Raw genomic sequence first — 62,538 nt, 5'->3', positions numbered from 1 at the left:
GAAACCCTTGTAATGGAGTAAAGGAAGAAGAAATGTATCGTGGAAAGTTGAAATCAGTAAGATACTGTGAAAGTGGAAGGTCATTAAGGTCCTAGTCACAACTTAATTTCATTTTTACATGTTTTGGGCATCTAGAGACTCAATACTTAATACACTGGACTGAGCTAGCCTCATTAAGTCATGCCATTACTTGACACCCAGGTAGGTGCTCAGCCACCATTTCCATAGTCCCTAGATGATCATTTCTCATACCTCCTGACCAAAGATATGACAGTAGCCAGCACAATCCTATCTGTATTTCCAATAACAGTATCTCTATTTCATCTCCGTCCATCAACTGGTGAAAGTTTCAAGTTATACCAGCCCAGGTTGCCAGGAGCCATGCCTACCCTTATTCTACTACCACTAGGAATGAAGCTTTTATTTCAGCCAGCCCGTGAGTAAGCCACTTCCAAAATTCCATTTTAGAGACTCTTTCCTTAAAATATCCCTGGTCTAGGCGGCACCTGGGTGGCTCAGTGGGTTAAAGCCTCTGCCTTTGGCTAATGATCCCAGGGTCCTAGGATCGAGCCCCGCATCGAGCCCTCTGTTCAACAGGAGCCTGCTTCCCTTCCTCTCTCTCTGCCTGCCAATCTGCCTACTTGCGATCTGTCAAAAAAAAAAAAAAAAAAAAAAAAAAATAAATAAATAAAACATCCCTGGTTCAAACGGTCTTGGACTATGTTCCTCAGAAACGAATTCTGAGATCAGGAACTGCATGCAGAAAGTTCACTAGGGAATCTTGAGAGACATACCTACGAGGGAGTAAGAGACAGGACTAGGCGGAGGGACAGGTGGACCAATGACACCTTTGCAATTGAAGATTCAGTCTATTTCATGGGGAGCTCCGGGGATGGGATGGCTCTTCAAAACTGTAGGGGGCCAGGTTTTTGTATCCCCACATTGGCCAGTCAAAGGCTGCACGGCAGGCCGCCCCTCGCAGGCGATGGGAGGATATCTTTTGTGAGGTGGTTCCCGAGAGTGAGCCCCAATGAGAAATGCACCTTTGAGCCGTTAGCATCTGGTGGTCCCTGCAGCTGGGGGATGATGGTGTTGACCCTGAGGAGGGGAACTGGCTGAAGGACCTCAGTACCTATTATACTGTTCAGAATGACTTCTCTTTGGCCAACGGGAGCTCTTCATGGAGGCTCACATCTTTTGACATGACCCACTTGTTTTGCATAGCTTTCTTGCTTTCTGGTAAAATACATTCCAGGCTCATCTAATGTATTACCTGAACTAGAACTGGAATGAGCCATTTCTCCAAGGAATTTTTTAAAGTGAAATGGTATTTAGAGACCACAAAATGAGTGTTTCGATTGCCTATTGATTCTAGATCTTTCAGTGGACAGAACCGAAATACAGATTTTTGGGAAAAAAACTCAAGTTCATATTGATACTACCATTTCAGATTTAACATTATAGGGTTTTTACCCAATTTCCTTGATTTTACACTTTTATCCTTATTTCCTTACATTGAAAATCTTAGTTCATAACAACATTAAAGTCAATATTTTTATTGCTCTGTTCTAGTCCATTCTCTCTCTATATATGTAAAATTTCAAAAGAGTAATACTGATAGGATGGTCTCTCTAGAATAGATTGGAATGTGTTCTAGAGTCATGTGGATTTTGTCAAAGCCCTTTGCTTGATCTTTTTCTTAAAGATTTTATTTATTTATTCCAGGGAGAGAGAGAGAAAGCACGAACGGGGAGAGGGGCCGAGGTTGAAGGAGTAGCGGTCTCCGTACTGAGCAGGGAGCTCAATGCAGAGCTCAATTCCAGGACCCCGGGATCATGACCTGAATCGAAAACAGGCACTTAACTGACTGAGCCACCAGGTGCCTCTGCTTGATCTTTGTTCTATTCAACTTGTTTATTACTGGAGCAGGATACATTCTTGCCAAATTTACAGGTAAGAGGTAGTCAAAACAGAATGAGAATGTATTGAATGACAGAATTGGGTCACAAATAAATCTTGATTTCTTATAGTGATGGTCTAAATTTAAAACAATGGAATAGGATAGGTAAAACTGCAGTATGCAATTGCTTTATACCCCCATTTAATCCACAAAGCATTAGAAAAGACTTACAATAAGATGATAAATATAAACTTTTTATTATAAGAAAGGTTAGCATTTTTTGAGGACTTACGATATGCCAGGCACTCTGCTAAATACGTCATACAATTTCATAATTCAATCTGGACAAGAGCCTCATAAGACAGCAGCAGCAGTAGTAGTAATATCTATCATTTACAGAGAATTTACAGAGTACTTGGTACTATTCTAGGCATTTTGTATTTAATTCCCATAACCCTCCAAAGCATTCCAGCTCTGGAAGTCTGATTCCAAGGCTATAGGTACACTTTTTACCCCCCCCCCCTTTTACAGAAGAGATTTTGAAGATGAGAGAGACTGAGAAACTTCCTTAAATTCTGGTAAACGGAGGACTGGGATTCAATCCCATGACACTTGATTCTAAGCTGATTTTTTTTTTTTTTATCAGTTCTGCTGTATTCCCTTTTCTCTGGACAAGATGTGTTCATGCGTTATTGATTGTAATCTTGTTAACAACCCGGCAGGAGGGGGAGGGTGCGGCAGGAGAGGTGGTCACTTTCTTGTGCTTCCCATTTCGCAGATCAGAAATGGAAAGTTTAGGAGGTGAGCAGGTTGCTCCAGGCTACATAGAAAGTGAGTCGTAGAGTTGCAATTCACACCTGGGTCTAACTCCAAAGCCCATATATGTATTTATGTATGTGTATATATACATATACACATTTATATTATATATATATATATATATATATAATTTTTTTTTAAGATTTTAAGATTTATTTGACAGAGATGAGAGAGGGAACACCAGCAGGGTAAGTAGGAGAGGGAGAAGCAGGCTTCCCACTAAACCAGAAGACCGACTGGGGCTCCATCCCAGGACCTGGGACCATGCCCCCAAGCAAAAGGCAGACCCTTAACAACTGAGCCACCCAGGTGCCCCCTAAAGTCCATATTCTTAAACCTTAAGATGCGCAAGAAGAGAAAGAGATAGAAAACTAAAAGCATGAGTAAAAAAGATGACTTGCAAGTTGAGTGCGGGGCAGTGGTTGGATGCACTGCCAGCAAGGTGGGTGCCACCCGAGGCTGTGTTCTAGAAATACAGTGTTTGCCGCAAGGGAGGAGACAGCCCCACTCTGACCTGCCACGGCAGAGCACACCTGGGGCACTGGGTGTTGTTCTGGGCTGCGCACTGTAAGCAACCGACATACCTGAAACTCCTACGCAGGCCAGCGCCGAGCACGGTGAAGCGGGAGGAACGCATCTACGGGAAGAACTGTTAAAAGCGGAGTTTCGGCCTCCAAAGAGAAGACTCAGGAGAGGCTGACGCGCTGGTATTTGAAGCATCTTCGTGCCCGGGGCCTCAGATGCAGCCGAGTCTACACTCCCAGAGGGAAGAACCAAGGCTTCCATTAGGAGGGATTGATGCCTCAGGGCAAGGAAACCCTGCTTGGGACTGGAAGATTTTCAGAAATGAAATGGGCTTCCTTTTAAAAGGATGAATTCTTTCTCACTGATGAAGAGCCTGACCACGGCTTATGGAGGGTTTAAAGACTTATATGCCAGGTGCAGTGGTTCTTAAATTTTAGTGGGTATAAGAATCACCTGGAAGAGCTCGTGAACTACCAGTTCGCAGGCTTGGCCGTTAGAAGCCTCGATTCAGTTGATCTGGGATAAGGTCCACGAATCTTCATTTTTAACAAGCAGCCCAGTGGATCCTAATGAGGTGGTCAGTGACCCACACTTTGAGAACCAATGAGAATAGATAAACTCCAAGTTCCCTTCTACTTATTTTGCAAATAAACATTCTAGCAAAAAATATGTGTAGTCAACACAACAATTGTTCAAAGAAAGTTGCCATAAGTTTTATACATGATTCAAGACAAAATTCTTTAATATGTTGACAGTTAACGTTAGAGACAAAACTCCTGGAATATAGGCGATTAGGATATGGTAGGAGGAGAAGGCTTGATTGATTCTCAATCTACGTCATAAGAGACAAGACTTTAATGGCAAAATAGAAGAGACAAATCGAAGTGGAAATTTTTTTTTTTTTAAGATTTTCAGATTTTAAAGGACTCACTCTACTTATACCAGGGAGCTATCCGATGGGGACCTAGACGAAGCTATTTAAGTACCCTAACAGGCTACACCTGTGTAAGGTTAAACACCTGACAGGCTCCGGGGACCTTGACTTATATAAACTTCAGCCTAAATATAACAGGACACGTGTAGGGGAGAGTGTCTTCCAACACTGGCTCATTTTCAGTTGGGGCTAAAGCACTTTTTCTGGCAAGTATAATGTATGTTTGATTAAGTTAAACTTTTACTTAAAGCATGTGACCTGAGAGTCACATTTTAGAACTACTGTATCCTGAAATGTTTTACTCTCTGTAAACATGTTTCTAAAAAGCAGTACTTGAGTATATCTTACTGTCCCTTACCAGGGCTTTTTATTTTTTTTTAATTTAAGTTGCGTAATATTTCATTTTTTGCTTAAGTGGATTAAAGTTCTCAAAAGCCCATCTTTTTTTCTTGAAAACACTAAAAACTGACTAGCTGAGGAACAAAATATGTTAATTGTTAGTATTGATGTGCTTATTTTGCTCATGAAGGATTAGCAAACGATTTCGATTTTAAACGTAAGGTCTATAAACTTCCATGCTGATGACCAGTGTGACCCGGTCTCTGTTTCGTTATCCTCGCTTCCTTTTGATGGTTGCAGACCTCCTCCTTTCTCTTGAACCATGAGGGATGAAATTGCAACAGCCGTTTTCTTTGTCACAAGATTGGTGAAAAAACACGACAAGCTGAGTAAACAGCAAATAAGAGACTTCGCAGAAAAGCTGATGACGATCTTGTTTGAAACCTACAAAAGTCACTGGCACTCTGACTTCCCTTCCAAAGGGCAAGCCTTCAGGTGAGAGCCGCTGTGGACCATGGCAAAGGGAAGTCCGTCACAAGCGAGCCATCCCCGTTGGCGAGGATTCTGGTGGCAGAGTCTGAGCAACAGAAATGTTATGGGCTCAGACCGACTTGAACGTGGGCTTGAAGGAAAGAGATGCAGCGGCTGGCAGTTCGTCGTCAAGCACAATGTAGTTTAAATACAGTTGAAGACTTACAGGGCAAACCCCCTTATGTGAGGTGGACCACACAGTCTCTAACTTGTGTTCACCAGGAAAGAGCTGCAGAGAACGTTCATCCCATTAATTGAGTGACTGAGTGATGTAACTCACAGTCTGAGTGGTTGTGTCAAAAATCGATGGTTCTAATCACCCAGCAGGGGAGGGTGGGGATGGGGTGGGGGTGGGGGTGGGGTCACAGGTTGGTGGGGGGCTGTGAGTATTGAAGCCGTTTGCCCATCACATGATTCTTCTACTAAGGCGCCTGTCGCCACATCTTTGCTTTGCTTTCTCTGCTTTTAAAAGGTGTATCAGGATAAATAATACACAGAATAAAGATCCCATTCTAGAAAGAGCTTGTGCTGAAAGTAAAGTGGACTTTTCTCACCTGGGACTTCCAAAGGAGATGACCCTATGGGTGGATCCCTTTGAAGTGTGCTGTAGGTGAGTAATCTCCTGGGAGGGGGCGTGCCTGTCACCCCGGAAACCGTGGGTTGCATAGTCAGCTCTGTATACCTTTGTGAGAGATGGTACCTCACAGTCCTGCGGCAGTGGCCAAGGTCACGGGCTGGTTAAGGTTTCCGATGCAAACTTGATTCACATGAACTTCTGCTAGGAGTGGGTGGCCTAGAAGCACAAAGACTTGACCCAGTATTTGAAATCAGAGTGGAACCCCTGCACTTCATTGCCAACCGTAGATTATAACGACAAAGTATTCTAGGCAGTATCAAGGGGGCGAGAAGTTGCAGTGCCGTCCTTTAGCTGAAATGAAAGAAACTAGTTCTTGTCTTTTTCTGAAAGATTCACCAAGAGAGCCCTTGCAGAATAATAACCCCCATTAATTATAACCCTGTGTGGGGCACCTGGGTGGTCCAGTTGGCTAAGTGACTGCCTTCGGCTCAGGTCATGATCCCAGGTCCTGGGATTGAGCCCCGCATCGGGCTCCCTGCTCAGTGGGGAGCCTGCTTCTCCCCCTCCCTCTGCTGCTCTTCCTACTTATGTCTCTCGCTCTTTCAAATAAATAAATAAAATCTTAAAAAAATTTTATAACCCTGTGGTAGCTGAAGATCACAAGGTCTCTTAATTTGCTTTGCTGTCAAACTATTTCCATTTTTTTTTAAAAAATAACTTTTTGCAGATTAGTGAGTGGTCTATACAAGAGAGTAGAGATTAAAAACAAAAAAAACCAAAAAAACAAAACCTTGTGAAATTGTGAATCCCTAATGAATACTTCATTTTCTTTTCCTGCTTAGGTATGGTGAGAAAAATCATCCATTTACAATTGCTTCTTTTAAAGGCAGGTGGGAGGAATGGGAGCTTTCCCAGCAGATCAGCTGCGCTGTTAATAGGGCCGCTTTGGACTACAACTCTGGCCTTTCCTCGGATGAAGAGAGTTGTAACAAAAAACCGCAGATCATTCCTAAAGTGAGCAATCCAAAAAGCATTTACCAGGTAAAGTGAGTTTCAGTTCTTCTCTGTGCTTTGTCTTTTTTTCTGTTCTAATTCTGAAAAGAATTTGTTCTCTGTAAAAGTGGAAAACAGAAAAAACCGTAAAGATTAAAATCACAGCAGTAACATTCTGGAAAAATTTTTTCTTCTATATGTAGTTCCACTACTTGGCTGAGTGATCAGTAGCTACACGATCTCATGGAATACTGTTTTTCTATGTAGTATATGGACACAAGTTTCCTTTAATCCAAATTCCTTCACGATTAAATCTGAAAATTAGTGGGCTTTCTCGGCAACAGAAAATTACATACCATTTGTAGAAAACTTGAAATATTAAGAAATGGTCAAAGGTCTGTAATCCCACCACAAGAACAGTTTTTCTAAAAAAATATAAAATATGTGTTAACCACAACTCCTAGAAAGATCTGCATATTTGTGTGTGGGAGATATGTTTCATGAAACAATAGTTATCCTTACTTGGCATAATGCCCTCCATAGTTGCTATTCAATTAAATCGATTTCAACCACCTAAATGAATTTCCTGACCCAGAAATCGTGGCAACCCTCAATTTGAAAAACCGTGATCTAGACACACCCTCTATTGACATTGTATGTATATACTTGCTTGTATGTTTTCTGAAATTAACCCCTTATGCATGTTAAGACAATTTAAATACTTAACATTTTAATACTTATTTTTTCTCTTGGAATTTACTTAATCCACTATTGGCAGACGTCTAGATTATTTCTTTGTTGTTGTGATAACTTGTAGAGATGACAGAATTTTAATTTATTTCTGGAGACTTGATTCTCAGACATGGAATTACTGGATGATAGGATGTGAGGATGTGGGTTTTCCACTGTTCTGAATATGGCCAAAATACCCTCGAGGAGATTTTGTTTACTTGTGCTCTGAGCAGCTCCTTGTGAAAGGGTCTGTTTTATCATTTTCCCTAAAATTGGTTTTTCTCATTTAAAAAGACATAATTTGCTAAAGACACTATCAGTTATAGACTATTAAGTATTAACTTAAAAAAACCAATATTCATGTGCCCAAATGTTTTGGGTACTTACTGTCTTATGAATTTGTTCTTCACCCATTTACTATTTAAGGCCTTAATATATTATTATAGGTTCTTCAAAGGTTAGAAATATTTTAACCCATTTTCATATTATTGGCAAGTATTTTTTCTGTAGTTTGCTTCCAAACTCTACAGTTTATTATATATTTCTACACATATAAAAGTTAAAATCATGTAATGACCTACATACCCTTAATTTTGTTCTTCTGCTTGGAAAGACTTCCTTCCATCTAGGGATCAGATCTACAGCCAGCTATACAATTGGAGAATGTCTTTTCAGAGTGCACTCTGCAAAACATCTGTATTGGTCATTTGGGATGTTGAAAATGGATATTTCTAGACCTCAGCCCTAGAGGTTATGATTAGACAGTTTTGGGTTAAGTAGGTGAGGGGACAGGTGGGGTAGAAGAGATCCCAAGAATATACACAAACTTGAAGATCCGTTTTTAAGTATTTTAGTGGGATTAAAGACTTAATTTTGTTAAAAGGTATGACATGACTTTATTACCACCGCTCATGCTAGACCATTTTCCAACGATCATCAGCTGCTCTGATTTCTATTCATTTGTACTCACTGTACTTTCTAAAGACTTAGCTTCTGAGTTATGGGTTTGTGTTTAGTACTTGGGTCTAGCCTATTACTTCAGAGATGACCTTCTTTTTCACCTTTTTTTTTTTTTTTTCCCCCCAGGTTGAAAACTTGAAACAACCCTTTCAATCTTGGTTCCATGTCTCCCGCAAAAAGAATGTGGTGGATGGCCGCCTGGGCCTCCTGGGGAACACTTACCCTGCATTGCATAAAAATCCCAAGAGTCAGAGGCCTGCTGCTCTCCCCCGGGTGGACAGGTACCACTGGGTCAACATGAACCGATAACGTGGTGGCTGGGCACTCGGTGGGACAGAGCTCAGAGGAGCTGCTTTATTTTCTCTAAAACAAAAGGGTATCTGAGTTTGAGAGACCCATGAAACAGAAAAAGTAATCCCATCAGGGACAGGGTGCTGTACCTGTAAATGATCTCACACAGATCATGGTTATGTTCTTAGCTGTACTTTTAATTCTTCCTTAATTCTATGTGAAGTTTTATGTAACACTAATGAATGTATTCAGTAAGGTAATAGAATGAAGATATTGACTTGTGATAAGATTCAATGAATTATGAAAAGGAACAGTTGAAATAAACGTACTATGTTTTTAATCTTTCTAGTTCAGTGTTTTTGCAAGAAAGCTTTGAAAGCTCGTGTTTCTTCATTAGCCATTAAAGCAGGCAGATCTTCACTTAGAAGAGTGTGATCCGTATGATATGGTCTCCTGGCCACACTTGTTACCCATCATCGCTGCTCTGTTTTACAAGGCCACTGGGAGTTTGTTTTGAAATTACTCTTTAAGATACAAAATTCCCTTGTTGATGGGTCTTTTAAAATTTTTGATCTATTTCTCTACCTCTTAATAGACTTAATTATGACTTGTTTTATAACTGTGACACCTGTTCATTATAAGGACTCAAGGTAATGGAGTTAAAATCAAAAACTTAATGAAAAAAATTTAGCTAGGCAAAAATGTATACCACCAAGAAAAAAAAAATCCCTACCATTCAGCCAGAAACTACCACTATTAAAGGGCATCTTGGCTCTTTCCACAATTTGGCGATTGTGGCCATTGCTGCTGTGAACGTTGGGGTAGAGGGGAGTGGGGTGGGGGGCTGGGTGAGCCTGGTGCTGGGTATTATGGATGGGATGTATTGCATGGAGCGCTGGGTGTGGTACATAAACAATGAGTCTTGGGAACACTGAAAAAATAAAATAAAAAAATTAAATACCTTCATTCATTCATTACATGTAATTGCCCGAGATTTAGAGATATTTTGATCCTTGTATTTAAATACAATCCACTAGAATGGAATATCTGATATCAAGGGCTGTTAAGGGTTTTGATTACTGCTGTGCACATGGTAGGCATTCAATAAATATTTGTGAAAGAAAAAAACTACCGTATGAACAATAAATGGTGACCATCTTTACAGACATCTTTACTTTTTATCTGTATACAGATGTAAGAACTGATATACAACTTAAGGAAAAACATACAATAGGAGCTATTTAAGAAGTAACTAAAATTAAAAAATTAAAGTATCTTAGCAAAACAAAGATACCTAAAGGTGAAATATTCATAAACTTTCTACCACAAAGTATTTGATTCCCTGAAAGACTTTCCTGGAGTTAGACACCAGAAAGCTGGAAACTTTTACCTTTAAAACTTCGTTTTTCAATTTTGTACAGTAGTATTCATTGCTATGCAAGCTGCAGAAATAAGCGTTCTTAAGTTTTTTTCCCCAAGGACAGGTTAAGTGAGTATGAAAAATCTTAGGTCGTGGTTTCTTTCTCTTAAAATTTCATAGACCTCACATGAAACAATGTTTTTGGTACAATGCTGTGGAGAAACTGGAAACCAGTTTGATTTCCCCAAACCCCTGCCACTCATACCAACATGAGCTTTTACTTTTTTTAAAAAAATATATATTTTAAAATATTTTATTTATTTATTTGACAGAGATCACAGGTAGGCAGAGAGGCAGGCAGAGAGAGACGGGGAAGCAGGCTCCCTGCTGAGCAGAGAGTCCGATGTGGGGCTCAATCCCAGGACCCTGAAATCATGACCTGAACTGAAGGCAGAGGCTTTAACCGACTGAGCCACCCAGGCGCCCCAGGCTTTTACTTTCTTCGGTGACTTCCTTTGCTGGCCAGTCTGAAAACCTTTTCCTTCATACTCGAAGTCTATGTCCATATGTCAGTCATTCCATTACAATTTTCCCCAAAAGACTGTGTTCCTTTCTGATCTGCAGATTTGATTTTTCTAGAACAATCTTCTACACTACTTTAATACTTTTATCTGTACAACCATTTTAGGGATACCAACTCTTCTGATGCTCGATCATTTCCTTTTTCTGTCATTACTGTTCATCTGATTGTTTTCATATCTTTCATTTTTTTAAACCATCATTGTCTTAAGTCTTCTGCCAGTTTCTCAGTCCTGTTTACTCTTCATTTCTTACCTGTTTTTTAGTGCCATAATGGTGTTATATTGGATCAGTGGATTTCTGTAGGAGTTATTCCCATGTGCAGAGTGACTAGAAAATGAAAACTGTATAAAATTGTTACTATATGTGAAAACAAAATACTTAGATGTCACAGAAGAATGGTTTTCTAAGAACCATTAGAACCATTGCACAGAGGATTTTATTAACAATTGTCTCATGAAGTGTGTAAGGTTGTTTTTAAAAACAACCAACCAAACAAAAAAACTTCTTCTGGCCAACAGAGAGGATAAATCTGTGGCCGGTAAACCACCACTCCTGAGACCTACGCCATGATGGACATTGCTAATGAATCACCCTATTCTTATTTGGTTGCACGGATGACCTCAAAATTCTGTGCACACAATATCAGAGATAGCCATTAAAATGAGTTATTCCAAGTTTGTACTCAAAAAGAAATCAACCACGATGATCAAGGATTGGCCCAGAGGGAGCCATCCATGAGCTCTAGAGGCCTGTGTCATTCTTTAAAGCTTCCCACGCACTCAGACAAGGGTATAGGGGAGAATTTAATGAACTATATATTTTTTTGATGTGATTAGAAGTGATCAATCAATATTTTTTTTGCTGTGATTAAAAGTGATCAATACAGTGAACAATAAAGTGATCAATAAATGAATACTGTGTCTACTAGAATATAATAACCAATTTAGATCTTCCTAATCTGCATTTTGAAATTTCCCATGAGGAGGATGTACCCCTTTTTTTCCTTTTTCAAAAAATCAAACTTTTTGAGAGACCTATCGATTCACATGCTTTCAAGAGGTAGAGAGGCCCTGTGTGCCCTTTACCTTGTTTTTACCAATGGTAACATTTTGCAAAATGACACTATAATATTACAAGCAGATACTGACATGACACAGTTGGGATACACAACATTTCCGTTGTTCCCTTTCATGGCCTCACCTACTTCCCACCACTTCCAGCCCTTCCTCAATCCCCTGGCAACCACTGAACTATTACCCCCCATTTCTGTAATTTTGCCATCTCCAGAACATTATAAATGGAACCCTATTGAGGGCCACCTTTAGGGATTGGCTTTCTTCCCTAAAGCCTAGTTCTCCAGAGATTCGCCCTGATTATTGCATGAATCAGTAGTTTGTTCCTTATCACTGCTGAGTAGTAGTAGTCTGTGACAGGGACATACCACAGTTTGTTTAACCCTTTATGTGTTGAAGAATGACAGTGGGGTTGTTTCTAGTTGGATTATGAATAAAACTGCTACGAACATTCACATACGTAATGTGTGAGCATAAATTTGTTTTTCTCTGGGATAAATACCTAAGAGAGTAATTGCTGGGTCATACGGTAGTTGCATGTTCTGTTTTTTAAGAAACTGCCAAACTGTTTTACAGAGTGGCTGTACCATTTTATATTACCACAAGCAATGCATAAGTGATCTACTTTCCCCATGTGTGTGCCAGATTTAGGGGTTCTGGATTTATCATTTGTTTTTTCTCTCAGACTAGAAAAATTTATTGCCCCTTCTCCTAGTTTTTATGGATTCTAATGAGAAATCTATTGTATTTATTTTTTAACTCTATAGCTGTCTTTTTTGGGGGGGGGCTGCTTTCAAGTATTTTTTTCTTTGCTTTTAGTTTTTGGTAGTTTAATTATGATGTGTCTTGCTGTAGATTTTTTTTTCTTTTAAATTTATTTATCTTGCTTGGGATTCATTCAGCTCCTTGCATCTGTCAGTTTGCTTCTTTACAAATTTGGGGAGTTTTCAGCCATTCCTTCTTTGACTACTTTTATAGCCTTCCCTCTTTGTCTTCTCCTGAGAGTTTGATGACTTGAATGCTGGATCATTTGTTAGAGTGTCATAGGCTCCTATGGCTCAACACTTCATTTCTTCCATCTTTTCCCACTCTGCTATTCAGATTTGGTAAATCCTATCATTCTGTCTAAAAATCCTCGGACTCTCCCCATCTCTGGCCCTTCTGTTTTACTGCTGAGCTCATCAAGTGAGCTTTTTATTTTGGCTTTTATATTTTTTTCAGTTTTAAAATTTTCATTTGATTTTTTTGTCTTCTGTTTATTCTTCTTCTGTGACTTCATAAGTTTTTTTTTTTTTTTTGCTGAGATTTCCTATTTTTTCATTTATTTCAAGAATGTTCATAATTTTTGAAGCATTTTTGTGATGGCTTCTTTAAATTTTTCCTATAATTCTATTATCTTTGTCATCTTGGTGTTGGCATCTGTTTATTGTCTTTTTTCACTCAGTTTTTTTTTTATTCTGGTTCTTAAAATGAAAAATGATTTTTGCCTGAAATCTGTACATTTTGTGGATCCTATTTAAATTTTGTTTTAGCTGATTTCCTTTGACACCATTCCAGTGGTGGTGGGGGGGAGAAAATGGGAAAGGGTACTGCTTTGTTTCTGCCTGGTGGGACCTAAAAGTCCACATTCCCCATGTGCTCCCCACCGCTACCTAAGGAAGGGGTTGCTCGCACCTGCTGGGCGGGTATGGGAGTTCAAGCCCTCATTGGTTTGCTGGAACACGTTGCTGAGGGTGGCCTCCTTACCGATGGGCTATAGAAGTCCTGACTCTCCACTTGGCCTTCGCTGATATCACTCGAGCAGGGAGGTGGTGGTGAGGGGACCACCGTCTGTTGGTAGATGTCCGGATTCCCCGTGTGGTCTTCCCTAACACTGTGGAGAGGAGGGGATTGGTAACTGCCTTGCAGGGATGAAAAGATGAAGATTCCCAGCTCTCTGCATAGACATATCTCTCTGCTGAGCGCAGAGCCCTAGGCTGGGCTCAATCTCACGACCCTGAGGTCATGACCTGGGCTGAAATCAAGAGCTGGTTGCTGAACCGACTGAGCCCCCCAGGTGCCCCTAAGCTGCCTTTCTCTCAGTCCTTTAGTTGGAGAGGCTGCTTTGGGGGAGCTTTTTGGTTCTGTGCCTATTGGTGTTTATGGATTATTGGTTTTTCGTTTCCAGGTCTGGAATACATGAAGAAGGCCTAAGAGGTGATCTTAGGTGGAGTTACCACCTCGTCCTGCCTCGGGTTTTGAGGTCCTTGGCTGGTCTTTTCTCTTCTCTATTCCTTTCAGAATCTTCTTGTTTTTGCACGTAATGTCCAAGAATTTTAGTTCTACTTGGTGGAAGAAGTAGGGAAGTGCACGCCCACTCTGTTTTCTGTTTTCCTGGAAGCAGAAATCTGTGTACCACTTTTGAAATAAAAGAATAATTTTAAAACAATTCAGTATTGCATTTTTTGGAAAGGGCTCTTTTGTGAATTGTTGGTGAATATGGTTTCTATGTCTACTGAGGTTTTCTTATCCTTTTTCTGGCCCATGATCTATGCATGTATAGCGTGGGCACACAAGTTAATTCCTGGGGGAAAACTAGAATCTGACTACTTTTAAACAGAAACAGCTATAACAGCACAAAATGCAATAGAAAAGAGATCATGATCTCTGCCTTGTATTCTGTGGCATTGCCATTAAAGAGCGCTTGCTTACTTGCTTACCTGCAGCTATTAGTATATTAATAATGGGGTCAGGAGGAAAGCTCAAGAAGTCAGTCAGGAAGCTAATAGGATCATGTTTTGGCAGGTGCCTCACTCAGAATGAGGGACACAGAAGAAAGATGTTTAATTTCTGCATGACTTTTCCTTTGCCACCTCTCTCAGAGGTGGATTTTTGATCTAATGGCTCTAAATAGTCTTATGTGTCTGGCTTAATTAATTTCACTCTGCTCTTTGGGAAACTGTCTCATAATCTATGTGAATAGCTTAAGTTCTTGAGGATACACACTCAGCATACATCGTACCTAACTAAGATTTACCTTCTTCTCAAAGAACTGGAGAAGTCTTTGATCTTATGAAGTTACTCTGCTTTGATTTGGGGGGTGTTTTTCGTTTATGAGTTCCCAGTTCATGGAAGAGACAAGAGAACGGGTGTCTCACAGTCCATTCTTAGGGCAACTACATGTGCTAGGAAGGGAGCAGAGAGTTTTAATTGAACTAGTAACTAATGAAGCAGTTTTAAGGCTGACAAATTTGGTATTTATTTTGCCTGATGGCTAATATCTTAAACGGAGTGATTAAGGGATGCTTGGGTGACTCAGTGGGTTAAGCCTCTGCCTTTGGCTCAGGTCATGATCTTAGGGTCCTGTGATCGAGCCCCACACCTGGCTCTCTGCTAGGTAGGGAGCCTGCTTCCCCTGCCTTCGCTGGCTGCCTCTCTGCCTACTTGTGCTCTCTTTCTCTCTCTGTCGAATAAATAAATAAAGTCTTTTAAAAAATAAACTGAGTGATTAAAACAAAGGGAAGATCAACCTTTAGCAGCAAAGAAATGAGGACCGAGTTCCTGCATAAGATGCCAGGTGTAGTGAACCAAATCTGAGACGATCTCCTCATGACTGGATTTAAAGCTCGTTGTTAAACCTGAATTGTAAATCTTTTAATCTTCACAGTCATCCAGTGTTTTTAGTTATAATTTAACTTCCCTAATGTAATTGAGCATCAGTATTTTGGTTAGATTTCAAGTGGAATCCTCAGTCGAGTATGGACACTTCATCATTATGACCAAATATGTCTGGAGCTGAAACTTCTGCATGTGAGGGGGATACAGAATTCCCTAACTAGTTGTCATTCATCACCCATACACGTAGCATTTGTCAGGTTTCCTTGCCTTGCCTGTCTTTGTTGCTTTGCTCGAAAGACTCAATGGAAATCTTTATGTAACAAAGAAAAATCCCTTCTGTTACTCATTTTGGGGTATAGTACAGAAAATTCTCCATATAAGAAGCAGCTTGACTTGCTGGCCTTGGGTTTGTCACTTGAGCTGGCTTCTGATTTGAAGTTTGTATTTGAAGAAAAATGTTTTGGCTTCCACTGAATGCATGGGGCGGTTTTGTCTCTCCTGACCAGCACTCAAACTTGTTTCAGACGGCTGTGTATCTGTCAGAGATGTTCCAACCAGAGCTTCTACAGTGAATTCTGTGAAGGCCCCACGGCCTGTGTCTTACGGCCACATCTCTAAAGTCTCATTCCAGATCACCAAATATTGTGTAAAAACATCCAACTACTTTGTGTGACTCAGTGGCAGACAATTTCAGATAAGTTAATCAGCCTGATAAAGGACAGTGTATACAGATTTACATTTCTAGAAAGAGGTTTAGTTAATATCTCTAAATAATGAATGTTTTAATAAAATGAGTGGTCTAATCATCTTTTAGTCCCATTGAATGCATGTTACCCTCTGCGCCAAATATTAACGTCTGTTATGTTATATACGCACCCGAGGTTAGAGTATACATTTATGTGATGGGCACATCAATGTTACAGAATTTTAAAAATTCTCTTATTAACCTTATTAGGTATCATATTTCCACATTTAACATCTTTTAAACATACAGACTGAAATACGATCACCATTTTCTTTCTAGATCAAAAAATAAAGCAGAAAAAGAAATATTACCTGTAGATAATATTACCTGTAGTTATGTTCATGAAAAAAAATCTGAAAATGAGGAAAAATAGTTGCAGAATAAAGAATTCCTACAAGGCAATTAAATAGGGAATCCAGTGGAAAATGGGCTAAACACTTGACTGGCATTTCTCAAGAGAAGACACTGAAATGGTGTACAAACGTATGGATGGTGTCCAGTTTCAGGGCCATCAGGAAAGTGTAAGTTAAAACCATGTACCCAGAAGAGTGCACAAAATAAAAAAGATGGAACATACTAAGTGCTGATAAAAGCAGAGAGTGACCAGAGAACTCTTACCCACTTCTGGCGGCAGTGCATATGCATAAACCACTTTGGAAGTCCCGTTGGTACTATCTGCTAAGGAGGGAAATGTCCAGCCCTTAAGATCCAGAATTTCCAGTTCTAGGTAATGCCTGTTGGGTGCAGTCACATACAGTGACCAAAAGGTGCACAAGGCTACTCGTAAGAACCCCAAACTGGAAAATACCCACAAGCACATCAGTAGTGAAAGACTGCATGTGGATATTTCCACACAATGGAATGATTTATAGCAAAGACCATCAGCAAATCACAACTACATGCGACAATCTGGGCACACCTCACAAACGATGCTGAGCAAAAGCAAAAAAAAAAAAAAGTAATCCAATATTTGTGATTCTATTCATGTAGAGTTTGTGAATATTCAGAAACAGCTCATGATGTCTGAAGTCAGGTCAGTGGTTATTCCCGGGAGGCTGACGACTGAGGGGCGGGACGTGGGGGGCGTCCGGGAAGCTGGTGACGTTGTCTTTCTTGATGTGGCTTACATGGAAACGTTCACTTTAGATGACTTGTGGGGAGTGCATTTATGATATGTGTGCTTTTAAAAGCTGTGTTGTATTTTAATAAAGTTTTAAAGGTAGTTTCCAGCCCAGACATGGGTGATAACATTACATAAAGTGGACTGGGGCCCAGGCTGAAGTCAGTGTTCAGTTATTTCTCCCGGTGCTAGTTGCTGATCTGGATCTTGGCATGCAAGGTCACCACTCTGCATGAGAAAAATGAAGGTATTTGGGTTTTTTCTCTTTGCTAATTATCTATATACTTTATAAAATATTAGTGTTGGTCATCTGGAGCCAAAATATTTGTTGGCTTTTAAAGATATAATTTTTTTTTTTTTTAGTAGGCTACATGCCCAATGTGGGGTTTGACCTCCCGACCCTGAGATCAAGAGTTACATGCTCTACCGACAGTCACCCAGGCGTCCCTAACGTTATAACATTTTATATGCTATGATAAAAAACAAAAAACGTTTTATACAACAGCAGGAGGTATCATAATGAAAGAAACCCTGAAGGAGAAGGCAAGGGACCCAGTTCTAGTTACTACTTGCCCTCTCCCAGCTGGGTGACTGGGGGCTTGGTGGAGTCTCAGTTCCTACTCTTTGGGTTAATGCTTTACCTGCCCGAAGGCAGAGAGATAAACTCTGTGATCTCTTCCTCTCTAACTCTGAGATTCAAGATCTGCCATCTCCCCTCCTGGAAGAACTCTTAAAGTGACAGATGATGTAGCTTTCCTTGCCACCATTGATTTCCAGTCTTTGTTCTGCTGGCATGTTTAATTGCCAAGGGGGCTCCAAGCTCATGAATGTTTCAAGGTGTATAGCACAGCACAGTCTTCATGCCCTAGATCATAAAAGCATCTCACCTTCTCTTCGTCTCCACACTGTTCTCTTGGTTTTCTTGGGATCGGTTGTTCTGCAGTGAGGAGGGATTTTAGAAAATGTTCCATATTGGTGAAGAGGAGAAGATCCATGTTTCTCTTAATATACTGTGGAGAGCATGGAGGGCACAGTTAATACCTTTGCTCCCATTTCTTTTAAGCACTCCTGGATCTTCCTAGACTGGACCTGAGCATAGTACATAGAATTTTGTCTTTAAAATCAAAGCAAGACCTCTCTACAGATGGTGGCTGACAGAGGACCAGCATTCCCGCTCCACAGCTGCCTCTGTCTTAGGCAAGCTTTTAACACTTCCAAGCGTCAATTTTTTCACTTGTAAGTTAGGAATAAAAGTAGCATCTAGCTTTTAAGTGCCTAGAGAAGATGAAATGAGATGATGCATGTAAAAGTCTCAGCAGGACGGCTGGCACATGGCAAGCATGTGATAAACATTTGCTCTGACCTGCCTTGTAGTTCCCTCTGGGAGCCTGGAATATTTCAGTATATGATAATGTCAGGGTCCACACACACCTGTTCATTAATGTGGTAAATGCGCTGAGAGCCTACTGATGAGCCTGGCCTGGGGGCTACCACAGGAAACAGAACAGACAAACATCTCTGTCCTCGTGGAGCTGATGTTCTATTAGGGGAGGGAAAGTAACACACAAGCGTGAGTGACTAAGTTACACAGTAGGTTAGGAAGTCCTACGGGAGACAGAAAAGTAACGCAGAGTAAGGAAAAGCTGAACAGGAGAAAAGAGGGTTGCGAATGAGATGGCCTAGTCCGGGCAGACCTCAGGGAGGAGGTGACACTTGGACAAAGACATGGAGGAGGTAAGGGAGCTGGACATGCTCTAACTTGTTAGACAAGGGTTTCTCAACCTCAGCACCACTGACATTCTGGGGTGGAGAGTATTTTGTTGTGGGGGCTGCCTAGGCATTGTAGGCTGTGCGGAGCCATCTAGTTTCTAACCACTGGTTACCAGCAGCAGCCCCCTCCTTGGAGCGGGATGATTAAAAATGTCTGAGAACATTGCCTCGTGTCCTGTGGGAGTGAATATTGCTCCTGGTTGAGAACCATTGCCATTGCAGGCAGAGGGGAGAGCCCCGAGTGTGTCTGAAGACCAGCAAGGAGGAAAACGTGGTTGGGGGCGAGTGACCGAGGGAAGAGTGGCTGGTGAGGGGTGGGAGACAAGGAGCCTTGGCTTCCTTGGCTTTGACTCTAAGGGACATGAGGAGCCACAGCATGGTTTTGAATTTTTCATTGTTAGAGGATCACTGTGACCAGCGAGCAGAGAACAGACTGAGGAGAGACAAGGTCAGAATCGAGGGCCAGTTAGTAAGTGTTACAGGAATCCAGGTGAGGCAATGTGTGCCAGCACCAGGCTGCTGGCACCGTAAGCCAGAGACATGGTTGTATTATGGATCTTCTCTGAAAGGAGTGTTTCCTGATGGGTTGGTTATGGGGTGTTTGCAACAGGCTTCAAAGATGACTTTGGCTTAAAAGACCAGAAGAGTACAGTTGCCATCCATTGAGATGGGAAAGGTTTCGCGTAGAGGAGGTTTGGACAGATGGGTTTGGGGTGTGTTGAGTTTGTGAAGCTTCTTACACCTATGAGTGGAGGTGTCTGGTAAGCACGTGAGGACATGGTTCAGTTACAGGGCTGGGTGGGGCTGGAGATAAAAATTTGAGGGTCCCTGACATACGGATAGGGTTTAAGCTAGAAGATGGGACGAGATGCCCAAGGGGAGCAGATATAGCCAGAGAAGAGACGAGGACAAGACTGAACCCTGGCCCTCCTACATGAAGAGGCCCGGGAGAAAAGGCAGATCAGTACAGGAGGTGGAGAAGGAACAGCCACACAGGTAGGAGGGAACTAGGGACGCTGGTGTCCTGGAAGCCAAATAAAGACTGAACCGAGCAGGAGGAAGTGCGCGGATGTGTCCAACGCTGCTGTCAGAGGAGGAGAAGGGACTGTGCATCCTCTGGGGTCTACGGGGGCTGGGGTACGACTCATTCTGGAGTCTGGATGACCACCATTGCCATCACTGTCAGCGACTGTGAAATAAACCTCTCACTCGGTAACTAGTGGAGATGTGGTCACAGACAGGTGTTTACGGAGCCTTACTTGGGAGATCTAGAATCTGATCTCAGATCTGCCATGACAAATAGCTTCATGATTTGGGGAAGATCACTTATTTTCTCCTTAAATACAAAATGTGACTAAAAATATGTATGCTACCAAAAAAAAAAAAAAAAGATGCATCCTCCCTATTCTCCAGGATCCCTGGTTGGAACGAATGAGGTCATATATACATAAAAGTGCTTTGAAATGTATAAAGTCTTATTTAACTCATGGGAGAGAAGGTGTTCGTGTTTGTAACTCAGGAATGAATTGATCTTTAATGGATGATGACAATTTTAAGATCACAGACACTTTTAATAGTTAAAAAGCTGGATGATAGTATTCTCATAAAGGTGCTTTAAATAACACAATATTAAGAATATCCTTGTCAGGCTTGCACAGGAAACAACACACTGCAGTTCAATAAACAGGCTACTACCCAGGGCATCTAAATTTAATTACTGAGTCACCGTGAATTTTATAGATGGCATTCTGCATATTGATAATATGTTAGTGGGGCATGAGTTAAAAAACTAGGGAGCCCAGTTTATAATCCCCATAATCAGAGAGCCGGGTCCCCACTGTCTGCCTTGTAGAATACAGGATTGAAGAGCATATTGTCATAAGCAGTTTGAGAAGCAGGCTGAGTGTCAGGGCAGCGTACCTCCTGGGGAGGCCAGGAATATCTGTGAAGACGTCAATTTTTAACAGACACATGCGACACCAGTTAAGATTAGTTACCTCTTCTGATGACTCTGGCTCCAAGTGAGACTCACACTTCCTTTCAAGGAGCGTAGAGAGCAGATCTCTTCCTCCTTCAGAGATGGGCTGCTCATCTAACAGAGCAGCGCTCATGCTTTGGTCAAGCTTACTGTCCCAGGAGACAGCGGACATTCGCAGAGCGGTAGAGAATGCTTCCCCGAAATAAGCCCGCAGGCCCTGGTCAAGGAAACGGCGAGGGGGCCACATCAGTTCCGTTCTAGGTAACTGCTATTAAAGCTTCAAAATTACAGTTGAAAGAAAAATGGGGCTCTGTTTGGATCCTCTTTCCTAGCCCTTAGCACGGGTTAGGACAGTCATTCCCAATTCTGGTGAGCCTTATGCAATGACAAGGACGTACTGGGATGCCATTCTCATAGGAAGACCACTTCTCTCTGAATCCCTACAGAGTGCTGCGTGCATTTTGTTATATGCTGCCACAGGAAATTCGACCAGGAAAACCTTCTTCCTGGCCAGGCAGTAGGAACCAGAGGCCAACAATGGGACCTAAGGAGATTTGAAATGTTGCACGGCTTAAAGAATTGGTTATTCTGGGAAAGAAGCTAAGAGCCCTGTGCATTTTATAAATACCTTGTAAAATGACCTCAGAAAGGCAGGGTTTGTGTCCTGGCGGAAGTCCTCGGCGACGACGTGGGCCAAGCAATGGATCAGCAGCAGAATGAAACTTCCCACAGACGCCAAAGACTCTCTCCCAACAAACAGTGTGTTTCCAATGCTCTAGGTAGAGGAGGTACCCAAACACAGAGATGGCAACTTCAGGGAAAGTTTCCACTACCTCTTTCTCTTCCTAGTTTTATGTGGTCTAAAATAATTTTGGAATCATAAAGTCAGAGACTCCCCGGGGCTAATGGAAATTTACTGAAGGAAAGATTCAGATGTAGAGGGAAAAACGATTGCTTTAGTTCAACTCCCTGAATAAATCATGTTCCCCACTGTCTCTCCAGCTTTTGCTACCCCCGTGGTACAGAAAATAAACTACTAGAAATTCAGAGCGAAGTTACTCATGCAACTGTTTTTTAATCGATGTCCTCTGATCACTCTTTCCTTAAGCAGTGGTTCTCAAACTGTATCTGTGGATAAACATCACAAGGGAGTGATTCTGTTCCTGGGGGCCATCTCAGCATGTCCAGTTCTATGGGCTGGTTTAGGAGAGTCCTCGGTATTTCCATTTTTACCAATCTTCCCAGGTGGTTGACCCAGGAGGTCCGAGGACCACAGTTTGAGAATCAGTGCCTTATAGGGCGCTCTTTCTTTGTCTTTCATGTCTTTATTGGAATCATGTTCTCCATTATTCCGTCTTGTCTAATGGACTTGAAATAACTCCCTTGTTCAGGCAGTAGGTTGGAGTGGAAAATATTAGTTAATTTGGAGTCAGATCGTCTGAGATCTGTCCCTGGAATGAACTCTGGGTGGCGACACAGAACAGCGGTTAAAAAATGAGGTTGGCGTTCAAATACATCTTAACTTGAGTTTAAACTCTTGCTAACGCTGTGATCTTGGGAAAGTCACTTGACCTCAATGGGCCTCCATCTCCTAAGAGCACCCACCCCCCGGGTTGGGGTGCTGTAAGCTCTGAATGACATAAGGCGTGGCCCACGGCCAAGTGCCTGACACACAGTACTCAATGAATCCTGAGTTGGTATTCCTGTCAGTAAAATGGGAGTAAATTCTTGTCTTCTTCATAGATTGCTTTGAGGATTGAGTGAAAGGATGCCTGGAGGGTACAACATATGAGTAATTTCTGGTGTGACGAAATCCCCTAATAACCAACTCGTCAAGTGTGAACTGTTTCCTAGTCCTCCAGCACTGGTTAGCCGTGCCCCTCTCAAATCACGGTTTACCAATGGACTGTTCACAATGTTTAAGGCCTGTGTCCACCGGCTTTGGGCTGCCACCAAGGCCCTGCTAATCCTATCTATTCGAGGAACTGCAAGAACAGGAACAATTTCAATCCCTTTCTGCGGAAAGATGCTGACGGTGCAGGATTTGCTGATGCAGGGACCAACACTCTTTTATGGGAAACACCAGTCTGGAATCATCGACTCTGATGACAGAGATTCATTAACAGGCACAAAGCCATCATGATTCTCTGGGCCAGGACATATTCATTTCACTAATTGGAGAAAGCTTTTACATGGTGACATTTATTATGTCTTACTAAATGACTTATTACCGAGGGGGATAAAGAATGTCAGGATTTGAGAGAGAAAAACGTTTTATAACATTTGGTGTTTTTGCTTATTTTTAGACCCTAGAATTTTACAAACCCTCCTCTGGGACCGAATTTGCAGCACCTGATAGAAGAAGGAGCCTTGGAAGGCATTCTCTGAGGCATCCATTGCTGGAAGATGAGAGGCAATCTGCAGGGTGATTTCAGGAGCCTGAAAAGAATAAGAAACAAATAAAACCCAAACTGAAACCCATCGTCTTGCTCAACAGTTTTCATGTGGCTCAGCTATAGAACACCAATCAAATTAATGGGAAGCAAATGCATTAGAATATCAACTTAAAATTTAATAGGATAAGAAGAGGAAAGCACAGAGTACTTATGTGTTTAATATTTATGCTAATTATAAGAATTAATTTATTACATTTCTAAATAGAGCGTGGCAGTCAGGCATGGGAGCTCTCGCGCATGATGGCCGGGTCCTCATCCCGCACGACCCTTTTGGTTGTAGAATCTGGGTAAGTTAACTCAATCATTTTGTGTTTTCCCACCTCGCTTTTAAAATGAGAAAAAAAATATAGAGGATCCTGGAAAGATGGCAGAGGAGGAGGATCCTAAGCTCATCTCGCCCCATTGATGCACTTAGGTAACAGCCACATCAGTGTAACTAACCCACAAAATGACTTGAAGACTGATAGAACAGACTCCTCCCAGTTAATCGCAGAGAGGAGGCCACACGGAAAAGGGTAGGAAAGCTGGAGACATGGTTGGGAACAAACCCCTAGCAAGAGGGAAAGATAACCACACGTACCAGTTTGATGGCAGCCCAGCGATGGGCAGGAAGCAAACGTCTGATCTGACTGCAGATCCCGCCTACCAACAAAAAACTCACAAGGGGCAAAATAAGGACAAAGCCCTGTAGTTCAGGGTCACTGCAACCCCAACAGAGGGACTGGGGGCAGATGTCTGGTCTGTCTAGAGGCCCTACCAACAAACGAAAGACTCTCAGGAGACAATACAAGGGAAGCAACTGTAGTTCAATGTGACTGCAGCCCTGGCAAATGAGCTGAAGGCACGCATCCGGTCTGATACAACTACGAGCCGGAGGTGGCCCTAGACTGGCTTCTTAATAGTGTAGAGACTAAACCCTGCCCACAACAGGCAATGTGGGCTGTTACAGCTGACTGGACTGAAGGCAACATGTCTCCACACAACATTAGGGTACATACAACATACAAAGGAGACACTGCTGGTGCATCTGGTCTGGTGAACAGGGACACTGTACCGTAGGGCCTATACTGTAGACCCTACTGGGCCTCTTCTTCATATGGCTGCTACTTTTTCTTTTTTTCCCAGTAATATTTTAAGATATAATTTCTTTTTTCTCCCCAAGTGTTTATTTAAATTCCAGTTAGTTAATGTACAGTGTAATATTAGTTTCAGGTATAGAATTTAGTGATTCATCATTTACATACAACACCCGGTGCCCATCATAAGTGCCCTCCTTAATGCCCATTACCTATTTCACCCATCCCCTGCTCATCTCCCCTCCAGTAACCATCAGTTTGTTCTCAATAGTTAAGACTCTGTTTCTTGGTTTGCCTCTCTTTCCCCCCCATGTTCATTTGTTTTGTTTCTGAAGTTCTACATGGGAGTGAAATCTTATTGTATTTGTCTTTCTCTGACTTATTTTGCTCAGCATAATACTCTCTAGCTCTGTCATGTCATTGCAAATGGCAAGATTTCATCCTTTTTCATGGCTTAGTAATATTCCATTGGTGTGTGTGTGTGTGTGTGTTTATGTGTATATAGTGTGTGTCTGTATATGTATACACACATATCTATATATGTATTGATTCATCAGTTGATGGACAAATGGACTCTTTCCATAATTTGGCTATTGTTGATAGTGCTGCTATAAACACTGGTGTGTTTGTATCTCTTCAAATTAGTATATTTGCATACTTTGGGTAAATACCTAGTGGTGCAATTTCTGGATCCTAGGTAGTTCTGTTTTTAACTTTTTAAGGATCCTCCATACTGTTTTCAGGAATGGCTGCTCTAGTTTGTGTTCCCTCCAACACTACACAAGGGTTCCCCTTTCTCCACCAACACCTGTTGCTTCCTGTGTTGTTAATATTAACCATTCTTTCAGGCATGAGACCACAATATCTCATTGTGATTTTGATTTGCATTTCATTTGATGAGTGATGTTGAGCATCTTTTCATGTGTCTGTTGGCCATCTGGATATTATCTTTGGAGGAATGACTGTTCATGTGTTCTGCCCATTTTTAACTGGGTTATTTGTTTTTTCAGTATTGAGTTTTAAATAAGTTCTATATATATTTTAGATACTAAACCTTTACCAGACATGTCATTTGCAAATAATTTCTCCTATTCCATAGGTTGCCTTTTAGCTTTGTTGATGGTTCCTTCACTGTGCAGAAGCTTTTTATTTTGATGAAGTCCCAATAGTTTATTTTTGCTTTTGTTCTCCTTGCTGCTGAAGACATATCTAGTAAGATGCTGCTATGGCTAATGTCAGAGAGGTTACTGTCTTTGTTCTCCTCTAGGATTTTGATGGTTTCCTGTCTCACATGTAGGTCTTTCATTCATTTTGAATTTGTGTCTGTGAATGGTGTAAGAAAGTGGTCCAGCTTCATTCTTTTGCATGATGCTGCCCAGTTTTTCCAACATCATTTGAAGAGACTGTCCTTTTTTCAGTGGATATTCTTTCCTGGTTTGTCAAAGGTTAATTGGCCATATAGTTGTGGGTTAATTTCTCAGTTTTTCTCTTCTGTTCTATTGATCTATGCATCTTTTTTTGTGCCGGTACCATCCTGTCTTGATCACTAAGCTTTGTAATACAACTTGAAGTCTGGAATTGTGATATCTCCAGATTTGCTTTTCTTTTTCAAGGTTTCTTTGGCGTTTTTGGTTCCATACAAATTTTAGGATTGCTTGTTCTAGCTCTGTGAAAAATGCTGGTGGTATTATGATAGGGATCACTTTAATTGATGGCCACTACTTTCAAGAACAGGAGACTTAGCTGACTTTCTTAATACATAGAAACAAAGAGTTGGACAAAATGAGGAGACAGAGGAATATGTCCCAAATGAAAGAATAGGACAAAGTCACAGCAAAGAGCTCAGTGAAATGAAGATAAGCAATATCCCTGATAAAGAATTCAAAGTAATGATCATAAAGATACTTACTGGTCTTGAGAAAGAATGATGATCTCAGCAAGATCTTCAACAAGGAGATATAAAATATAAAAAAAGAACTAATCAGAGATAAAGAGCTCAATAGTTAAAATTAAGAGCACACTGGAGGGAATTAACATCAGATTAGAGGATACAGAAGAACAGAGCAGTGAGCTTGAAGTGAGAGAATAATGGAAAATAACCAAGCTGAACAGGACAAAAAAGAATAATAATAAATGAGAGTAGGTTAAAGGAACTCAGCAACACTATCAAGTGTAGTAACATTCCTATCACATGGATCCCAGAAGAAAAAGAGAAAGCAGGGAGCAGAAAACTTATTAGAAGAAATAACAGCTGAAAATTTCCCTAATCTGGGGAAGGAAACAGATGTCCAGATCCAGGAGGCACAGAAAGCCCCAACAAAATCAATCTAGGGAGGTCCACACCAAGACATATAATAATTGAAGTGGTATGAAGTAGGGATAAAGAGAATTTTAAAAGCAGCAAGAGAAAAGAAAATAGTTATGCACAAGGGAAACCTCATAAAGCTATCAACTTATTTTTCAGCACAACTTTGCCGGCCAGAAGACAGTGGCATGAAATATTCAAAGTGCTGAAAGGAAAGAAAAAACTGCAACCAAGAATACTTTATCCAGCAAGGCTATAATTCAGAATAGAAGGAGAGATAAAGAGTTTCCCAGAAAATAGTAAAAGGAGTTCATCACCACTAAACCAGCCTTATGGGAAACATTAAAGGTAATTCTTTAAGTGTAAAGAAAAGGCTGTATTTAGGTGTAATAGAATTAGGAAAGGAAAAAAATTCATAGGTAAGTAGAAACATAATAAAAGTAGATTAATCATTTATAAACCAGGTACAGAAGTTAAATCGCAAAGGGACTAAAATCAATTATATCTATAAAAACCAGTCAAGAAATTCACAAAATAAAAGGATGTAAAGTATGGCATAATATAAATAAAATGTTGTGGAGGGGATTAAAATTTTAGTGCTTTTATTTTAAATTTTTTAAGGATTTTATTTATATATCTGACACAGAGAAAGAGAGAGATCACAAGTAAGTAGGTCAGCAGGCAGAGGGAGATGGAGAAGCAGGGTCCCACTGAGCAGGGAGCCTGATGCAGCTGGATCCCAGGACCCTGAGATCATGACCTGAGCTGAAGGCAGATGCTTAACTGATGGAGCCACCCAAGCACCCCAATTTTAGGGCTTTTTGAATGGGTTCAAACTTAAGTGACCATCAACATAACAAAGATTGCTATACAGATAGGATATTATATATCAACCTAATGGTAACCACAAATCAAAAACCTATAATAGGCAAAAAACAAAGAGAAAGAAATCCAAGCATATCACTAAGGAAAACCATCAAACCAAAGGGAAGAGAGTAAAAGAAGAAAGGAATGGAGAACTACAAAACAATCATAAAGACACATAACAAAATGGCAAAAGTACATACTTATTAATAAACACTTTGTTTAGAGGCCCTAGGAGGGGAATGCAGCTACTTGTACACCCACAATAATTACTTTGAATATAAATGGACTAACTGCACCAGTCAAGACATGGGCTGACTGAATGGATAAAAAAATAAGACCCAGCTATATGCTGTCTATGAGAGATTCACTTTGACCTAAAGATACAGATTGAAAGTGAAGGTATGGAAAAACATTTTTCATGCAAATGGAAGTGAAAAGAAAACTGAAGTATCAATAATCGGCAAAATAGATTTTAAAACAAAAACTGTAACAAGAGACGAAGAAGAGTACTACCTAATGATAGAAGGAACAATTCAACAAGGAGATGTAACAATTGTAAATATTTATGCACCCAACATGGGAGGACCCACATGTATGAAGCAACAATTAACAGACATAAAGGAAGAAATCAATAATAGTAGGGACTTTACCACCCCACTTACATCAATGAGTAGATCATCTAGACAGAAAATCAACAAGGAAACAGTGGCTTTGAACGACACATTGGACCAGGTAGATCGAACAGATACATTCCGAACATTTTATCCAAAAACAGAGTACCCATTCTTTTCACATGCAAATGGAATATTCTCCAGTACAGATCACATGTTAAGACACAAAACAAGTCTCAACAAATTAAAAAAGACAGAAATCATGTCATGAATATTTTCTAACTACAAGGGTATGAAACTAGAAATCAATCTCAAGAAAAAATCCAGAAAGAACACAAATACATGAAGGTTAAATAACATGTTGCTAAACAATAAATGGGTCAACCAACACATCAAAGAAGAAATTAAAAAAAAAATACATACGGAGACAAATGAAAATGAAAACACAATAGTCCCAAGTCTTTGGGATGCAGCAATAGCAGTTGTAAGATGGAGAATTACAGCAATATAGGCCTAATTCAAGAAGCAAGAAGAATCTCAAACAACCTAAACTTACAACAAAAGGAGCCTGAAAAAGAAGAACATACAAAGCCCAAAGCCAGTAAAAGTAAAGAAATAATAAATATTAGAGTAAAAGTAAATAAAATAAGGACTTAAAATTAGAACAAATTAGAAAATTTTCAAAATTGATAAACCTTCAGCCACACTCATAAAGACAGAGAGAGAGGGAGATGACTCAAATAAATAAAATCAGAAATAAATGAGAAGAAATAACAACTAACACCATAGAAATACAAAACATTATAAGAGAATATTATGAAAAATTATATGCCCACAAATTGGATGACCTAAAAGAAATGGGTAAATTCTTAGAAACATATAACCTTCTAAAACTGCAATTAGGAAGAATTAGAAAATTTTGACAGAGAAATTACTAGCAATAAAATTGAATCATTAATTGAAAAAAAAAAAAACTCTCAAAAAACAAAAATCCAGGACCAGATGGCTTCCCAGGTGAATTCTAACAAACATTTAAGGAACTGTTAATACCTATTCTCAAGCTACCCCAAAAGACAGAAGAGGAAGGAAAGCTTCCAAATTCATTCTATGAGGCCAGCATTATCCTGATACTTATACCAGATAAAGACACTACAACCAACCCCCCATTTAACTCTATGCCAATATCTCTGATGAACATAGATGCAAAAATCCTCAACAAAATATTAGCAAACTGAATCCAACAATACATTTAAAAAAATCACTCACCATGATCAAGTGGGATTTATTCCAGGGGTGCAAGTATCATTCAATATTCACAAATCAATCAACATGATACCTCATATTAACAAGAGAAAGAATAAAAACCATATGATCATCTCAATAGATGCAGAAAAAGCATTTGGCAAAATATAACATTCATTCATGATAAAAATCTTCAACAAAGTAGGTAGAGACCATACATGAAAAACCCACAACTAACACCATTATATGGTGTTAAAACTGGGAGCTTTTCCTGTAAGATAGGGAATTAGACACGGATGTCCACTCTCACCACTTTTATTCAACATAGCACTGGAAACCCTAGTCACAGCAATCAGACAAGGAAAAGATGTATAATCCCAATTGGTAAAGAAGAATTTTGTAAAACTTTCACTATTTGTAGGTGACATGATGCTGTATACGGAAAACCCTAGACTCCACCAAAAAACTACTAGAACTGATATATGAATTCAGTGAAGTCACAGGATGCAAAGTTAATATACAGAGTTGTATTTCTATAATGAATAATGAAATAGCAGAAAGAGAAATTAAGGAAACAGTCCCATTTACAATTGCACCAAAAATAGTAAAATGCCCAGGAATAAATTTAACTGTGGAGGGGAAAGACCTGAACTCTTAAAACTATAAAACACTGATGAAAGAAGGGATGCCTGGGTGGCTCAGTGGGTTAAGCATCTGCCTTTGGCTTGGGTCATGATTCCAGGATCCTGGGATTGAGCCCTGCATCGGTCTCACTGCTCATCCAGGAGCCTGCTTCTCCCTCAGCCTAACACTCCCACTGCTTGTGCTCTCTCTCCCTCTCACCCTGAAAAATAAATAAAGTCTTCACTACACTGATGAGTGAAATTGAAGATGACAAACAAATGGAAGGATATTCCATGCTTATGGACTGGAAGAACCAATATTGTTAAAATGTTCATATTTCCTAAAGTAATATACAGATTTAGTGTAATCCCTGTGAGAATACCAACAGTATTTTTTTTAAAGATTATTTATTTATTTGAGAGAGAGAGAATGAGAAAGAGAGCGAGCGTGAGAGGGGAGAAGTCAGAGAGAGAGACGACTGGATGAAAGAGACATGGCATTTGCGACAACATGGATGGAACTAGAGCGTATCATGCTTAGCGAAATAAGTCAAGCAGAGAAAGACAACTATCATATGATCTCCCTGATATGAGGAAGTGGTGATGCAACATGGGGGCTTAAGTGGGTAGGAGAAGAATAAATGAAACAAGATGGGATTGGGAGGGAGACAAACCATAAGTGACTCTTAATCTCACAAAACAAACTGAGGGTTGCTGGGGGGAGGGGGTTTGGGAGAAGGGGGTGGGATTATGGACATTGGGGAGGGTATGTGCTTTGGTGAGTGCTGTGAAGTGTGTAAACCTGGTGATTCACAGACCTGTACCCCTGGGGATAAAAATATATGTTTATAAAAAAAAAAGAAAGAGACATGGCATACATATATACATAGATATGCACAAGGGAATATTAATCAGTCATAAAAAGAAGAATGAAATCTTGCCATCTGTGAAAACAGGGAAGGACCTAGAGGGTATTAGGCTAAGTGAGATAATTCAGGCAAAGAAGGACAAATACCATGATTTCACTCATATGTGGAATTTAAGAAAGAAAACAAATGAACAAAGGAGAGACAAAAAACCAAACAAAGAACAAACTCACAATTGTCAGAGGAAGGAGAGAGGGGGAAACAGGTGAAGGGGACTGACAGTACACTTGTCATGATGAGCACTGAGTAATGTATAGAATTGTTGAATCAGATTGTACACCTGAACTAATAGAACGCTGTGTTAATTATACTTGAATAAAAAATGAGAAAAATAATAATATCTATGGCATAGGGTTTTTGTGAAGATTAAATGAATTCATTCACGCAAGTTGTTTAGAACATTTTATGGCATGTATAAAGTACTAAATTGATTCTACTTACTGTCAGTTAAGAGATTAGATTGTAGATTGGTAAACTGACTTCTTTCTGTCTTTAAGATTTTATTTATTTATTTGACACAGAGAGAGAGAGAGAGAGAGAGAGAGAGATCACAAGTAGGCAGAGAGGCAGGCAGAGAGAGGAGGGGTAAGCAGGCTCCCTGCTGAGCAGAGAGCACATGTGGAGCTCAATCCCAGGACCCTGGGTTCATGACCTGAGCCGAAGGCAGAGGCTTAACCCACTGAGCCACCCAGGCGCCCCTGGTAAAGTGACTTCTGTCAGTCCCTTTATAGGAGAGACTAGTAAATTCCCAATTCCAGCTGCTTAATCCCAACACGTATCACCACCTGAAAGCCTCCTTCCTGGTCACCTTAACCTTCTTGGCTGCAAGACGACTGCTCCACAGAGAGGCCAGAACCCAGACTTACATGCAGCTGGGGGATGAGGAGGTGCAGGACAGAGAGGCCATACTGGTAAACCACAAACTCCCTGGCAGAAAGATCTGTGGGTTGCACAATGATAAGCTCTTCCTTCTGCATTATCTGAGGTTTTGGGACATCCTGCAAAGAGCTTTTGGGGGCTATAGAAATCAAGAGAAAACAGCAACGATTTTACTGACTTTTCTGTCCAGTAACGATTCTTAATAAAAGCAACAAGAACAACAACACTATTCAACTTAGAAAAGGTATAATTGCTTCGATCATCCATTCATCCACACACCCATCCAAACAACCATCCATCTACCCACCCACCCATCCATCTGTCCACCCATTCATCCACCCACCCATCCATGCTATCTACATGCACGGTGCCTCAGATCCTCCCATCCATTTTCATGAAAAAGCAAATCAGTAAATAGGAACAAAAGTGCCTGAACCAAAACCAAACCAAAACAAAACAAAACACCAAGGATCTGGAAAAGATGGCAACAATTTTCTTCTACTATTTCATAGGGTTGTTTGGAGCACTAAATGTAATGTCCTCCGAACTGTGTCTGGCCCAGGGGAAGCACTCAGTAAACATTAGCCGGATTAACACCACAATCTTCCTTCCTCACAGAATTCTCTCTAATGGGCCTTAGGTCTTTAAACATACTGTGTTGTCTTTTTATTCTTGAGAAGACAATGAGAAAAACTTGGGTAGCATGGTGTAGGAAACAATGCTGAACTTGCAGCCAGAGACCTGGCTTCTGATCCAGGTCCTGGGACACCCCAGGAAAGACCCTAAACTTCTTTGAACATCAGCTCTCTCACCTAGAAAAAGTAATTGAGGGGCGCCTGGGTGGCTCAGTGGGTTGGGCCTCTGCCTTCAGCTCGGGTCGTGATCTCCAGGTCTTGGGATCGAGCCCCGCATTGGGCTCTCTGCTCTGCGGGGAGCCTACTTCTCCCTCTCTCTCTGCTTACCTCTCTGCCTACTTGTGATCTCTCTCTCTCTGTCAAATAAACAAATAAAATCTTAAAAACAAAATAGGAAGTGAATAATCTTTTGCAATCTTACAGAATTAAAGTTTGGGTGACCAGGCATAAACATGGCAGTGTATATAAAATTGCTTTCTTTTTTTGTTTTAAAGATTTTTATTTATTTATTTGAGAGAGAGACCGTGCGCACAAGCAGGGGGAGGGACAGAGGGAGAGGGAGAAACAGACTCCCTGTGGAGCAGGGAGCCTGATGTGGGGCTTGATCCCAGGACCACCGGATCATGACATGAGCCAAAGGCAGATGCTTAACCGACTAACCCACCCAGGTACCCCAAAATTACTTTCAACATTATAAAGTCAATACCAGGGGCGCCTGGGTGGCTCAGTGGGTTAAGCCGCTGCCTTCAGCTCAGGTCATGATCTCAGGGTCCTGGGATCGAGTTCCGCATCGGGCTCTCTGCTCAGCAGGGAGCCTGCTTCCCTCTCTCTCTCTCTCTCTCTCTGCCTGCCTCTCTGCCTACTTGTGATCTCTCTCTCTGTCAAATAAATAAATAAAAATCTTTAAAAAAAAATAAATAAAGTCAATACCATTGTAAGACAATAGAGGTTGAAGTGGTGGTGAGAACCCACTTTCTGCCCACCCTCTTCTTAGTTTCCCCCAAAGGGACGCCCAATTAATACTACAATTGGTTAAGTTCTGGGGTCAACAAAACTTTGTCTGTAAAGGGTCAGAAAGTAAATATTTGAGGCTTTGCCTGCTGAGAGGCAAAACTGGGGTTCAAATTCAGTTGTCCCACCTTCACGGTGGAAGTGTAGTCTCACTTCCCCTCAGGGCCTTCTCTTGCTTCTCTGACACACAGTGATCTGTCCTCCTGGGAACTCACCACAAGAGCCTGCATCCCCCTTTAGGCACTGCCCTTATGGTGCTGGGTCATTTTTCATATGGGTGAGCAGGTTAAGGGCACAGACTCTGGGACTGGATTCCAGCTGAACTCCTTGCTAGCAGCATGATTTCTGACTACTTCTTTGACCTAGTCAGATGCTTCAGTTTCTCTATGAGTAAAAGTACCTACTTTACTGTGTTGTTATAAAGATTGAACAGCTGATGTGTCCAATGTCTGAGAATAGCACACAGCAGAGTGCAAAGCACTCTGCAAGAATGTCACTCCTCTTTTGAATCCCCTCACCCAACCAATAACTTACAAATGGAAAACTCTGCTTAGCTTGTGGGCCACATAGAAACAGCTCACTGGAGGTGGCCCGTAGGCCACAGTTGGCTGACCTGTGGTCAAATTCAAGGACAATTATGGAATTGTACTGCTAGCGGCCTGCACTGTGGTCAACTGCAAGGCACATTGTTTCCTTTTCATTCTCTTCCACTTGGCAGGTAAGTGGGTTGAAATAGATGTGAATCTTCAGGGCAAGGCCAGCCAGATCCTTGCTTGAGTTCCACTGTCAAGGGGTGGTATTGGGAAAGTGATCTGGAGTCCCTTTTTGGGGTGCGGGCTTCCTATTCGTTATCTCCTCAGCCTATCTCCTTTTGTCTCACCCTCTTCTATTAAGTCCTTGTAACATGTGGCCGGCCAGTAGGGATTAAAATCCTGAGATTTAGATTCAGTATTCAGTGGGAAGATGGAGGTCTTTAGGACTTCCCCTTTGAAATTGGCCAAGTTATTTTTGCAGTGAGACTTTGATTCCTATTTCTTATTCCTTAGTGGAAAGGGCCCTTGGGAATCTTAGGTTGGGGGTGGGCAGAAAGGGATGATTGGTAGATCCATATTCTGACATTCCCAGTGCCCAGCGGTCACACCATCAAATGCCTTCAGTGCGCCATGATAGCTCCAAAAGGGGCTGCAGGGAAAGGAGCTTACCTAGCTGGTGACGCATCTGTCCCTGTAGTTCAGCTTCCTCCTTGCGGGCTTGGGACCAGATGTCTACTTTCTTCAGGGTAGAAAGGAGTGGTGAGGTCCACATGATGTCAGCTTTATCTGCATCTGAACAGAGAAGAAGACAGTTGTTGGAGTAAGGGCCCAGGGCTGTGGCTAAAGTAAGAAGAGCCAGAGGTAGTATCAGATGTGACAGATGGCTGGAAAGACAGCCCCAAGGTCCTCTGATGTGTATCCACACCCTGTATCATCCCGTCTCCTTGAGAGTGGGTTGCATCTAGTAACTAATTTCTAATGAGCAGCATATGGTACAGGTGATGAGATCAGGATACAACAAGACGGTTGCTTCCATTTTCCTTCGTCCCTTCTCGCTTGCTCTGAAGGAAGCCGGCTGCCATGCTGTGAGCTCCTCCTTGAAGTCCACGGTCAGCAAGAACGGAGGTCTCTGGCCAACAACCATAGGACGGGACATTGATTCCCCAGGCAAACCTTAAAGTGACAGCAGCCTTAGCCCAACATCTCGGTGGAGCCTGTAGGAGACTCTGAGCCACAGGCACCCCGCTCCCCCAAGCGGCACCACATTCCTGACTTGCACAAACTGAGATAATCAGTTTGTAGTGTTAAGCCATCGAATTTTCAGATAGTTTGTTACATAGCAACAGAAAATGAGTACGATGAGTTTCTCTATGTTCTCTATGTTTTACCTGAAGAACCTTCCATGGCCACACAGTTAGAGAGCTGGGAGCCCTGACCATCGTCTTAGAACTTATCAAACATGATCAGCATTGGCGGCAGCAGAGAATGCCGTGCTGGTGACCAGCCTTACCTGTTGCAGGCCCCTGGTCCCCCAGGCCTGGGCCACGGCCTTGAGCTCCCTGTAGCACCTCAGTGACGCTCTTTAGGAAGGGGATCAGGAGCGGGCAAGCAGCAGCCGGGTCCCTGAGAGAAGGGGTGATTTTTCCATAGAATCTGTCTCCAGGGTAATTCTCCAAACATGCAGGGGAGCCTGACGCAATGATCTAGGACAAAATAGAACTCGGTTCCACATGTGGCTCCCACCTCTCTCACGGGGCTGCTTTGGGAACTACCCTCCGAAGCCCCCACTGAACTGGACATGCAGATCTCCATGGCCACGTCCAAGGCCGTACCTGGGTGTGGAAGAGGTGGAGGCGGCTCAGCTCCCGCTGGTACTGCAGGAGGCCTAGGGCCCTATCCAGAAAGTTCTGTCTGTGCCTTACCACCTCCCGACACTCCTCAGAGAGACGCTCAGCCACCTAGAGCACAGGAAGTGAAAGGCCCACATGAAAAGGGAGCTTCCGTCTCTCCTCCCACTCCCCTCCCAACCTATCTGCTGCCCCTTGGGCCCATTCATTCCTGACTGTCACGCTGCCCTGAAGAACCACACTGACAACCCGGGAGCATGTGCTCCTCCCACGTGGGTCTGCTTATCAGCCTCCACGCCTCACCTTCCAGGGACGGTTCCAGACATGCGGGCTCGGACTACTATGCTGCTGCAGCCACGTCTCCTGCTCCTGGCCCTGCAGCCGGCCGCCCGCCTGCCTAAGCTTCTCTGCTGTCTGTGCTAAAGTTCGCAGAACTTTCTGCACGCCTAGCATCATCTGTGCCTCCTGCTCCCACTCCTCTCTGTCTGCTGCAAGGGGCAGAGAAAGGGGCCACGTGAGAGCAGCCACCCTAGGGGAGAGGGAGAAGAAGAAAAGACAGGGTTTATGGGACTCCATGGGGACGGAGCCCGGTGGGGCAGGTGAGCCTGCTGGTGAGCGTTCAGAGGGACGGACGGACTCCCCACCAGGCAGCTGTGGGAGGCATCCCTACTCCCGGGAGATTTCTGCTCTTGGGATCTGGGCCCCACCTTGAGAGAGCAGGCTCCGCTCGGGCCCACGCTGGGTGCTCAGGGCCCTGGCTCGCCTCTCAGTCTCCTGCAGGCGCCTGGCCTCCAGCACTGCCCGGGCCTCCTCAGCAGCCCCCAGCTGCACAGGACGGGAAACACAAAGCAAGGCAGGAGCCGTGGGCTAGGCCGTCTCAGGGCTATCCTTCCGCCTCCACCCTTAGACTCTCCGGGATGGCCAGAGTCTAGGGCCTGGAGCCAGGTGTCTGCCCTGAGACAGGTCCCACTTCTGCAGTCAGCGGGGGAGACAAAGGGTCCGCACTTACAGGAGATGCCTGTGCAGCCTGGAGGGGGGGTGGGGTGGGGGGGCTGTGAGGTGGGGCCTCTGGGCCTCACCTGCCTCCGGGCGTCTTTGCCAGAGACGGAGAGCAGCTCGACACTCAGCTGCCCCAGGCGTTCGGCTAGATGCAGCTCTTCCTGCTCCTGGCACCGCCAGTACTGCTCCCGGGCTATCAGCTCCTTCTCCAAGGTGTCCAGCTGCAACGTCCCACTGGTTTGTGGCTCCTATGCTTCTCCTCACAACCTGGGGACTCATCAAAGGTCCCCAGGGCCTCTCCTCTAGACAGGGGCCTCCCTCACTCTCCGGCGTCCAGGACTATGCTGGTGAGGCTGTTGGCTTGATCGTAATAACTGTGCTCCCCGCCTCCAGACTGCAGCCCCCTTCTCCCTCCCTCTAAAGCCCGGCCTCTGTGGAGCCACCCGGCCCCCTGCCCCCACCTTCCTCTTGGGAGGCCGGGGCAGGGGGGCTTTCGGCAGCGGGAAGCTGTTCTCGTCCCCTCATCTCACCCCTTCAGACGCCTTTGTGAAACTGTGAGTCAGGGCAAGAATTAAAGTGTCTTGGCTGCTAAAGAGAATCTCTTACAACACATCCATCTTTGTTCCTGAAATGAACCAGGCCGAGAATGTATGGGAGGACCCGAAGTCATTTCCATTTCCATGGAGACCTGCCAAGGGCTGAATTATTGCAATAACCTCCTGACAGGCCTTCCTTCTCCAGGCTGGCCCTGCTCCCATCCATCCTCTGCAAGGCTGCCAGAGAGAACTTTCTAGAATGCTGATGACATATCCACATGCGCACACACAAAAATGTCTGGAAGGAGAGGTGCCAACCTGTTAATAGTGGCTGCACTGGTGGGAGACTGGGGCGAGGTGAGTGGTGTCTGCATGGGGGAGCTGCTGGCGGCAGATGGGGGAGAGCGATGGGGAGGAGGGACCTTGTGCTTCTTCATTTACATACGTTAAGACATGTAGGATTATAAGTAATTTATTTTCTTTTTGTATTGTGCCAAGTTTTCCAAATTTAAGAGTCTTAAAAATATTCGTATCTGATCATATCACATGTCTACTTAGAATCCTTCAGTGGCTCCCCATGGCTTTCACGGTAAGCCACATTTCCAGGCCTCAGCCAGGCACCCGAAGCTGTTCGTGATTGGTTTCCTGCCTTCCTTGCGGGCCACCCTTCACCCTCCCAGGACAGCCGTGGTCTCACGCTCCCCACCTTTGGCCTTGCTGACCCCTCGAGGCATCTTCTGGACTCAGCCCAGGTGTTACCTCTTTAGGGAAGCCTTCCTTGAGCTTTCCTGCATGTGATTTGGACGTCCCTCCCCTGTGCTCCCTTAACGCCCTTATAAACCATGATCCTGATTGGAATCCTTGGCCGACAGGAGCCCCGTCTAGTTCTTCTGCATCTCAACACCTAACACAGTGCCTGGAACCTAGAGGGTACTCAGTGTGCAGCTGCTGGATGAATTGGGAAAAGGAACAGTATGAATGGCTTCTACGAACCAGACCAGGGTCTCTCACTCCCCGAGGCAGGGCCTCCAGCCCTTGGACGATGGGCACCACCAGTCCGGTAGAGGGGTCTGTCTGAGCACCAATGACAGGACCAGGTTCCCCGGTGAAGGGGTCTATGGCCTGAGCCCCAATCGAGATTGGGATAAGACCTGTGGGAAAGCAAGAGAGAAAGAAGGAAGGGGTGGTCATGGAAAGACGCAAACATGGTGGAAGGGAGCTGAAGGACCCCTGAGAACCCCTTTTGCCCTTCGAGGGGTTCTGAGCTGGATTGGAGGGATTCTCGGAGGCCATTGACCCTGAAGGTGAAGTTCTGAAGTGCTGGTTTTTGAAAAGACCCACTTTTCTCAATGGGGGATAAATGACCTGTGGTCCTCTGATTCTGGAATCTCAGCAGCCCTAGCAGAGGTGTCAGAAGGACCCCATCCTATGACTCAAGAGTAAATGGACTGGGGGTACCCTTCCTGGAAAGTACTTTCCAGGGCTTTCTCACCCAGGGCTAAGTCACAACCCTAATCCCCCTGGGACTTTCACAGGTCCCCAGTTCCCTCCTACCTTTGCCATCAGCATCTTCCATTGAACCTGCCAGGGGTGTGGCATCACCTGAATTCCCATCAGTCTCCATGCCCAGGATGGGCACCATGAGCCCTGAGCCCTCAGGGTCTGGGATCTCCATCCCGTATAGGACCGGGACCCACAGCTCCGTCCCAGGATAGCACATCATCCCTAATACAAGGGGGAGTTAGCAGAGAGAAGGGTGGTTGAAGGCTAAGTGCCAGGCTCAAAGGGCTAATCCCTGACCCGAGAGGCTTCCCTGCAAAGACTGCATTTGTTTCCTCTGGGGCCTCGCTTGGCCTTTTGAATTCAGGAGGAAGGTACTGAGTGGCCTTGGGGTCTCTGGGAGGCTGAGAACAATTTCTAGGCCACACTAAAAAGGTAAAAAGAAAAGTATCAAATATTCTTGGGCACCCTCCATGTACCAAAAGTCTGAGCTTGGGAACTTCTTACAAATTACATTTTATTTGGCCCTACAATGGAACCTAAAGTATATACTGTTTTTATCCTCATTTTAAAGATGTTAAAACAGAGTGAAGTCTAGTAACTTGCCCAACGTCTAAGAGTCATTAAATAGTGGGACAGGGATTCAAACTCGAATCAGTTCTGACCCCAAACCCTGGTTCTTTTTTGTCACATTATGGGTGGAAGCTTCTAGAGAGAATGACTGAGGTAAGCTCCAGGAAGGTGCCCCTCCTACTTCCTCTCCTCACCCATCCTTGTATTAGTGGAGGTGTAAAACGGGTTTCATAACATGTTACGCTGTTGGGGACGCTCTGAAATAACAGGAGAACATATATTTCACGATCGTGACGTGTAAGACCCTGTAGGATTGGCAAGAGAACAGAGTTCAAACCCAGCATTCGCGGGATCGGGCATGAAGCCACCACACTCCTCTCTTCCCTCTGTTCCGTGTGTGTGTGTGTGTGTGACCCGTGGGGCTGCAGTCCTGTCCCCGAGCTTATGAGCTGAGGGTACAGAGGCACCGGGTCATTCAGGGCTTGGGATGCCAGGGGCCCAAGAGCCCAGGTCTCAGTCAGTAGGTACCTATCCTCCCACCACTGGCCATGATGGCCTCTGCTGTCCCCAGCTGCCGCTCCAGTCTCCGAGCCTGCTGCAGGGCATGGTGCAGACTCAAGCCCAGTGCCTGTCTCGTGTCCTTGATGGTAGTCTCCAGAAGCCTCTGTGTCCTCGACCCCGGCCTCTCCCGGTAGCTCTGGAGCATGGCAACCACTCGTCTCTGGGCCATCAACACGTTGGCGTCCAGCAGGGCCTGTGATCCTCCCATGTGGGGCACTGTCTGGCCCTCCCGCCGAGAAGCTCCCTGCAGCCGGACCGTCTTCCCGCTCAGAGGCTCCTCGAAGCAGTCACCAGGCAGCATAAGGCTCCCCGAGGCGTCTCGCAGCCCCCCCAGGGCAAACACCTGACCTGGCAGCGGAACCCAAGAGGGTGAGGTAGGAAGGGGCTGAACAGAGATGCAGGGAGATGACACATAAAGGAGGACCAGGGCCTGCAGACCAGGTGAGCACAGGGGTGGGGGACTGGAAGTGAGGGGCAGGGGACAGGGAAGCCAGGACCGAGGATGCAGGTGGTGTAATAGCAGAGTGGGGATAAAGGGTGGAAAGGTGGCTTTGGGGTGATTTGCAGCCTGGACCAGAATATGGGGCATGTAAGGGACTGGGGGACTGGAAAAGCCAAGCTGGGCAGAGAGGAGGGCGGGGAAGCCCAGCACTAGGGACGGCGGATACCTGTGTTTTCATCCAACCCGACTCCCAGGATTGGCGAGATGCTTCCCGTGACTGGGTCCTCCATGGGGCCCCCCAACTCGAGGGGGGCCAAGGTCTTGGTGAGAGGATTGCAGTATGTGCCCCCAAGAGTGAGCCACTGCCTGGTTTGAGGATGAAGAGTCACAGCCAGCACAGGCACCTCGATGCCGGTTGTGGGGTCGGTCATGAGCGCCCCCAGCTGTGACGTCCGTCTGGGCTGCAGGATGGGCAGGTGGGTGGCGGGAGGGGAGCCTGTGGCTGGGCAGGTTGGGTAGGGCACATAGGGGAGGATGGCGGCTTCTGACGTTCGGATGCCACCTGGACGGGCAGAGACAAGGAGACAGGGAGACAGGGAGTGTTAGCACTGTTGGTCCATCAGCCTCCCACCTGGCCCCGCAGAGCCTTCTTGTACCCAGTGGCTCTCCCCGGCCTCACCCTCTGCAGCAAGAATGTTAAAGTGAGGAGGGGGAGAAGGTGTTTGCTTCTCTGCTCATCATCATACCCCACAGTGCAAGGACAGAGCCCTGCTCCCTGCCTTGGGCTCCCGGGGAGATCCTCCCAGAGGATCCCAGCAGACCCTGGCAGGGCGGGAGCTCCTTTGTGGTCAGGGTCTCACCGGAACTGAAGTCAGTGGTGGGCACCAGGGTAGCTTCCTGCAGATCGTACCCCAGATTTCCAGCTTCAGGCAGCACCTTCCCAGTGTTGGGGTGGATGAAGTAGCCAGGGGGTACGGATCCTGCATGGCCACTGGCTGGAAGCATTGCACAGTTGGGGCCAGGGACCATCAGCTTGGTAACGGGATTCACGCTGATGTCCGGGATGCCCCCATGAGGGTCTGCTGAGGCTGCTGGAAAGCAAATTATGGCTCAGCTCTGCATGTGAGGTGGACGGGCCAGGCTAGGGGCTCCCTGGGCTGGTGCCTGGAAGGAGCTGGAAGAACCCCAGCCCAACCCCAGTAGCAAGTGCTCCCTGAGGGCAGAGCATCTTGTCTTTTGCTGAGCACAGGGCTTGACCCCCCCTGCAAGACACAACACTGTGATATCATCACAGTCCAGGCTGGCAGGGGCTGGAAAGACTTTGGGAAAAAATGGTGACAGCCTATCAGTCACCTGATGGGGCTGGGGACTCCGTGTACTCAGAATTCCCACAGAGAACCCAAGAGGATCCTTCTCCCACTCTTCATTTCCAGGCAAGTCCAGCATTCTCCAAATAGGCCTTTTGCACTCATCCGTTGGGCTTTTGCTCTCAGAAAATGTTCCCTTAGGTATAAAGCCATGCTTTGGGGCAGTTTGGCTCGGTTCCTCCCCTGTTCTTTCCAGTTCGCAGGCTCCCTCTTCAGCAACACAGCTGTTGGCCCACACACTGCCCAGGAAGGCCCTCCCAGCTTTGGGGGTTTCCACTTTGCTCTGTCCTTCTCCTCTCCTGCAAGGTGTCCTGGGGGTGGGGCAAGTTTCTGCGGGCCCTGTGTACCTGAACTCTGCCGGGCCAGGTTTGGGGGGGCGGCAAGGGGGAGCAGAACCCACCTGGCCGCAGCAGTTCCGCCCCGGTGCCGGAACCCAGGACGCCCCAGGCCTTCAGGCGGTGGCCCTCCTGCAGCACAGCCTGGGACAGGCGGCTCAGAGCAGCATCCAGGGGGGGCACTTCCCTGCGGGGAGCCGGGGGGACAAGAGAGAGGCCGTATCAGGGGCCACGCTGTGAGGCATGGGGAAAGGACCCTCTGCTGTGGCCCATTCTGGACCTGGGGAAGCCACACTCGCTCCTACCCTAGGCCACATGTCAGCAAGCCTGACTCAGAGGCACCACCTACACACCCTTCTGGCTTCGGCCGGGTCCGGGAGGACTTCGCGGGCCCGGAGCCCACCTGGGCCTTCAGCAGCCGCCGGGCCGCCATCAGCTCGGAGCAGAAAGACGCCCACTGCTCCTGGCGGGCCCCGAGGTCTTGGCGGAGGAGCCTCAGCTGGTGACCGAGGCTGGCCGCGTATTGGCCCGCCAGACGCCCCCTGCGCCCGGCCTCCTCCTCCGCGGCGCTGGCAGCGGCCTCAGCAGCCTGGGGTCAGAGACAGAGCTGCCTGCCCGCCCGCCCGCCCGCGGGGCTGCAGACGCCCGACGGCCCGCAGCAGCCCAAGGGCCACGCACCATGCGAGCCCCGGCAGGGAGCTCCAGAACATTCTGCGGCAGGCCTAGCAGCAGCGGCAAGGGGATGAGAAATGCCCGGGGGTGGGCGGAGGGGCTAGGAGCCCTGGGGCCTGGGAGATGGGACCGTGGGAGAGGGGCCACGGGGGGCGGGGTGGGGGTGCCGGGCTCAGGGGCCCCTCCGAGCCCCATTTAGGCACAGGGACCAGGTGGAAAGGTGTGAACTCAGGCCGACCTGTTGCAGCTCCTTCGGGGGACTCCCCAGACGCTGGCCCGCAGAAGCCGGGGTGCGACGCTCAGCCCCCCACAGCTGCCGCAGAGAACCGGCTTCACCCATGAGTCTGAGGCAGAGGAGTTTGAGCTGCGGGAGAGCGCGGCGCGCACCTGTGACCTCGCGCCGCGCACCTGCGACCGCGCGCCGCGGCCTCCCGGCCCCACTCGTTGCTTTGATCACAGCGCCCTCTGCTGCCCGTCAGTGGAGGGACGCCCCAGCGCCACAGCCCCCTGACCCAGCTTCCCTACTTGGACTTCCAGTATGTGCGTGGTTTTTACCCCCCTCCCAAGGCCTGTCACCTACTGGCCTGAATTTATACATTCCAGTGTGGCTACTGAGGACCAGGAACGGGGATCTGAAGACTCCAGAGGGGGGTCTTAATAGATTTCCTATCACTGATCTGAGGTCCAAAGTTCTGAAAATTAGCCCTAAATTTAATCTGAAATCTTCTATCCCCACTCCCATATACTTTCCTTTTCCCTGGTTCTGATTTGTAGATGAAGGATTTCTTCAGGTTCTCTATCCTGTAACCAGCTGCGTTTTGCGATGAACCCACTTCCAACCCCGTTCACTTCTCCAGCTTCTCCACTTACCTCTTCCTTGGTCTGGCTGAGTTTTGTTGTCACAGACAGAGACTGTCTGAGCAGGATTGCAAAGAAGCATTCTGGGTCAAACCACTCCAGGTCTACCTGCTCCTCAGCCTCCCAGCACCCACCTGTCAGGGGGCAGGAAGCAGGATTAGCCTCCCGAAATGCAAAGATAAGCCTCCCTGCTGATCTTCCCTAAACCTTCTTCCTGTGGATCCTCAATGGTCAAGACACAGTCTTGCTTGTAGCAGCCCTGATGAGGACCTCATTAGAAACACAGAATTCTAGATTCTACCTCTGACCCATTGCAGAAGGTCCCCATGTAATTCACCATCACATTTAAGTTGGGGTGCTCTTATCTGAGGAGTGTACTTTGAGGAACAAGGGTAGAAGGTCACTTGGTGTGACACAGGAGTGCCTTCTGGGAGCTGCTCCTCTAGCTAGTGCTGGACATCTCCTGACTCGGGTACTTTGTACATGGTTATATTACTTTTCTTTTGGAAAGTTTTTTTTTTTTTAAGATTTTACTTATTTATTTGAAAGAGAGCATGAACAGAGGGAGAGGCAGATGGAGAGGGAGAGGCAGACTTCCCCACTGAGTAGGGAGCCCGATTCGGGGCTTGATCCTAAGACCCTGGGATCATGACCTGAGCCAAAGGCAGATGCTTAGCCGACTGAACCACCCAGGTGCCCCTTGAAAAGTTTTTATTTAGATGTCTCTATCCCCCTCAGCATGTACTTCTAGAACCAGGCAGTGTCTGGCATACCGTGGCCATCCAATAAATATTTACTGAACAAATGAATAAATGAAATGCGGAAGAACAGAACCATGAGTAATCTGGGAACATGAGAAAGGGAAGTGGGGGGTGGCCAGTTGGATTTGGGGACCCCTCTGGGATTCTAACCTGAGTCTGTCACTCACCGTGATCTCCCTCAACCCTGGGGGTATCAGAATCTTGGTGTGCTCGACCTCTCCTCACTGACGTCATCCCAGGCCTTGGGGAGGTGTAGGCATCCAGGTTGTATCCTTGCTGATGCTTCCGGAAGGTGGGGTTGGGAGTGGCCTTCCGGGCCCAGCTCAGGCTGTGACACTGAATCTACATGGTACATAATGTGGCGATGTGAGGGACAGGGGGAAGCATCTTCTTTGAAGACCAGCCGGAGGAAGAGCCCTGCTCAGCTGAAGAGAGGGAGAACCTCGTCTTCTTGTTTGGACCATTCCCACTGCCTATCTCCTTGTGCCCCCACCCTCCATCCATCCTTTCTTCTACCCTATTGCTAGAGTAAAAATAAAATTCTTACCAGGGTTTCTCTCTCTTGCTTGAAAGTTTTTTGTTTTGTTTTGTTCAAAGGTTTTATTTATTTGTTTTTTAAGATTTTGTTTATTTAATTGGCAGAGAGACAGTGACAGAGGGAACACAAGCAGGGGGAGTGGGAGAGGGAGAATCAGGCTCCTTGCTGAGCAGGGAGTTCCTTGTGGGGCTCGATCCCAGAACTCTGGGATCATGACCTGAGCTGAAGGCAGACGCTTAACGACTGAGCCACCCAGCTGCCCTTGGCTGAAAGGTTTTACTGGATCCCTCACTGCATAGAGGATAAAGCGGGGCCCATGGGATCATAGTGATTTTGTCTCTCAGCTCTGTGTCTGCACCCCCATATTTGGTTCCCTGAGCAGATGAATGCTGTTTCATGCCTCTGTACCCTTACACATAGTACCCCCTATCTCATCCGCACCTTCCTCCCAAGCCCAGTACCTCCCAGCCCCCAACTCGCCAACCCCTTCGTTAGTACAGGGGACACATGCCCCCATGGCTCATATCTCAGACCTCTTTCGGGATCACCTCCTCACAGAAGTCTGTCCTGACCCACCTGGGGGGCAGTCAGCTCCTTCCTGATGCAGCCAGACACCCTGGACAAGCTTTCGCCAGAGTCCCCTAATGTTGCTGGATGTTTGTTTGTTTCCTTGTCTATATTCTGCCTGCTGAGCTTTCATCACCGGAGGCCCGAGGCTGTACCTTTGTCACTTTCGCATCTTAGCAACTATTGTAATGCCTGCTGCAAATGGGCCGGGACAGCCCATTTACACGGGTTTGGAGAGGCGGTCTTGCGTGGAGGTTATGATGTCCCTTGTCCGGCTTTACTCACCAACAGAAGCAGGCAGAACCCCAGCAGCAGGACCATCTCCCCCAGGACTTCTGGCCAGTCAGACCTCTTCGGGGGCCTGGGGATCTTGGCAATGCCGGTTTGGATGAGATACCTGGGAGTCGTGGAGGCAAAGGGCCCTTCTCCGAAGCACCGGCCCCCGGGCGGCAGGGTGCGGAGGTACTGGGGGGAAAGAAATCTGTTCAGCCTTTCTCTCACGGTCTGCCAGAGACCAGCAAGGGGACAGAGTGGGACCCTGGGCCTGTCGGCACGAACCAAATAGCCCAGACCTTTGTGCACACCTTGGGGGAGCAGAATCTGGGTTTTCCCCAGGGAAACAAATTCACATCGAGTAACAGAGCAGCTGTTTGCCTGTTCTGGGGCGAGGTCGGCACAGCCTCCTCGACGCTGTGCAGGTGGGGTGAGGAGCTAAATCCCGTGTGTGACCCTGACACTGCACCTGGGTCAGTGGAGGCATCACAAGCAGGTCACATGGATACAAGCCTGTGCAGATGACCTTGGGGTGTGAGCCTTCAAGGTGAGAGAGGGAGTGGGGCAAAAGCGGGTAATGAAGCAGAGGGCCATGAGCGATGTCCGGACACTGTGAGGTCCTTAGACACACCTGCTATTTTTACCCCCACGGTCTTCCCTTATCTATACACCACATGTTGGAGGAACCCTGGAAACCCCCAGCAACTGTCTGTTAGGAGTGTGGAGCCCAAAACTTTGATAGGGATGCCCTGAGTGTCTCCCTCCTTGGGGTTCCGTCTGGGATGGTTATGAGGCAGTGTCGTCTAAGGTAAGGGGGACATGATGGGTGGGTGTGTTGAACGAGGCCAACCGTCACGGACAAACCATCTTCCGATGCTTGTTGCTGCTCAGACGGAAGACATACACCCCGGGCTGCTGGAACTGTTGCAGGAAGAGGTAGGGCTCTCTATCGTGGAGCTGGGACTCCTCAGGGAGGGCCCGGAAGCGTCCCCAGTCAAATCCCGGCAGTGTGTTATAGAAGTGGCCCCTGGGGACAGAGAAAGGAGGGGTGTGTTGTCTCCTGCGGGTGCCCATAGGCACCAGGGTGTCTTTTGTCCAGCGCCTCGACGGTGGTAGGCCATGTCCTCTGGGCACTCACAGGTCATACTCCGGGTAATGCTCACGGGTGACCAGGAAGGCAAGCGTATCGTTGACTTGGAGGCAGACTGTGGGGTTGCGGATGCCAGGCTCTGGGGGCAACAGATGCCCACGGCGCGTGGAGTTGGGGCTCCCTGACCAAGGGGAGGTCAGATGTCCTTCGCTCGACTTTCCTGGGCAAGCGAGATACAGAACATGAGGAACAGAGACCTTTAGACAGATTCTTGCTGGTGGCGGTGGGAGAGGAGAGACAACAGCTGTCCTCTGGATGCTCACCGGTGTTGTGGCCTGGGGCCCTGGGATCCCCGAAGAGCAGGCCAAGGGCGTGCAGCAGCTCGTGTCCTGGTCTGATCAGGCCCAGGAACCCAAAGTCTGGAACAAGACAGGGATCTCCCTCAACTGGCAGGGGCCTGGGAGAGAGTTTTCCCTGGTGCATGGACACAGCAGAAGCTGTCTGTTTCTGATTTGCACATGGCGGGATTCAACTTTCTAAAAATCGACGGGTCCCTTCATGGGGCTCCGCCCATCACCATCTAGCTTCTGCCTGAAGAGGCCACGCTCATGCCACAGAAAGGTCCAGGCTTTCCCATGTGTGGTCCTGAGTGGTGGGTCCACCTGTGGCTTCCCTCTGTCCCGCTGTCTTACCATCCATCCTGACCACATACAGAGGGACAGGCTTATGCCCTTGGTCTGAGTTGCAGGGATGGCCTACGGCACGTGGTGAGGAAGGCTTGTCCAGAAGGTAGAATTCCTGGGAAAGAAGAGGTCCAGGGTCAGCTCTTTCCCTTAAGACATGGTGAGTAAGTAACACATCTGCCCCGCAGGGAGGTGGAGAGAGCATGGGGCTTCCCTTGAGCCCTGTCTGAGTGTCATGGTAAGGATGCAGGGGAGTGGTGGTACCTGTCGTCTAAGAACTTCACAGGGAGGGGTAACCAGGAGTCATAACTCCGGGCGCCATGCTTTGCTCACGTGGGAAGTTTTCCAAGACAATTTCTGCCTCTTTAATGAGCAAATCACTTCTTCAAGGAGTTTTACAGGATGAAATTAAATTAAATCAACAGGCAGGCCTTTCCTCTGTCCTAGAGCCTGTGCCTATGATGTGGGTCGGCGAGTTGGGGCCCGGACGCCACACACAGGCATGTCATGCCTTCTCCTTCTCGGGAGGCAGAGGCCCCAGGTGCAGGGGGCCCCAGCCCAGCCAGGGGTTGAAGCTCGGACACTGTACCTGGCTCCCAGGGCCCTCAGGGACGGAGATCTGTGGGACGCCCTCAGAGCAGCTGAGCTGCAGGACGTGTCTCTCTCCCTCGGGGCACAGGGGACCACACGTTCCACTTGAGCCTTGTCCCCAGCACAGACAGAGCCCCAGGCCTGGGTCATAGCCACGGGCATCTCCTGGAGTGGCACACACCTGCACGGAGACTCAAACATCTTAGGGACACCTCTCCAGGGGAGGCTGTCCATGACTCTCTCCAGCTTCAGAGTATAGAGCACAGAGCTCCTTGTTTCCAGCGAGGGCGAGGGGGTAGGTGTCGGGCGGAGGGCCAGGGCTGCACTATGGAGACACCTCCTACCTCCTGGGCACAGTGGTCACTCCACTGATCCTTAGTCAAACACAGCCCCTCCTGGTTCCAGGTGGCCCCATCCTTGCAGCTCCTGTGTTCCCGCTGGACACAGCCCCACGGCTCTCCAACATCTTGGTAGCCTGGGAGGCAGGGGCACTGCCCATCACTGGGCTGGGGGGTGAGGAGGGAAGAAGTTCAGTTGAAGATTCGCTGGTTGATGAGGAACTACAGCTTTTGCTGTGACCCTGCCCGAGATGGGCCAGAAGAGAGAGGTGGGGGAGGGGAGGTCAAGGTTCAACAGGTCTGGAGAGGAGTCCGAAGAGAGGGGAAGGTGACCAGTACATGCTGGTTAGGGTCGAGGCGGTGCTAGCCTTTTAGCCAACAAGACCTGGGAATTTCAGGAAAGGAAGGATTCACATGCCTAATTGTTGGCTTCTAGGGAAAGTTCGAATTGGAAGGGTTTGGGGCAGAGTGTATGTTGGGAGTGGTCATGGTGGAGAAGAGCTGATTGCCTTTTCTTCTGAGTAGCGTTGCTTGATTTAGCAAGTAAAAATGTTAAATTTGAATGTTGGATAAGCAAGAAATGTTTTCAGCATAAGTCTGTCTCATTCAGTATTTGAGACATACTTATGCTAAACAATGATCTGTAACTGATCTGAAGTTCAGGTTTAACTGGGCACCCTGTATTTTATCTGGCAATCTTATCCCTGTGTCACTTGGAAACCCGAGCTAAGCCCGGTCAGGTTACATCTGAGCCGAACTTGACCAAAAACAGTCCTGGAAAGGCAGCCTGTCCTTGGGTCCCACTGCCAGAGGACATACCTGGAACACTCGGCCAGGCCCCAGGCAGACACAAGTGTCCTTGCCCTCCTCCGGCTGGGTGGCCCCGGAACCACAGGGAAAACAGGCATCCTGGCCAGGCCAATGGTTGAAGAATCCTCGAGGGCAGAGGAGGCAGAGGGGGGTGTCATGGGGACCAGCTCTGGTGAGGAAGGTTCCAGGAGGACAGGGAGGAGGCGGTGAGCTAGAGCAGAGCCTACCTGTAGAATGACGGGTGCACAACAGTTAGGACTGAGACTCAGCTTCCAGGAGCTGCCGGTCCCCAGGTGATCCTCCCCCCCCAACCCCAAGGCCCTAGTACACGCCAGACTATTCCCTCCCCCAGCTCAGGGGCTTCTGACCCCACCAGCCCAGGTGTTTGTCCCCTGGGCTGTTTGTCTTGCCCACCCCTTCGCTTTATCCCCAACTCCTCTGTGCAAATTCAGCCCCAGATCCTACCCTCTGGGCACCCTGGTAGGTGCAGCTCTTCCGCACAAGGCGTCTGGCTCCCACAGTCCTGAGGAGTGTCTCTGCCCAGGCACACGGCTCTCTGCAAGGTAGAGCAGAAGAGGGCTAGACAGGCCCATGTCCCGGGGATGCCTCTGAAGGGTAGAGCCCTCGCTTCCTGGGCGGGGGCAACAGCAGCAGGGAGAGGGGCCCACATGCAGGTTGGCAGAGGATGGACAAGACCTCTGGGGTCGTCGATGGAAAGGGAAGAGCAAAAGGCAGAGACCCAGTGACAGCAGCCCCCGGAGAGGATGAGATAGGGATGGGAGAGGTACAGAGAGATCTGGGCATAGAGATCTGCACGCAGAGAGAAACGCCAGGAAGGGCAGCCTCTTGTCACTCATACAAGCTCCCGGGAGCATGCGCTGAATACTTCATGAAGGTGACATCTGAGAGACGTATCCTCCGGGTGACCTTGGCCCAGACAACTCGGATAGGGCCCTATACCATTTCCTTCCTAGCGCAGCCGGCGGGGTGTGTGTGTGTGTGTGTGTGTGTGTGTGTGTGTGTGTAGAACTGGGCTCAGTGAGACCATGGGACATTCTAGCTTCTGCCATGTGCCAGGCAAAGCCTATCTCTCTGTCCAAAATCCTGCAGCAGAGACACGGGGGGAATGAGGAGAATGAGACGCAGGCTTCCGTCCTTGGTGCACATTCAGCCAAGTTTCAGAGATGCTCAGGATTTTAGCATCAGGAAAGACTTTAGAGATGATTTCATTCTCTCCTCCCAATTTACAGATGAGAAGACTGAGCACAATAAGACGGAGAGTTTTAACAGAGTCACACAACGGGTCAAACGCTCTTCAAGAACATGCTTCCACGAGCTCTGGAAACCACCCGGCTGCCAGGGAACGCTTGAAATGCCCACGTGCGGCAACGCAGGAGCAGCGGCAGGTGGTGGAGAGCAAGGGCGGAGGCCTGGCCTCGCTGGTGACTATCCTGCGAGATTAGATAATCAGTTAACTTCTCACTCATAAAGAGGTGATAATAAATAATATTGCTTGGCTTTCTTTAAGAGCATATGTGAAAATCGATCCAGCTAACAGGTGAGGAGGTGCCTGCGGAGCCATCAGGTGCCCGCAGAGGCGAGGTCTCACAGGGGAGCTGTGGCTGCCCAAGACACGGAAGTGGGACTCGGGGACTTTCAAGGCCACCTGGCTTACAATCTCCACTTACGACCTGTAAATGAGATCTCTGCCTCCAAGTTTGAATAGTCCTGGGTCAGGAGGGCCTTAAGAAAGTCTGTTTCATGACATTGTAATCAGGCTTTGTTTTGAGAACAGTGAATGTAGCTCTGACTTGATTTGTTGTATCTAATTCCCCGAACGACTGGTGACTGGGTTGCTTCTAAAAAGAGATCCCCCTGTTCAGGACAAGGTGTCCCCTCTATCTGACGGGACTTCACTTGCTCATTCAGTTAGTGGCCCGTTCCACATGGACTCACAGTGTGCTTACGACCGTACCAGCCGGAGCTGTTGGTGCCTGAGGCACTGGAGGCGGATTGCGGCGCTGAGGTCAGGAGGGGAATTGCAGAGCTGCGGAATTAGAGACACCTTGCCGAGACATACTCGAGGGGAAGACATTCAGATCCCTGGGAATCTATATTCTGTGAAGCATAGCTTACATCTGAGCTGGCCAATAAAAACATGACACGATCATAGACGGAACATCAAATTTTCTAGGAGCTGTGTTACAAAACTGAAAAGAAAGAAGAGAAATTAATTACATATTTTATTTAACCTAATGTAGTACCTCAACACCTAGTCGATATAAAAATTAATTACAAGGTATTTCACATTCTTTTTTTATACTGTCTTTGAAATCCATTTTATAATTACGGCAGATCTCAGGGAGGACTGGCCACAGGTCAGGTGCTCAGTGGCCCTACATGGCTGCTGACTGCTGGACGGCACAAGGTGCCGTTGCCTGGAGAAGCCACTTCTCACCTCTGTCACCTGCTTTGTTCTCCTGAGGGGCTCAGGCATCCTGCCTTTGGCTTTCCAGAAGGTGGCACTGTGATCTTGCGGGAAATGGTGCTGGTGGTGGCCGTGGTGTTAAGAGGAAATGGCAGTTGTAAAGGAGAATGTGTGTGTGTGAGTGTGTGTGTCTGTGTGTGTGTCTGTGTGTACGCACACGCATGTGTGTACATGCGTACACGTGTGTGTTTGTGCCAGTATCAGCACCTTAATTATTTTGGTGGAGATGAAGATGAACATCTTGGTCATGTTATAATTCTCCAAACATTTTACTATTTCTGCCAATCGCTCAGGGATTTTTTAATTTTAAAGTAATTTAATTCATTTTTTGCATATATATATAAATTGTATGTATTTGATGTGTACAATGTGATGATTCGATACATGTGGCTTGTGACAAGATTACTATTGTCAAGCTATTTAGCATATCATTTCCTCACATTGTTACTGGTTCTTCGTGTGTGATGAGAGCACCTAAAATCAGCTCTATTAGCCTCTGTTTCCAATATGGAATACGGTGTTCCTGACATAGTCACTAGGCTGTAAGTTAGATCCCTAGGCTTCTTCATCTTATGTTATTGCAACTTTGTACCCCTGTTGCCCAAACCTACCATTCTCCCCCACCTTCCTGCCCTGTCTCCACACTTCTGCTCTCTGCTTCTGAGTTCAACCTTGTTTTTTAGATCCCATGTATAAATGAGATAATAATGGTATTTGTCTTTCTCTGTCTAGCTCCTTTCACTTAGCTAAATGTCCTCCAGATTCACCAGTGTTGTCACAAACATCAGGATTTCCCTTCTCATTCATGACTGAGTAATCTTCCATTATATGCACTTACCACGTCTTCTTTATCCATTCATCCGTTGAGGGACACTTGGGTTGTTCCCACGTCTTGGCTACTATGACCAATGCTACAGCGAACACAGGACTGCGGATGTCCCTTCAACATACTGATTTCATTTCCTTTGGATAAATACCCAGGAGCAGGACCCAGGACTACTCCTATGGTAGTTCTATCCTAAGTTCTTTGAGAAAAAGGCCTTTCTGTTTTCCATAATGCCTGGATCAATTTACATTCCCACCAACCGTGCACAAAGGTTCTCTTTTCTCCACATCCTTGATAACACTTATCTTTTGTCTTTTTGATGATGGCCATTGTAACAGGTGTGAGGGGATCTCTCATTGTGGCTTTGATTTGCATTTCCCTGCTGATGGGTGATGTGGAGCAATCTTTTCACTAATCTGTTTTCTTTTTGGGAAATGACCATTCAGGTTCTTTGCCCATTTTTAAATTAGGTGATTTATTGTCTTGGTATTGAATGTTTGTGCTCCTGAAAGGGAGATTATCATTCAGTACTATAGGTGATCTGGGGTGTGGCCTGGGATTCTGCAATTCTAACCAGCTAAACTAAGTCTGTGGTTATCATGCTTTAGGTAGCCAAGTTTTGTGAGGAGCTCTGATGAGTACAATCCTTGAGGCTCATGACCCATCTTGGGGTTTCTGCGTATCCCTAAAGACCACACTCCCTGATAGTTTGTCTACTTTTGTTGCTTCCAGGTTCTTATACTATGTCCCTGAACTCTGACTTCCCTATTCACTGTCTCTTAAAACTGTCCTCTCCAAGGGCAGTGTCCCCTGGGCTGGTCTAGATCTTCCTAGATTTTACTTCTGATCTTCCCTGATTCTTCATTGCTTCTGACAGGTTAGGGACTTCTTAACTTCCATGATTCTGAACCCCTTTCAGTCTCTCTTTTTTTTTTTCCTTCTATTTTTCTAATTCTACATAAGTTCCCGCTCCCCCCCACCCCGAACATAGTTGATTTTTTTCTTGGTAATTTTTTAAGAATGGTTTTAGACTTACAGAAAAATTGCAAAGACACTACAAAGAATTCTCATACACCTCACACCCGGTTTCCGCTATTATTAACATCCTACATTAAGTTGATGTATTTGTCAGAATTAAGATACCAATGTACAATTATTAACTAAAGTCCATACTTTGCACGTATGTCTTTAGTTTTTACCAGATGCCCTTTTCTGTTCCACATCCCATAGTACATTTTATTGTCACATCTCCTTAAACTCCTTTCTGTTGTGACGGTTTCTCAAACTTTCCCTGCTTTTTGATGATCCTGGCAGTTTTGAGGAGGACGTGTCAGGTCTATCATAGTGTGCCCCTCCACTGGGATGTGTCTGATGTTTTTCTAATAGTTAGACTGGAACCATGGGTTTGGAGGAGGAAGACCACAGAGATAAAGCATTGTGTATGCTACCTCACATCCAGAGTGTGTACTATCTCCATGATGTTTTATTGTTGACCTCAGCCACCAGGCTGAGGTCATGTTTGTCAGGTTTTCTCCATGGAAAAGTTGTTCCTATTTTTCTCCTTTCCCTAGTGTGCTTTTTGGGGGAAAAGAAAGTCCTATGCTCCAACCCCTAATGGTGGAGGATCTACAGAAAGTATATGAGATTCTTCTGCACGAGAGATTTGTTTTTCTTCCCCATTTATTCATTCAATTACTTACTTATCAGAATAGACTCGTGGATATTGAAAGTTTTTTTTTTTCCTTCAAATGACCCAATGTTAGTCATAGGGAGTTGTTTCAGTTGGCTCCTGAGTTCTTTGACATAACTCATCATTGTGGGTTTTATTCTTAAAAAAGCATTTCCTTACTCTCTGGCATGAGCAGATGCCCTGGGCTCATCTTGTACATCTCCTCCCTGGTCTCAGCATCAGCCATCTCTCCCAGGAGCTCTGGATCCTGTTGGGAAAGAGTGGAATTAGGAACCAACGTCTGGGAGCTCTGCATGCTCTGGTCTCTTACGTTTCAGCCACTTTCCCTTTCCCTTTCTGTCAGGTCTCCTGTCTCCTGCTCAGTGATCATGGGGATTTCCTAAAAATGAATCATACATTCTAGGCAGTAATAGAGTCCTGTCTCTGCACGGGAACTTCGTGGGAGATCGACAAGGAATAATGTACAGTCGTGGGGTTTACAGTCAAGTGTGGGAGACAGATGTCCACAGAGATGTGAAGCCAATTTCTAAGGGCCTAGTGACCCGTGCAGACTATGGGATCTGGGAAGTCTCTGCGCTCAGAGTGGAAAGAAGCAAGAAGGGTCGACGTTCTCTATGGCCTATTTGCAGACTCTGATCCAATGTACCTTGACTGGAGTCCCAGGAAGTGGTCCTTCTTTGGACGGAGCAGCAATCTCTGATACTGAGCTTCTCTCTTCTCCATCAATGCTTCTCCCCTTGCTTGTTTGGTATACATGTGTGAGTGTGTGTGTGTGTGTGTGTGTGTGTGTGTGTGTGATTTTTGCTTTCTCATTTAATACCAGTTTACAAAGAAGGAAGAATATGTCTGTCAACTGTTACACACTCATTCTGTTTAAAACCCACCCAGATGCCTTAATAGGCTTTGTCAGGAGCAGGAGGGTCCGCATGGCTGCTTCCCGAAGCCCACAGAGAGAACGAGCAGACCCGCTGCTCTGCCCAACTCTCCAGAGTCCTGAGAGTATACATGGCACAGAGAACTTCAGCAATATTGGTCACATTTTTTTTTCTTAACAAAAAAACAAATAGTTTGGAATGAGAACCAAACTTGCTTGCTTGTGTGTGTGTAGGGGGCTTGTTTTTGTATTCCTCATTCCTTTTTGTGCGGCTTAAACATTTCATAATCACATTTGAAACCCATTACTGAAGAAAAGGGGAAAGACGTGCACATGGCCTTCGTCTACGTGACCCTGCACCCTGGCTCCTGAAGCAGAGACTGACCCACCAGACACCTGCCACTCCCAGCCCAGAGCCGGGGAAGGAGCATCTGGTTTGGGCCAGATGGGAGTGTGGGAGCCTGTCTGACCAGGTGTTGCTTGGTGTTGATGTGACTCAGCATCTAGGTGGTGCGGCAGATAGAGCATGGCCTCTTCCTCCCATCGCCCTCGTCCGTCTCATGGCTGAGGCCCACCTCGGACTCCCCAAGAGCCTTAGAGCCACGGCATAGAGAAAACCCTTTCCTGCAGCAGTGACCTGCTGCTGGAGCCAATCTAAAAGAGCCAGGGGGGACTTGAAGTCTGGAGAATTATTGCCCCCTCCCCCTGCACCGGACGGCAGCATCTTCGCCTCTGCAAAAATGGACTCACACTTCCTTATCTCCCATCTAAAGCCGTCTGTGAACAAAAACCTGAAAAGAGCAGCTCTAGATCCGGCAGCAGCCAAGAAAAACCAAAGGTCCTGCCAGCAGCCCAGACAGGTGGAAGGCGGTCTAAGCAGGAGGTCAGCTGGGGACGCTGCCCTGGGCCCGGAGTAGGACGTGTGTCTGAGTCTCTGGGGGGAAAGAACGAGAATGATGCCAGCATCTAGAGCAGCCTTCGGGCCTAGGACACTGTTCCTGGTGGGGCTGGAGGCTCCTGGCGGAAGCATTAAAGGTGTCTGCAGATGTCCTCCTCTTGAATTTGCGTGACCCATGAAACGTGGCGGAAGTGAGGTTCTGGGATTTCTGAGCCCTGCAGCTTCAGTGCAGTTTTTTGGGAATATTCTATCTGGGAGCCTCGATCTGCTCTGTAAAGAGTCCCACCACCCTGAGACTGCCATCCAGAGAGGCCATGTGGAGGCCCTGTGGTCAACAGTCCCAGCCCAGCCAAGGCTTCCAGCCACACCTACTTCAGCTAAGACCTGAGAGTAGTGAAGTCTCATTATTCTCGAAGACCCACCTATCCGTCAGCTGAATGCCAGAGAGTAACCCCCCCGGACACGCCCAGAACAGAAGAATTGCCCGTGGAGCCTCCACGCACTTCTACACTACAGCGTGGCGAGATGGAATGAAAACGATACCTGTTTTGTGCTTCTCGGCTTTGCGGCGTTTGTTACACAGCCACAGATGACCGACACAGCCAGGGTGCCTGCATCAAGGCCACCTGTCTTCTTATCAACTTCCAAATCCTGCATTACTATAAGAGACGAGAGCTCATCGTTCATTCTCAGAATGGCTGGGCAGAGGGGCTAAAGGCAGAGTTACAGGTACTGAGCCTCTCTGCGAAATGGCGCCCCGGAGGCACTTCGCTTGGGCTAGCCCTATGAGACCTAAGGGACAAGCGCTGAGGTAAATAGGAAGACGGACCTTGAAGGACCTGGTTGTGGGAGCAAAGGGTGCCTAACCTGAGAGGCCGGGTGAGCCTGGGAGGAGGGGAAGCACGAGAGGGCTGGGCTGAGCACTGGGGGAGGACGGACTCGGAGGACTGGCAAAGAAGGGACTGGGTTTTGGTAGGGGGCCGTGGGGCTGAGTGCTCGCCGAGGGGGAGAGCAGGGGCTCAGGGAGTCTGGGAAGCCCTGAGCTGGTGTCTGGCCTGGGGCGTTTAGGCAGCTCTGGGGCCAGCGCCTTCCCCTGGCTCTGCCTGCGGCATTGCTCGGGTCCCAGCAAAGAGCGCTGCTGGGCGCTGGTGATCTCACTCGGACGCTGCAGGTGTGCACCCGGTCTGTAAACCACAACAGGGGCCCGTGCTGCCACAATGCACAGGGCCAAGCGTCCAGCAGGGGATAAAGGCTGATTATTTGTTTAGCATCATTAGCAAGAGTCCCAGAACTTGTCCGAAGCAAAGCAGAAACTTTTGTATTAAGGAGATTAAGCCTTAAACTCAGCTGAGCGGGCTCCGCCATTCGGAGTGGCTTTGTTGTGCCTGGTATTGTGTGTGATTACATGCAAATCACTGGGAGGCCTCCCTGGGGTCCCAACCACAGAGGCTTAGCTGCCCTCCCAGGGCAGGAGTGGGCAGGAGAGGGGGTGGTCACGTGCTCTGGTGGGAGCACCCAACACTCCGCACAGGGAAGCCTGTTCTCCCTTAAGTTCAGGAAATTAGGGTTTTGTTTCATGTGTCATACAGAGGTTTCTGATGGTTGGATACATGTGTAGGGACAGAAGTGCGACTGGGGAGGTATCACCGGAAATTCAGGGCACCGTCCCGTGAAGTTGGGGGATGTTCTTGTTGTCAGGGTCCCTCTGACCATCACACCTGTGGGCATCCTCTAGCATTCTCTCTTTTGAAACTTAGAGTCATATATATGGTTGCCAAGAAGATGGGGACATGTTTTGGTTTTCTTTCTTTCCTTCTTTTCTCTGTCCGTCCCTACCCAGAATCCCTAGTGGCCAATCAGAAGGACTTGGGATTATCCTGGATTTATTGATGCAGAAAATGTGTAGTGTTTGCTCTGTGCAAGAGCTACACGGGCGAGGTGTAGAGGGTGGGGTGTGGTGAGTGGTTGGTAAGAACAGAGATGAATAAGATAGCTCTGTTGTTCAGGAGTTTACAGATAAGATGTGTACCCAGATAACTAAAATACCTGAGGGAATTTGGTAAGTGCTGGAAAAAAGGCCCTGAGAGAGTGCTTGACTTCAGTTAGGAAGGAATCAGGGAAGGCTTCCAAGAGCCAAGCCCTTGGAGGTCTGGAGGCCAGGGCGGGTAAGGGGCGAAGGGCCGCACAAGCCAACTCGTGTTGGAAAGCGTGGGGTGCACACTGCCAGCGCGCATGGAGTTACACTGTGTTCCTAGAACTGGCCCAAGCAGCTTCTGCATACTGGGCCCCAGCTCTGTTTGTGCTACAATTCAGCCTAAACAAATTGGAGCCGGCAGTCAAACCCACACACCTGTGCAGGGAGTCAGGACCCTGTGTCAGCACCTTTGGAACAGATGCCCCAGAGATTTGTGTTCTACCTGTTGACGGTTCTGTGGGTGCCCCAGCATTCTCCTCCTTTGACTTTCCCCCTGAGCGGCATCTTCAGTTGCTTCTAGGTCCTTGATAGCACAGTGAGCTTGGACATCTCTGGGGCTGTCTTCCAGGTGGTCATAAAATGCTTCCCAGCTGGGGTCAGAGGTGAGAGTCATTAGTTCCCACCCTCTGCGAGGCTATGGGCCTGGCTGCGGTCCTGCAGGTCTGAGCTGAGCATGAAGAGAGAGTGAGATAAGCCCTGGGCTCCTCATAGAGGTGTTGCCAAGAAAGATCTCCTGAGAACATGAACAAAGCTGAAAAGAAAACCCAAGAAGGGTGGGTGGCCAAGCCACCAATCGAAAACCTGAACAGCATGGTAGAAGCAGTAGGAGAGCACAGGATGAGAACTGGGATGCCCAGCCTACCTTCCCGCGTTGCTGAACGGTGGTAAGGGGAGCACGGCAGCAGGCACACACCATCGGAAGTCCAACCTCATCTCGGGCAGCCAGGACACTCGGAGGCCTGATGTGCATTTTCGCTAGCCTCTAGTGGTATTTCTAGAGGGAAAGGCACCGGTCCTTGGTCAAGCACAGCTCCTGGGGCCAGATGGAAGCACTGAGATTTGGGAATGAGCAACATTAGCTTTGAAAACAGATACCCATTCTTTTCCAGCACCCTCCACTCCATCCCCATCAGAGCAGGTGCCTCCTGAGAGGCCTCTCAGGGCCAGTAAGAAGCTGAGGGTCACTGCGCCCCCCCTGCTGAGGGGAGAGCTGAGCTTGGAGAATGGGAGTTTCCATCTACCATCCACAACGCACGGTCCTTTCCTTTTGCCGGAAGTTTCTGGGACTGTGGGATCCCTGGGTTCTGAGGGGGTGTAAAGGATGGAAGAATCCCTCCACCTCACCCTCAAAGAAGAAACCCAAACTCAAACCAAACTGCTCTTTGGAACTATGGGTCCTTTGCCCCACCAGAGGAGCAGATGTTTCTGGGAGGGTGGGGGAGGCACTGGGGGATCCAGGCAGGAAGCCAGGCAGGAAGAGCCCCAGATGATGGGGGAGTTGAAAAGAATTTTGTGAAGATATTGTCTGGACCTGGGTTGGATAAAAGATACCGGCAGACGGGGCTGTTCACCTGCTAGGCTTTTGTTCTGCTCTGCTGCGACGGCTCTCCCGGCTGCCCGTGGCGGGGGGCGAGGGGGGGGTGACGGTGGGGAGGGCGCGCTGCCTGCCATCTGCAGGAGGAATACAACAAACACCCACACGCCAGCCAACGGAAACCCGCAGCAAAACAAACAACTCGAGGAGGGCCCCGGCCTGGAGTGCGGTGGGGAGGGCGGGCGGGCGAGGTGAGAGGGCACCTGCCAGGGGCAGGGTGGCCCTGGGGACTCTCTGCATCCTGGGCCGGCTGCCCAGCAGGGCAGGGGTTGGGCAGTCGGGTGACGGTGTCTCCGTCATGCAGCGGTCAGGTTCGAAGAGCTGGGGGCTGCAAAGCGGGGGATTGGATAGAACCCATTCTGCAGATCGCCAGTACCCGTGGTCCCGCCCTGGGGTTTACAGCAGGAGATGTGGAGTTAAACAGTTTGGGTTCAGGGCCTGGCTTTGCCACTCTGTGGAATACCTCTCTGAGCCTCCTGCTTTCCTATCTGTAAAATGGGTAGATGGTAATGCCTAACTGAGAAGAGTTGTTTGGAGGTTGAAGCTTTGCGAACTGCAGAATACTGCACAGATGCTGATTGTTACTGACGTGTTACTTGTGTGGTTGACCCACCAGATCACGAGTGCTTGCCCTTGTGACACGCGGAGCACGTATGTATCAAGGGGGGAGACCTCCAGCCTGGGCAGGTGGCATCTAGGATGTCCCTCAGCTTATGGGGACGAAGCCTGGACTTTCATCTGGGTTCAGGGGCTTGGGCAGGTGGGGAAGTGGGAACCAAGGTGGCATGAAGCAGGGGCTGGGGTACAGAGTTAAATCTGATGGCTCAGGGGCACAAAGTGTTGGACTCAGGCCTTGACAGGGTTGAGACTGGATTAGAGATCTTTCCCAACATCCTTGCTGTCCTGGGCATCAGCGTCCCTCCCCTTTCCCGCAGCATCCACGCCTGAGCACAGTGAGTGGCAGCTGCGGCCAGTGTCCACAAACCTGTTGGGACAGGGCAGGCGGCTTGTTTGCTCTTCCCAGGGCCCAGCCTGGTGGGCTGGACCCAGAAGTATTATGTTACTTAGTCAAAGAATTCCTTTCCTCGCCTGCCTCCATTATAAAGGGGAAATAAACCCCAAGCTGTCTGCTCTTGTGGCCCCAAGCCAGGTCCTCAAGTGTCATTTCTGGGGAGCTGCTCTCCCCAGGGCAGGGTGCAGCCTCCAGGGAAATATGAGTCCTTCTTCCCCTTCCCACCGGAGTAGTAGTGGGCCTTCCCCACCACCCCTGAGGAGGCCCTGTGTTCCCCAACATGACCCTTGAATGTTTTTCTCATTCTAGGTCTGGAGCTCTTGGGAGCAGAGTAGGGCTTGGAGCTTTTCTTGCACCCAGTGGAGGCTGGGGCTGGGTGGCTGGCTTTCTGGCCCAGCACTGGCTGGAACGTTCCAGCAGAGAACAACCAAAGAGGTCTTTTGCCATCGCTTGTGGCCGGGTGCCCTCGGCTGTGCTTTGAGAACCTAAGAGGGGTTTTGGAAACTCCAAGGCTTGTGCTGATCTACTTCAGAGTTCTGGTCAGAACCAGGCAGGCCTGGGGGAACCTGCACCAGACTTTCTGAATGGTATTTCGCTGGAGAGTCCCAGGACCAGTGAGGTCTGAACTTGAGAGATCTGCCAGGTGAGGTCCTCTTCTTCTGCCCCCAGAGTTGGAATGTCTGATGGAATGCCTTCCAGGGGATTCTCGAATAATGTGATGTGCATTTTAGGACCATTTTCTATCTGTGGCCCACTGCCAACAATAAGGGCTCATTTATGAATGCCTTTGAGGCATCCTCTCCTTCCTGTCTCCCGGCCTGGGCAGAGTCTGCCTGGCCTGGCCCAGCTGTGATGACAAGGGTTTCTAGAACTACTTCTCAGAGGGACAGGTATCTTGCTTGAGAAGCAGTGGCAATCAGATTCCATTTCTGAAGATTATGAAAGTTTAAGTTTCTAAATAATGTGATCCTTAAATATCATTGCATTTGGCTAAGACATCTCCCTGCCTCCAAGCATGGTCATATCTCTTCTGTCTGGTGGAACAAAACTGAATTTGACTTGCCAGTTTCTCTCCTGTCTGTTATTCTCCTTGTATCTTACTTAAGTATGGGACTGCAGTGCGGATTGCTGTGTGTTTGCTCAGCATCCACAGCCCAGCTCCAAGTGATCTGGACAGAGGACATCCTTTCATATCACCCCACAAGGAAATGAAATGTCTTACTCAAGCATTCTCCAAGACCCTTAGCACATGGGGAGCCAGGATTTAGCTGGGTGTTCACTGCCCTCCCTCTCCCTGCAGGACCAGTGCGTGGCTCCAGGAATACTCAATGAATATTTGTTGAATGAACAGAACATCAGAGGGATGAAGAGTAGGGACTTGTCAGTGGTTTACTCTGAGCCGCTCTGTCTTGCAGCAACCCTCTGACTGACTCGGTGATACATGTTCCTTCTTAGCTCTCTGACACAGTCTCCTTGATTGTGTTCCTCTGTGTTCCTTTTTGCTCCATCCTCCGGCTTGCGCTCTGTTCCCTCTGTGCGTCTTCCACTGGGAATCCCGGCCCCTCCTTGTGCTGATGGCACCAACGATGTGTCCTAAGCTCTGAACTTCGCTAAGTTCAGACGCTTCCCCCTCCAGCTGAGTGTGGGCTAATGAATGGAATCACGGAGTATCATGTTAGAAGGAAACTTGGCAGTCCCCTAACCTAACCTTGGCAGTCCCCTTCACCTAGCTCCCCAGTGATTCTTCTCTACTCCCATCAAGAGATAGCCCATTCCATTGTTGGCCAGCCCTGGTGGCTGTCCTTCATCCCACTTCTTTCCTTTCATCTGTCACCCTGTCTAAATTATTA

General features: G+C 46.7%; 3 protein-coding genes across 3 annotated transcripts; 1 reads left to right on the top strand and 2 right to left on the bottom strand.

Moving 5' to 3' along the window:
* Window positions 1-4,820: 4,820 nt before the first annotated feature.
* BTG4 (BTG anti-proliferation factor 4) lies at window positions 4,821-8,706 on the top strand. The gene is made up of 4 exons (XM_004749786.3): window positions 4,821-5,012; window positions 5,521-5,658; window positions 6,468-6,666; window positions 8,437-8,706. Exons 1-4 carry the CDS (start codon window positions 4,840-4,842, stop codon window positions 8,617-8,619), a joined length of 693 nt encoding a protein of 230 aa, XP_004749843.1. The 5' UTR covers window positions 4,821-4,839; the 3' UTR covers window positions 8,620-8,706.
* An 8,078-nt stretch (window positions 8,707-16,784) lies between these two features.
* Window positions 16,785-36,342, bottom strand: LOC101673654. The gene is made up of 10 exons (XM_013054818.2): window positions 36,141-36,342; window positions 35,823-35,948; window positions 35,501-35,693; window positions 34,660-34,782; window positions 31,799-31,950; window positions 23,179-23,265; window positions 21,455-21,601; window positions 20,846-21,043; window positions 17,966-18,088; window positions 16,785-17,306 (listed from the first exon to the last, which is right to left on the bottom strand). The coding sequence occupies exons 1-10, from the start codon at window positions 36,291-36,293 to the stop codon at window positions 17,241-17,243; spliced, it is 1,368 nt and encodes a 455-aa protein (XP_012910272.2). The 5' UTR covers window positions 36,294-36,342; the 3' UTR covers window positions 16,785-17,240.
* Window positions 36,343-37,828: 1,486 nt separating this feature from the next.
* LOC123391327 lies at window positions 37,829-43,992 on the bottom strand. The gene is made up of 9 exons (XM_045077576.1): window positions 43,989-43,992; window positions 43,693-43,814; window positions 43,061-43,269; window positions 42,216-42,337; window positions 41,309-41,539; window positions 40,675-41,010; window positions 39,974-40,354; window positions 38,927-39,097; window positions 37,829-38,523 (listed from the first exon to the last, which is right to left on the bottom strand). Exons 1-9 carry the CDS (start codon window positions 43,990-43,992, stop codon window positions 38,270-38,272), a joined length of 1,830 nt encoding a protein of 609 aa, XP_044933511.1. The 3' UTR covers window positions 37,829-38,269.
* Between the last annotated feature and the right edge of the window lie 18,546 nt (window positions 43,993-62,538).

The sequence above is a fragment of the Mustela putorius genome, unplaced genomic scaffold, assembly GCF_011764305.1.
Source record: "Mustela putorius furo isolate JIRA1106 unplaced genomic scaffold, ASM1176430v1.1 tig00000198_pilon_pilon_pilon, whole genome shotgun sequence".
NCBI classification, from domain to species: domain Eukaryota; kingdom Metazoa; phylum Chordata; class Mammalia; order Carnivora; family Mustelidae; genus Mustela; species Mustela putorius.
The sequence above is the reverse complement of the archived record's forward strand: the minus strand, read 5'-3'. Positions and strand labels throughout refer to the sequence as shown.

Excerpts from the sequence above, each read along its gene's own strand:
- BTG4 (XM_004749786.3), top strand. The coding sequence starts at position 4,840 with ATGAGGGATGAAATTGCAACAGCCGTTTTCTTTGTCACAAGATTGGTG. Across the intron at positions 5,013-5,520 it reads TCCAAAGGGCAAGCCTTCAG|GTGTATCAGGATAAATAATA; the intron begins GTGAGAGCCGCT and ends TGCTTTTAAAAG. Across the intron at positions 5,659-6,467 it reads CCCTTTGAAGTGTGCTGTAG|GTATGGTGAGAAAAATCATC; the intron begins GTGAGTAATCTC and ends TTTCCTGCTTAG.
- LOC101673654 (XM_013054818.2), bottom strand. The coding sequence starts at position 36,293 with ATGATGCTAGGCGTGCAGAAAGTTCTGCGAACTTTAGCACAGACAGCA. Across the intron at positions 21,602-23,178 it reads AAGGCTCCTTCTTCTATCAG|AGCATTGGAAACACACTGTT; the intron begins GTGCTGCAAATT and ends TCCTCTACCTAG. Across the intron at positions 21,044-21,454 it reads TTCTGAGGTCATTTTACAAG|GGCCTGCGGGCTTATTTCGG; the intron begins GTATTTATAAAA and ends TTCCTTGACCAG.
- LOC123391327 (XM_045077576.1), bottom strand. Across the intron at positions 41,540-42,215 it reads GGCGGAACTGCTGCGGCCAG|CAGCCTCAGCAGACCCTCAT; the intron begins GTGGGTTCTGCT and ends TTTGCTTTCCAG. Across the intron at positions 41,011-41,308 it reads CACCACTGACTTCAGTTCCG|GTGGCATCCGAACGTCAGAA; the intron begins GTGAGACCCTGA and ends CTGCCCGTCCAG.